General features: G+C 36.6%; 1 protein-coding gene across 1 annotated transcript; it reads left to right on the top strand.

Annotated features, from left to right (window-relative positions):
• Positions 1-30,499: 30,499 nt before the first annotated feature.
• Positions 30,500-70,738, top strand: LOC108666117 (glutamate receptor ionotropic, NMDA 2B; the record flags this gene model as incomplete). Its single annotated transcript, XM_047881469.1, is given in 14 exon segments — positions 30,500-30,688; positions 32,144-32,402; positions 40,878-41,056; positions 42,215-42,220; positions 52,127-52,317; positions 52,837-53,015; positions 54,682-54,868; positions 59,268-59,415; positions 62,081-62,191; positions 65,049-65,167; positions 65,720-65,867; positions 68,320-68,503; positions 69,220-69,329; positions 70,626-70,738. Coding segments are annotated over 14 exon segments (2,123 nt in total), but the record flags the coding sequence as incomplete, so codon positions are not given.
• Positions 70,739-72,089: the final 1,351 nt, after the last annotated feature.

The following is a 72,089-nucleotide window of genomic DNA, read 5'->3' as shown; positions in this document are numbered from 1 at the left end:
GGAATCTTGTTGAGAGTTTCTTTTTAACAAATACGGTTTGCACCAACAATAAGAGTGTTGATATATTTTTCGAAACGCTATGATGTTTTGCAATTTGTCTACAATACATTGGAGGGCAATGCGCTGAAGAATGATAAAATTACGGGCTTTGTAAATTAAATGCAAATTATTTATAGCGTATGATATGTACATATATACATTGTATTCCAATTTGCAGGGAATTTAAATTCTTCTGATAACGTTAATATATCGAAAGGCAGGTCTGTTATTGATCTATTAACGTCATCTGAAGAATTTTAATTCCCTACAAATTGGAATATAGTGCGTTATCTAGTCATTATTGGTACGCGTTTGAACAAAAAATTCTGCCATCTAATGCTAATAATATATATATACATGTAATTAGTATATTATATAGTATACATTTATAATTATTGGAATAAATAATATGTTCCAATTAAATAATTGCATTGGAATATCGGCTCTTAGTTAGTTTAAAAATATTTTGTACGAAAAAAAAAACATGTGACCATTACAGAAGCCGTATATTTGAGTGGTCAGGAATATAGGATGAGAGTTATGCAGAGTGCATGATAACAGAGCCTGTTACGAGGTACGGAGCTGTTAACGAGGGGGAAACTGTTATATTCAGTAGACCTCCTGACGCTGTTTCCGAGATGTAGTGAGCTCATTAAAGTTGGCTAGCAAACCTTGAACTCGTCATCTTATTTGTCACAAAGAAAACTTAGCACGTAACTCTGAGCGTATTTTAAAGCGGGATAGCGACTGCGTGGAGCTTCGTAATGATCTCATTTGAAGCCCCTCAGAGCAGTTCATGTCGACAAACGACACGGTTTCATGAAGTTGTATGATTTGTTTCATGAGTTTTTTATAATTTATTCACATGACTGAACATTTTAGCCCCTTTTTTTACTTGAATTATTTTTTTGGTTCTTTCTTTTTTTATTTTTCCTTTTTTTCTTTTTTCCTTGCGTTGCAATTGTTGGTTTTAATTAACTTCTTGTTTTTTTCCGGGGGCGTCCCCTTCGGTAATTGCTTTTCTATTCTCTAAGCAATTCAATTGATTAAATCACGAACGATTTTTACAGCACTCTAAACACCAGGAAAATAATGCACGCAGGAATTGTAATCCTATCCTTTGCTCGTAGAGGAATTCTGCGGAATGGGGCGTTTGACTAAATTTGCGGAGATTTTGTGTGCGGGAATTGTCAAATCGCAGACCAGTTCAGGCAGCCGGAAAATTGGGGTGTCGTGAACGGGAAATTTGAATTCCATTCTGAATACAAGCTGCAGAAATGTACTGTGTTTCAAATCGGGATATTTTACCAAACTCTGAATTTATTGGCATCGATGCAAGGGTTTACAAGGTCACGTTGATTAGACTAATTGATTCGGATCAATCAAACTCAGTTAATAATCTAAGATACAATGATAGCTTTATTGACATAATTGAAATATAAATATGGCTATCCAAATGCTGTAAAATATGAAAGCAGCTTGTTTATCAAATTAATACTGCAAAAACAAAAAAAAACATAAATAAAACAAAGGTTCATCGTTAATGTAGCGTTCCGTAAAGCTACGGCGCCACGAAACTCTTTATTTCTTTGCCCTACAAGTTACGAAGTCTCCACAACTCGTCACAAACATTCTGCCCGTACGGTGCATACGAAGATCTTGATCGTCCATCCAACCCACAGTTTCTTTTCCGTGTCTTTAAAAGGTAATAATAAATAATAAAAGTTAATAAAGTTCAGCTGCGAAGTCAGGTTCGTAGCCAAGAAATTCAAATTGTGCAGTTGTCCAGAAAATGAAACTCGTGTCTTATCAAAAAGCATGCACATAAGATATTAGTAAATGAAAACTCATAAATAATATAATAATATAATAGACTCAAAAATAAATATATTGATAAATAGAGACATGTTACCCGTAAGTTTAATATTCAGAATTTTAATCTTTAACACTCGAAATTATTAACATTTTATATATGCACCGTCTTATCAGATACAAAAAAAATTCAGCACAGCTCTCCTGCTCTAGTCACATGAATAATGGACGATCCTTTCCATGAAATATTCAACCTATATATTCCACAGACATGAAATGGTATCGCAAATGTTGAGTTTGCGACATGCAGAGTTTCAAGTTTAGAAGTGAGAATGACAAAGCGCGCCACAACTTCAAGGCTTTCAACGCAGCTATGTGACATCTTCATCGGTAGCATCGCAACTCGAAATAGCGGACACGGATTTAACAACATTATTGAACTATCGCCCGGAAAACCCTTACAACTTTCCATCGATTACTGTATATTTCTACGTTTATCACTATTATTGTTATTTTATTATTATTTTACGGTCCAAACACATTCAGATAAATGCAGATGGATGCATTAATTCTTTTGCTTCGTATTGATCGTTACTTGCACTGTTACTGCGTTACTGAAGCTGCACCCCATCGTGGTCTGCATGGGAATGCTGTGTACGAAAATACACTAAATGGGTACGGTACTAATGGTATTGAGGAATTGTCTCATAAATATTTTTACGTAGTGAAAACTTGTTCAAAAATCGTCACCACTAAAACCTATAACACAATCTTGTTTCGAATCATATTCCACCATCACCGGACCGAAATCCCGGTTTGAAAATCCCGACGCAATCTGGGAGCAATAACCGGCCATTCGTCTTCGGATGGCCGGGTCTCTGGTCTCCGGCGGTGCAGGGTTTGAAGGCAATGCTGCTTAGGCGCCGCGACGGCCGTCTAAATATGTGCCTTTTGTAATTTCATTGCTTAAATCAAATTAAAGGTTGTGGTGATCTGGATGATCGGTTTGTCTGGAATGCTGCAATTTGAAATCGTATCGCGATTTGATTATCGCGATGGCGATAATCAAATCGAACTGAGTAAAGTAACAATGTGTAAGCTGTGAGTTTAGCACAGGCAACCAGTAGCAGTCACCTGCATGGAAGTATTATATTTAATGGGTACTTAATTTAATGCGTTTAACTTCCGTTCACAGATACTTCTAGATGATGAAAAATAAAAGTTATAATTTTTTCACGCTAACGTACCATAATTTTTATAAAACCAACACATTTTACCGAAAATCCCAGGATACCGAAACGGAAATTGGAAGCAATGTTTTCATGATAACAATTTTTCAATTTAGCTTCAATATGAAGAATGTGTGTTCTCTGTTCGCCATGAATAAAGTCTGCGAACAAGGGGAATGCGCTAGAGTCTAGTTTGGATAAAAATATCTTATTTGATTCTGGCTGACATCAGAAGGTTTTCCACGCTACGTTCATTGCTGTTTTGAATCTCATTAAAAATGCATCGTTTCAGAAAAGCTAGGTCATGAAAATCTCTAGATAGCAAAAAATAGGGGGATCTTATTCATACTAGTGTGTGCAAACGAATAGGAACTATCTATCGTCTTTCTTTCAATTCTTTTTAAGAACTATCTATCATCTTCATCATCTTGTGCGTTGATGTTTTGTTCAGCTTCAATAGTGATATCTACGCGACACGATCTTGATTCAAAGAAATATTTGTATGTTTCCTTTTAAGTTACCTCTGAATTATTCGGATCAAAGGCTTTCACCATTGTCATTAAAAATGATTGTTAATGTTGAATGTTTTTAAGACATTACGTACTATCACATGTCATTTGTATCGTGGACACTTCATAATCCTGTGCTTGAAGATGGAGTTCTCAAGCATGTCAATATCATTGCAACTATCGTCTACGAATAGATAAAGAAATTTCTATTTATCATACTCATCTCGAGATTTTTAATGAAATTTTGCTTTGAAGGTTATTGGTAGTTTGCCCCTGTGGTTTGTTTTAATAACTACCCCATAGTTTATATTTCAAAGCATAGATGCTTTTCACCGGGGCTCGGAAAATATTTGGCCTTTCGAATGGAATGTAAAATCCTATCAATATTATTTTATTTGCCAGTTTGCCACTACTGGATCCAGCCTGAAATTTTATTGAAAAATTCCGGTGACTTGACTATTAAATCTAGGCATTTGTTTCATAATTTTATAATTTTCCTGTTGAATCAGTTAAAATCTTGTGCGCCTATTGTGAATCCATAAAGCAGTTTAATAGAATTATTTCTATTCAACTCTACGCAAGCTCTTCGAAAATATGAAAGCAGTCTTATGTAGTAGTTCTGAGATGATGAATTCTAGGACGTTTGGTTTTAAAAAAATTCGTATTCGTATTTTATAGTTCTACTATAACAGCGCGGACAATGTTTTACCTAACCAAGACCGACACTTTCAGTTGCCGGTCCAGCATAGCTCACCCTAACAATCAGCTCACAAGCCGACAACAATAAATTTCTGCCTTACGTGCAAATTTATTTTCATGGGCACTTGATTCAGATAACGCAGATGTTTGATGATAAGACGTGGCTGGTGACCGTTATTAGCGTCTGTTCTATCTTAGCAGGATTGCAATGCACGTATTGTCATATGCACTTAACTTAATTCCATCCATCAAACTCGATGTCCCGACGTCTCATGAGCCAAAGCTGCTGTTACTCGTTATCAAATGTAACTTCCCAAGGATGCATTTTAAAGGACGTATGACTGAAGGTTATCAAATCGTCGATGCTCTGCAACATTAAAAACATTGTAAAACATGTAATTTTTCTCAGACAGAGAACTCTGTTTGAAAATTGTATTAAAGATCTTTATTTTCATTATATTTCTGTATCGCTGCTGAAAACTTTTTTATTTTAATATCTATAAGCTAGATTAAAGTAATCCACTTAGAATTTAATCTGTTACATTTTCAGACGCTAAGTTTTTTTCAAACAGGCATCGAAATGTAAATGAAATTTTTACGGATGATACCGTAGACTTTACTTATTTCTAGCATTGCAAGCATGACTGTAATGATGCCCATTAGAGCTCCTGAACTCGCGAGACACATCATTTAAAAAATTTAAAACTGCAATCAGTGCAGAAGGTTCGAGCGATCACTCTAGTTAGAAATTGGCTCTTAGTTCTTGAGCAAAGTTCATTAAATTCTGCGAGCAGGACGTCGCTTCTCTGAATATTTCGCGCGAACTGGAGCGGGATGGAAATAACATGCGATGCCGTCTAAATTTACGTCGATCTCGCATATAACCCTGCAGTAGGTAATCAGAGAATGTATAGGATATTTCTTTCTTTATACACTTTCTCAACAATCTATGGTAATATGACCATCATGCATATACTAGAGAGTATCGCATGTACAATGAGTTATTACTATCACGTTAAATTACCAATCATTTCTATACCTAAACCTTTGCTTTCCTTTCGTCCTACCGCAAAAAAATTGATGATGCCTTTCTTTTCTGAAAAAGATTGTTCAGATCAGCTACGACAATGGCTATTGTTCGTATCTAATTAATCCCATTTTTTCCGTCTAATGAACACAATCGGGGAATAGAATGAATTAATTCTGATAATTTATAAAGGGACGTAAACATCATTTGCGAACACCTGTTGACAGAGCTGCACCTGCGAGATTATGAAGCGCAGCTCAGACGAGGCGCTACTTGATCAGACTGGCAGGTATTGCAGCCCTCAGTCGCGGTGCAGCAGCAGTGAGGGGTGCAGTGCGTGCCACACGCTCCTCTAGCGTCCTCGATACTTGTTTCTTACCCTCTCACTAAGAACTACTATCTTTTACGTTACCTCTAACTCATAACTATCCTTTACGTTAATTATATTCGCTATGAGGGTGATATGAATGGTTATGCTAGAGTTTATTTATATAATGTTGTGTTTCATATTGGGTTACAAGTGCACAAATTTGAAATTAATGAACGGGGTTCTAATTTACGTGGTAGACATTCGGTTAAAGGTTTTAAACGTTCACATCCATCCATCGATAGATAGTGACGTTAATCCTTTTTCTTTGCCATCGGATTCATTGAAAATCCGTGCCTTTTCGAAGGCTTGTATCAATAATAATCATTTGATTGTAATTGTGGAAAATTGATGGTTTTAAAATGCGTGATTACCTTTGGTAAGTTGTTTCAATAATGATCTTTTAATTACACTTGTGACCAGTGAATTTTTTAAAATACTACACTTGCTTGGAAAGCTTGTGTTGATAATTGTCATGTGGTTAACCTACAGTATATAGTAGCCCTAGAAAATAGGTACGAGATTTTCACTAGTATGTTTGGTATTTGTAAATAACTGATACGTAAATTTGTGATATTTGAACACTGAAGTAATAATAATGCAATGATTGAGCTTAATGATGATCAAATTAACCTTATTTTTTATTAGGATAGTTTACGATCTTAATTTTTCATAAAGATGGCTGAATAAGTTGACGCTGTGACTTCTTATGTTCTCATGCGTAGAGAAGTTTTACAATAGAGTTAAAAAATATAACTCGGTATTCACTGCAGTGAGTGACAGGGAGCGCATTTTCTCGTCGACGAAAATAAGAAGTCACGGACGGACGGACGGACGGACGGACGGACATGACGAGCACAATAGTGCATTTTTTCCATAAATGAGAAAATGCGCTAAAAAGAGTTAGATGACTTTTAAAACTCCTAATAGGAGTCAAGGTTACAGGAAAATTTTCCGTTCGATAAATGCTTCCGTTTTTCTGTTCGATAACTGTGGATAAATGATATTGGAATTAATTAATTGAATGTTGATTATATTAATGTGTGATTCTACTGTCAACTCTGGATCACCAAGAGGTCATGAAATTCAATTGAGTGATGAAACCTAATTTGAAGTTAAATGTGCATGAAATCGCCAACGTTATTTTCATACGCATACTATATAACGCGTGCTTCGAACTGTAATATAAAAATATCAATGAATAAGGTGCAATAATAAATTACGATATGATTATTATAAGAAATTGATAAAAATTAAATTTTTCTTTAGGGAATTCAATTTCTTGAATGCAAGACAATTGATAGTACAAGAATTAGCTAAAGACTGAAACGTCGAACTCTCAAGTGAAGTAAAGTTAACGCACCGAAGTAAAGTTAACGCACCGAACTAAATAACTTACAGAAAAAGGTAAGTCTTATCGAAGTTTCCTTAGTCTTAGTATTTTAATATTAACGAAAACTTACAAAAAAAAAAAAAACAGAAGCTAACCATTGCTCCTTTCAAGAAAAAGAAAGAGAAGTTCGTTCTAGGGAGCAGCTTTGTACCAGAATTAATAATTAACAATTAACTTGTTTACATTGCATTAAATTCTGCAATTAAAATTTATTAATATCAAATTCGGTATAAAAGTGGTCTCGCGTGTAATTTACCAATAAACATTTTTCTTGTAAATTTTGAATCATTTGGTTTGTTTGTAAATTGACATAATAGAATTTTCAGATCGATCTAAAATATTCATTTCTTACTTTTACTGAAAAACTTGAATGGGGAACAATGTAGGTTATAGACAAAATGTTTAACATAATAAGTTATGCAGCAAAGCATTCAAAATTCGTATATTTTGGTAGAGCTATCATTTTCTCGTAAACAATTTTAATTAAAAAGAATGCCAATTTTATTTAGAAATAGTTTTCACTCAAGATTATAAAATTAACGGCAAACAGGTACATGCGGATTTTTAATTTTTCTCTTCATAATAGTTTGCGTGGTGCGCTCAATAAAAATACGTATTACTGTCCAAAAGGTCACAGCGCGAGAGATGAACGAACTTAGTACATATACGCTATTTTACTGCTCTAAACTTGATCAGGGCCAATATTTTCAAAAAAAGTTAAAAGAGATCGTAAGTTAATCCGCCAATCATTGACGGCCTTCCAAGCCAAATCCACCAATCATAGACAAGAAAATAGGGCGTAAGTACTTACGTTCACTTAGCCAGTTTTGAAAGTATGGCCTCTGATTGACCCGCATAAGGTCGAAAAGTGCACTGCAATCTCGACAGAGTCTCATTCGCTTCTCTGTGTGTGCGTGGCACCTAAGTCAACTCGAGCGCTCTTCAGAAATTCTAGTCTCATCCTCATACCAAAAGTCGTCCAATTCCATTAAATTCTTAGACTAACTTCGTTGAACTTGAGCTTGCAGGTCTTTTCAAAAGTTTCTAATGTGACAGTAAAGGCCAATTAATTGCATGTATTTTGCTGTATGATTGCCAGTTGATTACATTCTTCTGCTAATGTTGGTGATGTTGATTTTGCAAGAAGGTATGCAACATAGATATTATTGCTGGTGTTGTACGACGATAAAATTTAGACAAAATTATAACAAAAACATAGGTCTTCATAACCTCTATTTCAAATTTGTACAGCGACAATTGACTACTTTGATTTTGTAGGCCCCGTTTCAGTCGACACCAGATTTCAGACCTAAATCGATTCAACCAAACGACGAAAAAGTTCTGGGTTGAAATGTTTGTTTTAAAGCAAAGTTAGTATTGTGCGCGGAATAATTAGGTAATAGATAACACGTTAACAGGCATTTCAATGGTATATTGATAACAACAGTAATCGAAAAAAGTAGGCGCTTCAACAATTTCAATTTTCGTAATAAAGCATGCAAATGATACATTTATGTCTGATTAAAATTTATTAAAGGCCACAATTCGGTTACAACTTTCATGAATTCACTCGGAAAGGAACAAAACTTGATAAACAGTTTGTTGCGGAATCCTAAAATATAAAGGAATAAAACTCAAAGAGCAGTTTGTTGTGGAATCCTAAAGTTTTTTTATTCCAGGATACATTCAAGTTTAAACCTTCCTCTAACCTGCAGCACTTGAGAAAAGGAACGCCTGAGATGACAGGCTCATCGAGGCCTCACAGCTATAATGGCCGCGTCACGATATGGGACGGCTCATTTTGTCACTAGTGTCCTTTAACAGAATTCATAGACATGCCCGCAGTTATCTTCTAATTTCGTTCTTTGGAAACGTGTGTGTTGAAAAGTCCCTCGCTATTCTTCCGCTAAAAAGTCCCTCGAAAATTCCCTCGAAAAGTCCCTCGACAAGTCCCTCGAAAAGTCCCTCGAAAAGTCCCTCGACAAGTCCCTCGAAAAGTCCCTCGAAAAGTCCCTCAAAAAGTCCCTTGAAAATTATAACCTCGAAAGTTCCTCGAAAAGTCCCTCGCTAAATCATGCATCTTCGCACCGCATTTCAGGTCTTCAGATGATCTATTTCTTTCGGGATGCTATCATTTCTATAGGACTCTCAATATTTGTAGCGCTGAATTACCTACAAATAATAATTGAACTTCCTAGTGAATTTTAATGACGCGAAGGAAACTTGGATCTTTATTTTGTATAAAAAATTAATTTTTTCGTCAGCGCAGAGAGCACTAATTATACACCGATGATATAACTGAAGATCTGCGACATAATTCAGCGTGCAAGCTCCCAGCGGGCTTTCATTGACTCGACATCAATAATTACGAAGATGCTTCCGCTCGTCCAAAATATTGGTAGTAGATTAAACAAGTCGCAGCTTCATCAAAACTTTAGCTTCATCTTATGCATAATTAGCTCACAGAAATTTGTCCGCCGACTTATTGCGCAGATCAGACACCGCCTCAAGAACGACTACCAATTAGAATTTACTTTATGACGCTAGTGGGCGCTGAAGTTTCACGATGTAATCCTGAACTAACGACCAAGGAACAGTAAGCTGTTCCGACAGGTTTATGACAGAGGAACGGGCATGAAATTTGCTAAATATTTTACATTACATGTCACGTGACAGCTATTGTGACTCCATCAATTTTGGAGAGAGTATTACTAATAACTCATTACGAACATAATAAAGATATTTATGATATTCGATAAAAACGATAACTCTCAACGATAACTTTTAAAAATTCACTAGAGCATATCATGCATGTATAAATAGTAATCCACAATATGGCTTGGGCTTGGTTTTCTCACACTTATAAAATTTTGCCCGTATAGTTTATAAAACTATCAGGAAAGTTTCGTGCTGCTGTTTTTCATTCTTTCATTCACTTCGTAATATATGTGACAAAAAATTTGTAAATAAATATATTTTTTTCTCTAATAGTGATTTGTTTCGATTAAAAACTCGTCGTAACAAAAAAAGGTTATCATTAATAATGTTAATCTACATATGCGCTTATATGCATTTTGATTTCACATGTGCATACTGTGTACGATGACCTCGGAAGGTATCAACGAAGATCAGAGATGGACAAAAAAATATAATACTAAGAAGAATAAAACGAAATAATAAAAATTAAGATTGTAATAATAATCAATTATAATAAAATAAGTGAAAGGTCTAAAATATAGATTGAGAACTATAGAGTTCCAAGCTACCTTAAAAAAAGAGGTCTACAAGAAAAGCCTAAATCAGTAACCTGAAATTCTGTGATATCATTAGGAAGTTTAATTTAATTAGGAAGTTAGTTTAACAGCTCGTTACTTCATAATGACGATACTTCTAGACGTATAATGAGGGCGTCTGACGAGACTGGAACTGAGCCTTGTCATGAAGCCCAGCAAGTAACATAATCCGATTACCTCTGTCGTCAATTAAGTGCGATAAATCCTTGCTGATTCCTCCAGAGACTCAATTTCATGTTCACATTTCAATGTCGGGCATGTGGAAGTTCGTTGGTATATTAAAAATATCTTTATGAAGCATTTTCAGTAATAAATTATTTTCCGGTTTGTTTCGTAATAATTTATTGTTTATTAATTATTTTAGACTTATTCATTGTCTGCATATTTAATTTACTCTTGATCAAATATTTTAATCTTATTTTTGCAAATAGCTAAAAGTATAACATTGCACACTGTTTAATATACGAGTATATTTGGTAAAGATTGCATATCGTATCGTAATATTTACTGAAGACAATCCTGCGTGGCACAACTCAATTTACAAAGATCAGTCATGCCTCCATGACGGTGCAACCCACTGTGGAAATTTGATGAACCCTTCACCGCTGCAAGATCATTAATCTCCAAAAGGATCCACAGCTGCACGATTTTTCTTCAAATTCATGACGCATATCGTCTTTAATGACCTTAAACCACCCACCCCATCCTGACTTCGACATGGGGTCCGAGGCAGAGATAAATGAGCTAAGATGAGAATAACGGCAGCAATCCCGGTCTCCTGGGCATCCATTCAAGGCAAACAATCTCTGCTGTACAAATAGTAATTCTTATTCATTGCACTTTGATGCAGGACATAAACTCTCTCCATGCACTTGCCCTACATTCACTGGTCCCAATGTCTCAGTAAATTATGCCAAGAACTCTGAAGAGTTTCATCAACGTTAGATCATTTCTTTAGAAGCTAAATATATCATACCGATGTCTCCTCAAAGTCGACCTCATTGAAAGCTTTTTGCATTCGTGCTAAAAATTTTCTGGGATTAGGAGCAATGTCTCTTTCGTGAGGTAGTGCTTGACAATAGTTGAGGCAACCACTATATTTATATTTGCTCAATAAGATCTGAAATTCCAATCTTGGTAGGTCATATGAAGCAATTTTTTATAGAAATAAGGGGATCGTAATACAGAGGAGCAGTCGAAGAGCCTGGCGATCCCGCTACATGTCTTCCCTGAAGGAAAAGGCCTGGCGGTCCGCAACATGTCTGAGGAGAATAGCCTAGCAGTCCCGCTACATGTCTGAACTGGAGAAGAAGAGCCTAGCGGTCCCGCTACATGTCTGAATATAAAGAGTCAAGCAGTCAGAAGAAGAGCCTAGCAGTCCCGCTACATGTCTGAGGAGAAGAGTCAAGCAGTCAGAAGAAGAGCCTAGCAGTCCCTCCACATGTCTGAGGAGAAGAGTCAAGCAGTCAGAAGAAGAGCCTAGCAGTCCCGCTACATGTCTGCATAGAAGAGTCAAGCAGTCAGAAGAAGAGCCTAGCAGTCCCTTCTGGAATAAGGTAGTCGGATTGCCGACAACGGCTGCTGACGATCCGGGCGACGTTGAGAACTTGGCCTCGCGGCGCATTTGACTGTCGCAGTGAATCCCTAAATGCAAATGAAGGAACTCAGCGGCAGAATAAAATGAAAAGATTTTTCGTACTAGCACAATTTTCTAAAAGAAATAGAGACGATGAATAAATTTATGTACATCTATAAAAAATTAGCATAGTTAAACTTTTAAAATAACCTAATGTAAATTTTAGCTTATGGAGATTTTGCATGTACGTGGCGGATTAAAATTGCTATTGTATAAGAAAAAATTGTCCGGAATCCTAATACGTCATGTAGATGTAAAAACTGCAATTTATGAGCCGTTTGACGATTATCCTTATATAAATAAAATTAATCAGCAGAATATCTTGTGACAAATATGAAAATTATCTTCAAATTTCTTGCCCTGACGAAAGTTTAAATCATCAAAATTTGCATGAAGATGAGTTGCGAAATCTACCTATAGTGGCAAATTTTTAAAAGGCCTGGGCCTATACTCGTAAGTTCGAGATCGTAAGTTCACCAGCCAATCATTGACAGCCTTTCAAGCAAAACCCATTAATCATAGACAAGAAAATAGAGCGTAAGTACTTACGTTCACTTAGCGAATTTTGAAAGTATGGCCCCTGGTCAATTCAATTTATTAAGTACCTAGAGTCCTTTTACAATGATTTTTCATATGAAATTCATTGTTAGTTTTCTGCTTATTAAAAGTTGTGCGCAACATTAATATCCAACTCATTACCAAAAACTGACAACTATATATACTGTCGAAATGACGGATGAAGTTAGTTTAGCATTTTATTCTTATCTTTGGGACATGAAAATGAAGCTTTATTTATCAGGCGCCTCTTGAAGGCGTCGGGCTTGCAGAGTTAAAAGGCTTTGCTCATAACGGCGATAAGAGGAAACTTTTTGCCTCGTACGGACTTGACCGCAACATCACCCCATTTGACTTTATAAATGTCACGAGGGCTTTTGGCAGTTGAAAGGGCATGATTGAAATGCTACATGATTAAAATGAAATTTATTTTAATTTGTTAGGTGAAAAACTGTTCAAAAATGAGGAATTGCGTTATATTGGGTGTAAATCCATTATGAAAAATCAAAGTCTTCAACGTTATTTACAATAAATTGATTAAACTTTAAGCCATTCATCAATCTAGTACATAATTTCAGCATATTTCTAGTACATAATTTCACTTGTTTATACCGTATATATGAATAACAAAAAATGTTATGAATGAGAATGCTCTCAGGCCAATCTGATTAAGATGCTCTAAATTCTATCGCAATGAAAGCAAACTGCCTCGCGGGGATTTTTTCCCTGTATGCTCCGAGTACCTGGACCGTTTTGACCAATGATAGAGTCGGCAGGAAATTTATGATGAAGGTTGAAGTGGTTTTCTGCTTCAAACGGTGCTCTCGGAGAAAACTTTGGATACTTGGGTGTTGTCGTGGTAAATTTGGTATTTTTGATCAGCAATGTTTACATTTGTTCTATGCATTCTCTTTATCATCTACTGATTATATTTCGTCACTTCAGTCTAACTTACATAAGGCACAATTGTAAGTGTATTAGTTTTTCATAATACTGCATGCTGTTTTCTAGTCTAGAAACGTTTTCTTTCTTCGCTGAGATTTTTTCCGTATTAATAATTATCGCTTTCGCGCTCAACAATTCGAAGTATTATTTACGGACAAGGTTATTCTAGATCAGCGAAAGATTTTGTTGGTTCAGCACCAGCAATTCTGTTGAGTGTCATCCTGAGCAGGAGACTGCCAGGAGTTATAAAGCGTCACCAACGAGACCCTGATCTTTTAAAGCCAGGAATTTACCGATAAAAATCCAGCCAGTTATATCACATCGAGTTTCTCGAGCAAACGGGTCGGAGGTGCAACTTTTCCGCTTAAAACGTGTGTTGAAGAAAATAGATAACTTCTTCTATTTATTTCACAGCTTTCCAAAATAGGCCTGCAGGGATTTTTCCTCGCTGTAAATCCGTCTGTGATGTGCTCACGGCCGATATTTTTAAACAAGTAACTTGCGACCAAAATCTCCGCTCACGCCAAAGTAATTTCAAGAAAATCTGGCAAAGCAGAAGTTTACGAGTTTGTCTATCGAGTACAGTTCGGTGGCGCCCAGTGATAAAGCCAGACGACTTACACGATTTATTACATGAAGACTACAACTTATTTCTAAAATTCGTCCAATGTCTAATGTTGCAGGAGGTTTTTTACTTGCTGCGTCGTTCGATCTAGGTCCAAAATTCTTTAAAAATGTGATAGGATTTCTGGTGCTCCTGTATGTTAGACACCTAGTTTTATATTTAAACCTATATATTTATTGTCAATTTGACAACTTTTTTGGATATGCTTGAATTTTCTAGAATGAGAAAATCTTTTTAGAAACTGAAACTTTTCGACAACGTGTTCTTCGAGAATTATTTAAAAGATTCTTTCTTTAGTTGCAAAACCTTGAGTTAAATCTTCGACAAAAATTTATAAGCCAAAATCCCTATAATAATTTCTGACCTGGAAATATATATTATTCATGAAATAGTGTCGAATATTTTCAAAAAATCATTTGCATATTCGAATCGCGTGGCGAATCATGAATGAAGGAAATCTTAATAAATTCACTTGCATTGGATTTTAATGCAATGAGAATAACAATAAAATGAAACTAAAAGTTTTTTTTATTGTTTTAAGGCTTCAAAAATTGGAGAAAATGTCAGATTTCTCCTTATTTACAGCAAAATTAAATATAATCTCAAATAAGGAACATACGCATTGCTGCAAATCTATTTCTTCATCGCTCTCGGTGAAAAATTACTCGGAAGCGAAGCTTCTGAACACATTTCATGATTGGTTTCCGATGCTCCCAAACTGCGTTTTAATGGCTGTACATCAAACTTATCGCTCAAAAATTATAAACCAGGAGTAAAATATTTATTTTCCTCTCTAAAAAGAAATTACGACCAATATAAGAGTTGAAACTGTACGGTTCCGTATCAGATTTCGATATGTTTATTTAACTGAGACTTGCCTCAGGTCATCGAGACCAACATATGCCAGTTTTTAAAATCTTTCAATTTTAAAAGGCAAACTTTCATCATATTTTCATCTTGTTTCATTCATGTCAATTTCGAAAAAATACTTTCTGATAGTCGTTTCCAAATTTTTGCATTGCCTCTAATAAATAACCGGACAAAAATTTAGTCTATTTTCAAATCTGTTCATATTGAGACGAAGTAATCTTTAAGCTCATCGTCACATAAGTTTTGAATAAAAGTTTATCGTGTTTTCTATCGAAAGTTCCAAGCTTCAAGCTGATTCAGAGAGTGGTCTTGTATTGTGTGTTTCCATTTGAAAAAACTGAATTGTTTGATTTTGAGGCCGTCTTTTGAGCTCATTAACTTCTTCTATGAGTTAGTCTTCCGCATTGAGTGTTGGTTTTTGGTCTGGCGATGTTATCGATATTCCTGTCTCATTTTTAAAGATGCTCGTCAAACCTTGAACTTTTGTCTTCATACTTCATATTACTTTCGTTTATCTCACTCTCATTTTGAAACCAAAAGTGCATTTGAAGCAAATATAGACAGTTGTTTTATGTGCTACAAATTGTCATTAAAACAAGCGAAGTCTTTAATATTTCATATTTTTCCCAACTGCTTTTTAAACCTGCACTTCTCTTGTTTTTGTTCCACTCTCATGGACATTTCGCACGGTGTTTGTAGTCCTGATGAACGCCCCCAGGCCTACGGCCTAAAGCGCCTGTGCTAACGATGGAAAACTGCCAGCAAAATGCCGTCTAAAATGGTTCTATATGCCTACGTTAGGGAACTTGATTTTGCATTAGGCACTCGATTTTAGAACCATATTCCTCCAGTGATTTTTTTAACGCCTTGTAAGAGCTCAGTTAAGGTTATGTTAAGTTATATAAACCCTTTGTTGTCTGACAAGATTCTTCTTCACTGTTAAACTTCCGTACGATTGCAAGTTTCTTTATAACGACTCAATTAAAAAATTAATTTTTTTCGCTATTCAAACCTCACAATTTAAGTTTTTTTGTACATGAAGCAAGCGATCGAATTAAATTCGAAAGTCTAGGAATTCGTCGACTGTAGAACCAGACTTTGTTGAACCAGAACCAGAATTCGTCCAGAACCAGACTTTGTTGACAGTCACGAGAAAGATCAAAGTCAGATTTCCAGGGCTGTCTCTAAACTTGCAATATCCGTTTTCTTTAAAGATACTATGAATTTTTGTGGAGTTTTCTTTGCTTTTAAGTTTTTAGTGAATTTGCGATTAAAGCAAACATGTGACATTATTGCTTATATCCGTCTTTAGTTGTCCGAATTCAAGCTTTGTATCAACGCATCTCGAATTCACGCATCTCGAATAAGCTTTATTCTCAAAAAGTCATCATGTCTGCGCGAATAAGGTTTGAATTATAGTGATTTCATGGTCTCGGTCTTTCATATTTGAATGATTATTTGATTATATTAAAAATTATAGTGAATTCTAGTCTCGCGTCTCAGATTTGAATGTTTAATTATTTGAATAATATATAATTCAATACATTAAATATTATAGTGATGTCATGTCTCTTATTTCAGATTCGAAAGATCATTTGATTATAATAAAAATTGTAGCGATTTATTGTCTCGCGTCTCAGATTTGAATGTTTAATTATTTGAATAATATATAATTCAATACATTAAAAATTATAGTCATGACATGTCTCTTATTTCAGATTTGAAAGATCATTTGATTATAATAAAAATTGTCGCGATTTATTGTCTGGCGTCTCAGATTTAAAGGATTATTTGCAACAGAGATCGTAATTATCAAAAGGATCCTTGAAATTTTTCCGATCACAATGCCGTGGAGATGCAGACGCGCTTTCGTTAGTTTGTTGCTGCCTGACTTGTAAAAAAAAGTTTTTATTTATTTAAGAATAAATAAGAGAATAAGAAGGTTCTTATTCTCTTATTTATTTTCTTATCTGCGCTGATTTATTGCATATAATATAAACATTCGTCTTAAGAATTACGAACGATTTTTAGGGATTAATTATAACTGTTTGTCTTGTTTTTTAACTAACAATATATAAAATGAATATTACAATAAATTTCTATTCACATTCTTATCTTACAATCAAGTGAACAATTTAACATTTTTTAATTCTTGAAAGAGCAACCGTGCTTCAGAAACAATTAATATCTGCCAAGATTCTCATTCATGTAAGCATTCAATGTATTCTAGTAGAATGAAATATTCCATTCTCACTTTTGTTGGATGAGCTTAATATCTTTTACGCGGTTGCGAAACCCTCTTAGCCACTGCCTCGCTAAACCAACATCGCTAAGCTCCCATGTCACTCCATCACCGTCTCTGAGCTAACCAGCTTCTATTTACCTTAGCCATGGTTGAATTAATACTGTATTAATTCAACCATGACCTTAGCCATCTGTGCGTACATGTTAATAAAATGATCCATTGCTATTATGCTGTGATCTCTCGACATCAAAACAAGAGGGTGACCTGAGATCAATGTCATCAGCGCTCTGCAGTTGCAACCCACCCTTCTCAATATTTTTATTGAGTTATATTCTGATATTCATTAAGTTATTGCGATTATATTTTCATGACGAACTAACGCGTGTACTAACATACACGTTTAGTTACTAGGGCTCTTTATGTGCTTCTGACTGATTCCTTTTTTCTTTCGTAAAGTTCTTCTCTGTAAATCGTTTATAATAATTCAGTGGCGTTATCTGAACCTCTCATGCATCCAGAGTATATTGATTTTAGTGCAGAATAAATCAGTAACATAGGAATAAAACAAAATAACTCGTCACTGTTAAAGTGTTTATCACAGAAGATCACACACTTTATCACAGAAGAGAACTTTGAATATCATGAAATCTTTTTTTCGTCGATGTTGAGTGCAGGCATCCACCGATGTATTTGCTGCGGGGAATTTAACTGAAGCAATTAGAAAGCTTGATTAATCCAAACAACGTTATATTCGATGAATTGGAAACTATAAGTACATCAGACAAATAAATAATAGGTAGCTATCAAATTAAAAAAAAAAACATTTGAATTTATCTTACAGATCGGTTTATGCAAGAAAAGCGTCCTATTAATTATGGTGCTGTTTTTCCATCTCACGGTATAAAAAATATATAAAGAACATTATGGGGATTCAGATAGTATTATACTATCCTAATCCCTAAAGAATTTTCGTTTTATAGTTAATATTATATTTTTAATGAATTCAGAAGACTGTCGCATAGAAGTTTTCAATTACTCCAATGCTGCGTGACCGGACGCCTTGTTTTGAACGGTAATCCAATACATTGTAGGCGAGGCACTGCTCTAATCGCAGTGTTATTCCCCGACGTGCTCAGTAATTCTCTTTTTGTTTTTCCAGACGGAAAATTTTCGATACTAAGTCCGAATCTGCTAGCCCAGGCCGGGGTCCGGGATTGCGCTAACACAAAGACTTGCGTAATGGCTGCCTCGAGATATTGCCTGTTTGGCTGCCGTGCTCGGAGCGCTGTTTGGCTGCCGTGCTCGGTGCGCTGTTTGGCTGCCGTGCTCGGTGCGCTGTTTGGCTGCCGTGCTCGGTGCGCTGTTTGGCTTTTGTATCAATATAAGTAAATATCTAGTTAATTTATCATAGGAAGAGAACTTTAATTCTTCTAAGCATTTTCAAATTAAACGAAGTACAATAACAGCATTAATATTTAAGGCTAGGGATAAGTTCCTATACACGGCACTTAATTAATGCAGGAATACAGTATTATTTGAGCTTTTCACCTTGCTCACATGCACATGCTCATCTTTCACAATGTTTACAGATTTTAACGAAGAATCAAATGATGGATATTGTTGAAGCAGTGCTTCTGAGGCATTTATTCACCTTTGTTCTAGCAATCTCTCGGCCAGAAGTGAAGTCATTAATTGAGCAAAGGTTTGATATTTCCCAATTAGCGTCTTCGCTCTACCAAGCGCCTGGTCCCAAACTCTGGTTTTCAAAACCCGCTCTAATGAACAATGGTTTCCCGATGATGGCAATTAGCGGACACTCGTGCTGCCTCCCTTGTGTATTTGCCTTCCGGGTCAGTCATTTCTCGGCTGATTTTTATAGAATATTTATTTATGTATTAATTGCTTTATTAATACTCTTCACCTGAATATGAAGTCGCCATTTTCGATGCTTTACATTTTATTGGATTTCGGGTGGATTTCTAACTAACGAATTGACACGCAGTGGAAGTGTTGAAAAGAAAATAGAATAAATAGAATCTCTTCATCATTGATAAAGCAGCCACGGCAGCGATTGGAAGATTCACTCAGATAAAGTTACCATCTAGACAACTACTTAAAAATTGTTTATAAGAGCCAAATATCGCATTACATGCATGATTGACTGGCAATAAGTTTCTGAAAGATTGGCATTTCCAAACCCGGGCAATTCATCATAAGTTCTGAGCAGAAGTACCTGACATCAATCGAAATATCATATCGACTTACGCGCTGCTCGTATGGCTTGTAAATCAACAGGTGGCGCGGACCAGAGAGCTGCCTAGCAGGGACATGCGTGTCGTGGCGGGCTACGTCGTCGCAGCAGCGTCGCTTTAAGAGAGCTGCTGCTGCTGCTGCGACGGCCAAGAGCTGCTGCTGCTGCGACGGCCAAGAGCTGCTGCTGCTGCTGCTGCTGCTGCTGCGACGGCCAAGAGCTGCTGCTGCTGTGACGGCTAAGAGCTGCTGCTGCTGCTGCTGCGACGGCCAAGAGCTGCTGCAGCTGCTGCTGCGGCGACGGCCAAGAGCTGCTGATGCTGCTGCGACGGCCAAGAGCTGTTTTTGCTGCGACGGCCAAGAGCTGCTGCTGCTGCGCTAACCAAGAGCTGCTGCTGCTGCGGCAAGAAAGAGCTGACTCCTCGCAGCAATACGGAGGGAAGGCATCAGGACTTAGAGGGAGAGAGCCGAGTTCACGTCAGGCTGGCCCACAGACATGATCGGATTTAAAAAGGAGCCTAATGGGGTCATATATATTCAAATTAATAACGGGCTTCTCAGTAATAATATACGCTGTCACAGTTTTATTGTCAAAGATAAAATATGTAATTACTCAGAACATTGAAGAGATATTTTCTTATTTTTTTTTGCTTCCTTATTACAATATTGCTGAAGAGATCGATTTAGGGAGAGTTTAAATTGAATCTCAGAACCCCTTTCGCTGGACAAGGGTTCTGAAAGGCAAAGGGTTGCTTCTCACGCAGGACTATGTGTTAAATCAGCCCCAAAGGATTGCTTCTTACGCAGGACTATGGGTTCAATCAGCCCCAAAGGGTTGCTTTTTACGCAGGACTATGGGTTCAATCAGCCCCAAAGGATTGCTTCTTACGCAGGACTATGGGTTAAATCAGCCCCAAAGGGTTGCTTCTTACGCAGGACTATGGGTTCAATCAGCCCCAAAGGGTTGCTTCTTACTCAAGACTCTGGGTTAAATAAGCCCCAAAGGGTTGCTTCTTACGCAGAACTATGGGTTCAATCAGCCAAAGGGTTTCTTCCAACGCAGAACTATGGGTTCAATCAGCCAAAGTGTTTCTTCCAACGCAGAACTATGGGTTCAATCAGCCAAAGGGTTGCTTCCAACGCAGGAATATGGGTTCAATCAGCCGCAAAGGGTTGCTTCTTACGCAGAACTATGGGTTAAATCGACCTACACGGACGATTTTTCACCCTGACTGATCACAAGGACTGCTGTAGTTGCTCTACCGCAGGCGCTTCTCCTAATCAACTAACCAAGTGTTATCTCGAGGACGACCTTTCCCTGCTCGCTCACTGGCGCCGCGAATTTCTTCCCAGACATTTAACGTGCAATGAGATGAATGCAATATGTTAAACAAGTTTATGGATACAAAGTGTTCTGGAAAGGTTTATGGTGAAGCTTAAAATAAATGCATTTAAACTAATATACAAATTAAAAGACGATTTAAATTATAAGGCCATAATGATATGGATGGTTAGTAGACTTGATTGAATAAATCGTCAATAAATCAGCATGCTTGTAACCGATTTCTATTCGAGGATATTAGTGCATGGCATTTGAAATTAATTCTGATAAATATTTATTGGTTGTTCTAGTACACTCAGTTGATGCAAGTGTCCTACTCGTGTACAAAGTCTCCTTGTATTTACTCTTGGAAAAACAGAATACACTTTCTATTCCCAGTGATGCATATCCATTAATTAATGGAAGCTAACGTCCTATTCAGCTAACTTCCTCCAAAATGGCGACGTATTCAGCCTCAAGTGATAGAAGCAACCTGTAATTGCTTCCTAGGGTTCTTAATACCGAGCAAGCCTAAGCCTATTGAGAATAGGCCTTTACGGTGCGTATTGAAGAGCTTCATTTCATCATTTCATCTCGAAACAAACCCCTGCTTTGCCAAATTTCTTCACTCATGGAACTTTGATCAACTGTTGTTGCTACTTTATTTCCGATAATTGCTTAAATGTTTTTTTTGTTCTTGGTAGCTATAAAACTTCTTTTCCTCGTGAATCTTATGTGAATTTTTATTAGCCAGATACCTCATGATAGCTCCTCGCTTATATATACCATAGTGACACCACGTATGTTCCGCATCAACATCGTTCTGCCTATTAAATATATTCTATAATAGACAGTAACGCTGCATTGAATGGCACAATTGATCGGAATCTTTTTATTATTGAGGTGAGTCATTGTTGAATAGCACATACGACTGATTTCTTCTCTGTTGCCTGCTTTGTCTGTTTTGAGACACTTGAATAGCAGACTCCCGCACGTACAAAAATACCAATTATCATCAATATTTATCTCGCAAAATTTCATATGAATCAAATTTAGAGAAATAAATCATTGCCGTTATTTATTGTTTCCTATAACTTTCAAAAATACTACAGCTTAAAGACTAAGACAGTGTATTCCTTCCTGAGGTGTTTAAAACACTACAACTTAAAGACTAAGACAGTATATTCTTTCATGAAGCGTTTAAAACACGGCAGCTCAAAAACTAAGACAGTATATTCTTTCCTAGTAGACTCTTGCACGTACAAAAATACCCAATTAATCAAGAATATTTACATATCTCGGGAAAATTCGTATGAAGCAAATTTAGAGAAATAAATCATCGCCGTTATTTAGTTTTTCCTATAACTTTCAAAAAATACTACAGCTTAAAGAATAAGACAGTGTATTCTTTCCCGCGGCGTAAAAATCACTCCAGCTCAAACACTAAGACAGTATATTCTTTCCCGCGGCGTTTAACAACACTCCAGCTCAAAGACTATGACAGTATATTCTTTCATGAAGCGTTTAAAACACTACAACTCAAAGACTAAGACAGTATATTCTATCCTGCAGCTTTTAAAACCCTACAACTCAAAGTCGAAGACAGTATATTCCTTCATGAAGCGTTTAAAACACTACAACTCAAAGACGATGACAGTATATTCTTTCCTGCAGCGTGTAAATAACTGCAACTCAAAGACTAAGACAGTATATTCTATCCTAGCTTCGGCGTAAAAAACCCTCCAGCTCAAAGACTAAGACAGTATATTCTTTCCTATAGCTGCGGTGTAAAAAACACTCCAGCTCAAAGACAAAGACAGTATATTCTTTCATGAAGCGCTTAAAACACTACAACTCAAAGACAAAGACAGTATATTCTTTCATGAAGCGTTTAAATTACACTGGGTGCCTCAATTTCGGTGTTTTCACTGCACCGACAGCATAACTGCACGAGCACATCCATAGAACCCTGAGCGAGCGTCAGTTTAATTAAGCCCCATTGAAGGCCATGTTTGGAGTCCTGATAGGCTATATAACATTCCTACCTCTCATGGCTATACGCCGCTGCTCCAGCTCTTCTATGGGATAACAATAAGCATTGCCGGGCGTCAGTGACTGTCGTTCCGGGATAATTTCCTCATTATTAATTCTTGGACAAATCCCTGCACATGAGTATTATTTGGGTCGCTGTTTATAAGTTGAGCCGGAATTAAAAATTCAGGAATAGTGAGTACCGTGCGAAGTACAGTGTGTTGGTAATGTATACGCCGTATAATGTATATACGTATATTTCTTGAATATCATGTATGGAATGGTTGTTACAGAAATATGAAGCATTTCAGTTCCATCGTATCAAATTACTACCCGCAGAAATAAAATTCTATTGTCTTTTCCTAGACGAAATGAAACTAACGCCAACTGATAGATATCACGAGGCCAGTATGAGTACATAGTTGAAAATAGTTCCAACACATTCATATCTCACATGTTTTTCATAAGTTTTACCTTACTTTTCATAAGTAACTTTTGCTTTGTATGAATATTTTCACAATAAATATATGCACCCCGATTAGAAGGTTTTTGAAGTAGAATCCGGATTAAAACATACATTAAAGTTTTGAATCGCATTCAGCATTTCAGTTCCGCGGAGGTCTGATTATTCAGGGGGTCTGATCCACAATTAATTAATTGCTTTATAGTTTCCACTAGTGCACTATAGTGTGAACAGTGCGACACATGATTGGTGAGCTACAGTTATCTTGATAAGCCATTTTCTCGTCACTTTTGTAAAGATAACTTTGTATTTTGATAATATATGTGTGTCATGTTTCCGTAATTAGCTTCTGTAAAACCTAACGTCACAAAAATCAATTGATCATCTGTAAACATTGGGTGTTTTTAACCTTTGATTGTCGAAAATGTCGCTACCATATATTAACCTACCAGCAAATTTCGCAGCCGATATTTCGTTTTCATATCCAACATTGTTACTAAATTATTAGTGCATACTTCCTTTTATATTTCTAATGCCTGTGTACCACATGCCTTGTCCAGCAATGACGACTATGCCGGGCCCAGGTAATCACTCTGCTCTGAAATTGTACAGGCTTCGTCATCGCATGCAATAGCCAAATGCTTCTACTTGCTCCTGTCCTCGTTAATTGCATTTATTGCCAAATGAATTGATTTACGATCGAAATACGCGCACGCATCCTCTGCTCGCGCCCAGCAATTCAGGCGTATAGGGCTCATCAACACGCAGCCTTTACTCGCAGCTCGTGATGCCATGCGTCTGATTTAAGAGGCGTATGTTGTTCAAATTGGTGCGCAAAAAATGCTCATACAAGCTGAGATTTATCTTAGTATTCTAAATTAGGTCGTTTTATTCAGTTCCATTACTTATCTATCAGTACAAATACGCACAAATGAGAAATTTTGCACCAGATAAACTAATAGATTCTTCGTGCAATAGCCGACAATTAAATTATCTAATCGAGAGTGGACGTCTATTTTACGTGTACGCGACTCGAACGCGCAAACGAAGTTTATACAACTCGGAAAACCCGACGCATTTTTAAGAACTGAATGCACTTCCATTTACTTCTAAAGAATTTCCAGCACTTTTGGCTGAAGAAAAAAGAAGGAAGTTGTCACATCACGAAAGTATTAAAAGAGCGCCAACTATGAATTGTTGAGATTGGCATGGCTTTGAAGATTGAGAACCTGTTTGACACATCCAAAACTTTCTAGCAAACATAAACTCTGTGCAGGCCTTTGCAAGGTTTGACGACTCAACTCTTCATTTTCATTTTATTCTAGTTGAATCTAATAGGTAAGTTTACACATTGCATCTTGGTTTTTATTCGATGTCTCTACTCAATTCTTGAATAAATTTTTATGATTCAAGGCCGCCATTAACTCATGTAATAGAATTATCGAAATAATAATAATTTTGAATTGCTTGTGAAAGGAGCATTGAAATTTTTCAATTCATTGAGTTTCATACGCCTATAATGACTCAAAAATAATAGAAGGAACGAAAACATGCATTCGGCAAAAACATTTTAGCATTGATTTTCTTACAAATTTCACTTCATTTCAATTCCCAGAAAATCCTCCCGAGAACATGAATAATTTATAGGCCGAAAATTTGCCTCTCACGAATCCAGATGCATGATTATACATATACGTATTGAATTATTTGCATAACATTGATGCACTGAAAATATGGAGCATCCTATTTACCGTTAGTTCTCGTTCGCGATCTGCAAAAAGTTGTGGTGATCTATGTATGCCATCGTTGATTTTGCTTGTCCAAAAAATTTCAGTTAACAAAAAATTGAAGATCTGTGAGACTGACTTAAAAGAGAAAGTTTGCTGACTATTTCACGAAGACGCTTTGAATTTTCTTCACTGGCAGACTCAGAGTACATTCATATTTTTACTCGCGATGCCAAACGAGGGAGAAAATTTGTGTGTCCACCGACTCTGCATTTTATCTAGTTTTTAGCGTCAAAACAAACAATTTTGCATACACAGCTCTGATGCCTGAGAGACTTTTCATTTTCTGACAAGAACCTGGAGCATGAACAGAAAAATGCTAACTTTAAATTACATCCAAAAAATCTCAAAAAATTTCAGTTTTCCATATATGTTTTCACGAATATCTTGCCATGTTCTAATTATCTTAAAAAATTTCTTTAAAAAAATTCTTTGTATAAAGATCGGGGCACATTCTGACATCAGTAGTGAAATCTTGCTAATTTCGCAGTTATGCCGGTAGAGAAGTAAAATGACTTGAACATATTACATCTACTTTCTTGTGAGGTTGTAATATCATCTTTTTAACTTATAAAGTGATTCTTGTATTAAGTCTTCCTTCGATTTCAGAACTTCGAGCACGTCTACACTGCAAAGAACTCAAATTATACTTGCGCATGTTACAAAATTTCATGTTGTAGTACAGCGACTTCGAAATCAATCAGCATGTGCATGTGTCAATTGGGGTGTAATTTTCTGTATGAAATCAATTTATAAGTCACTGCGCGTAGTTTCTACGTTACTATAGCTACAAATTTAATATGACGCTTATATATATTTGCTCACCCGACACACATTCTTGAATATTGAGGCCCGGCCAGCAATCCGCGCCCGCTATAACCAGCAGGGCAGCGTCGTGCATTGCGATACAACAACCATGAGTATAAACACTAAATAATCCATAAACATGCCCCTGCCGTGCCCTGGGCAAACTCTATGCCCAGGCGAGGACAACCTTGCCTAAACTTACCCGCTAAAATATCCAGTTTATTTGAGTTTCAGGCAGGATTAATTCAATATTTTCCTTATATGTATTTCGGCTTTTTATGCTGTTAATGACAACTCGATGAATTTCTAAGTTAATAACAATGAATAAATATTTAAATGGACTTGTATATTTTCGTATCTCACTTTTGGCCCTTCTCATGCGTGCCTATCGTCGTATACGTATCTTGTATATACGTCGTATATCTTGTATATTTGCACATTTTGCAAATCTGCTCACGGTCTCATTTGAATATCCCATTCCGGTTCCCAAGAGCAGACCAACAAAATTCGCCACACGGCCGCGTCTCTCTATTATTATCATGAAATGTTTATTCCCATCACATGAAATTCTGAGCACGCAGTTGCTTCGCTACGCGCCGAATGATTTCATAAGTATTTCTCTCGCAGGATATTTGCCGTGGACTCTCAGGATGGCCAGTGCTCAACTTTGCATTGCATTTAATTTTGGGCCCAATTTTGGGCCCAATTTGCAAATTTTTGCAAATTTTGGGCCCAATTTACTGAGTCTTTCATTTCAAGAAGAAATTTCTAATGCGATGAAATGGTCTTTATAGCAATAATTTATTATAGAAATAAGTTTATAAGTTTGAAAAAACTTTAGAAATGGAAGTAGAAATAAGTTTAACATGAGTTTAAAATCACATCTCAGAATGAACCGGGGACTTCAATCTCCCTAACAGCTTATGAAATTTTTTAGAATATGGTCGGCATTTGAAGGTCTTAAGTATATAAATAAGGCTTTCGAGGTTAATTATCGAGGCAGTTGACAAAAACTACGTTAAGAAATATTATTAGGATGAAAAGAACTCGGGTAAGCGATCGTGTCATGTTCTAATTATCTTGAAAATTTTCTTTAAAAAAATTCTTTGTATAAAGATCGGGGTATATTCTGACATCAGTAGTGAAATCATGCTAATTTCGCAGACTGTATTTCAGTTAACATTTATTTCTGTAAACAGTTAACACGAGTTCAATTATGCCGGTAGAGAAGTAAAATGACTTGAACATATTACATCTACTTTCTTGTGATGTTGTAACATCATCTTTTAAACTTATAAAGTGATTCTTGTATTGAGTCTTCCTTCGGTTTCAGAATTTCGAGCACGTCTACACTGCAAAGAACTCAAATTATACTTGCGCATGTTACAAAATTTCATGTTGTAGTACAGCGACTTCGAAATCAATCAGCATGAGCATGTGTCAATTGGGGTGTAATTTTCTGTATGAAATCAATTTATAAGTCACTGCGCGTAGTTTCTACGTTACTATAGCAACAAATTTAATATGACGCTTATATATATTTGCTCACCCGACACACATTCTTGAATATTGAGGCCCGGCCAGCAATCCGCGCCCGCTATAACCAGCAGGGCAGCGTCGTGCATTGCGATACAACAACCATGAGTATAAACACTAAATAATCCATAAACATGCCCCTGCCGTGCCCTGGGCAAACTCTATGCCCAGGCGAGGACAACCTTGCCTAAACTTACCCGCTAAAATATCCAGTTTATTTGCGTTTCAGGCAGGATCAATTCAATATTTTCCTTATATGTATTTCGGCTTTTTATGCTGTTAATGACAACTCGATGAATTTCTAAGTTAATAACAATGAATAAATATTTAAATGGACTTGTATATTTTCGTATCTCACTTTTGGCCCTTCTCATGCGTGCCTATCGTCGTATATCTTGTATATACGTCGTATATCTTGTATATTTGCACATTTTGCAAATCTGCTCACGGTCTCATTTGAATATCCCATTCCGGTTCCCAAGAGCAGACCAACAAAATTCGCCACACGGCCGCGTCTCTCTATTATTATCATGAAATGTTTATTCCCATCACATGAAATTCTGAGCACGCAGTTGCTTCGCTACGCGCCGAATGATTTCATAAGTATTTCTCTCGCAGGATATTTGCCGTGGACTCTCAGGATGGCCAGTGCTCAACTTTGCATTGCATTTAATTTTGGGCCCAATTTTGGGCCCAATTTTGGGCCCAATTTGCAAATTTTTGCAAATTTTGGGCCCAATTTACTGAGTCTTTCATTTCAAGAAGAAATTTCTAATGCGATGAAATGGTCTTTATAGCAATAATTTATTATAGAAATAAGTTTATAAGTTTGAAAAAACTTTAGAAATGGAAGTAGAAATAAGTTTAACATGAGTTTAAAATCACATCTCAGAATGAACCGGGGACTTCAATCTCCCTAACAGCTTATGAAATGTTTTAGAATATGATCGGCATTTGAAGGTCTTAAGTATGTAAATAAGGCTTTCGAGGTTAATTATCGAGGCAGTTGACAAAAACTACGTTAAGAAATATTATTAGGATGAAAAGAACTCGGGTAAGCGATCGTGAAAGATGTTAATTCATTTGCGTTGCTGTTAACACGTAAAGCTGTTAAAACGCGAAATACAGAGATTTTATAACACACCTTGGCTTGTCAGGAATATTTTGATTTGTCAGAGATTCTGAGAATCTCGGAAACCATTCAGAGCTTGGTGGCATCTAACGTAACCCATTAATAGGAACTTAAACCTCGCGTATCGTATTCAGTTTTCAAACTTTCAGCGTGATCAACGAGCAGACATTTAATTGTTACTTTACACAGTCGCGTTTCGTGTAGTCAGGGAAATAGAAGCTGTCCTGGATTATTGCTTACACATGAGCTATCAGACGCGAAAGTTTCAATGCTGATCCGAACTACCTTTAAAGCGATTCCTCGAGATCACAAAGAAGTTTTGATCAAATTCGAATGTTTATGGGTTAAAAATTTCAGCGTAGTATTCATTTATACATAATTATGTATGAAAACTTTATACATCTGGTAATAGCCACGGCAATACTTGAAAAAATAACATATCCGCCTTTGCTAAAATCTTCTGTTAACATGTTGTAAACATAACAAGAGTATATTAAAGAAAGTTTATTTAAACATTTTATACACTCAACATGTTACGTTTAAGGACACTTTTACTTCAATATAGAAGCGGAATTTTACTTCTGCATTCTCTTCAATACAAGAATTCACGTGGAAACGTAAATCGTTTGTCGTATTTGACAAATTACTGCCTCGGCCGAGCAAACCAAGCGTGGCCTCGCCGTTGCAACTCATAATCACGTATATAACTCATAGAAATGTGTGAGACATATTCCAAGTAGGAAACAGTTTGGTTCCACAAAAAAAAGCCTATCATTGCTACGTGTAGAGAGTGCAATTTGGCAAGGCAAAAAAAAAAACAATTAATCATTGCCACGTGTAGACAGTATATCACTATTAGGACAATACGACTCACTTTATTTTCCTACTGTAAGTGCAGTATTCTACAGTATGTAGAAGTGGAAAGATTGACGAAGCCAGCAAAGCTGGCAATGGTCTCACAGCTGTCTGACATGTCACTTGCTTGAGATGTGTTCCTGACTTCATTCCTGACTTCATTCCTTAGCGCTGGCAGAACTCCAGCGGGACCAAGGTTCTGCATCGGCTGTGGCAGCATGAGAACTCTATACCGATACCGTTCTGGAGAACATAGATTTATGCCAGGCATTGCATTCATTTACAAGCAGAAGCAAGGGAAATGTCTCTTTCGTAAATTACTGTTTATGCGTTGTCAGCACGTTGATTTCGTGGCCATTGAGAGCCAGTTTATTCATTATTTATGATGTGATACATGTATGTGTTTATTTGTACTTCTACATAGGTACGTAGTTGTTTGTGTTTTTATATACAACACAGTAACTTTTCTCGTAAACGAACTTTGTTTTCACAGTTAGTTACATTCGTAAAACATTTACTGTTTTACGATTGACCTTGGACTCTCAAAAGGGTGCTATTGAAACGATGTTTTATTAGGGATGTTATTGACTATTATTATTATTATGGACTACTAGTATATTATATATTATAGTATCATACATTTTTGACTGTTATTATATTATTGAGCATGTTGTTGATGATCATTTCATTAGCACCAGTTGTCCTACGTTGATCGATTCTTGGCTTCATATACACCATTTGCCTAAAATCCGAAATACTGATGCAAAACTGGATTCTACTGTAAAGCAATTTTTCTCTTCCTATTTATTTCTATCTTTTTTGACGAGAAACTGCTCTTTTGTCGCGAAATCTTACTTACAAGCTTTTTTAATAGTCTCAAACGTTTTTGGTTTTTCGAATCATTGCTTCTATTGAGAGTAGCGTTTACAACGGAGGCCCGTATTTGTGTTTAGGTAACTTGTTTTGAACCAGTAACGCAATTCTGCAGCCAAACTCCCCTTTAATTGAAGGCCACAAGGTAAAAATTAAAAATTCCTCATGTTAGTTTGTTCGTTGCAGCGCCCCAACAGACGATGTCAGCTTGGCTGTGGCGGTGTGGTGAGAGTGCGGTGCTGCTGCTGGCGCTGCTACAGCTCCTCCAGCAGGACCGCATCGCGGCCCTTGGCTCGGCCAGTCCCAGCATCTTCGGCAAGAGGCGCGGCCAAGGCATAATCGTCGGGAACCAGAGCATCCACGACCGCAGGAGCAAAGTCTTCAAAGAAGTATCCTTTTTATTCACTCTCCCTCTGCCACAGTCACTCCAGCTCACTCAAATTTCCACTCTCGCATTACCGTTCATTTTCGATCTCTCTGCTCGCACTATACGACAGCTACCACTCCACTATGGCTCTCCCTATAAGCATCCTTCCTCATTTTTTAATATACTCTTACGTACCACCACATATGATTTATGATTACCACTACCACTCCAACTATTCCGCTCTCGCCTACGTTATTAATTTTCCCTTTACCAAGTTATATTCCATTTAAAACCCCCACTTAACCCTCTCAACTTTATCTTGGATCTATCCCACTTTCAGCTGATCGCTCCCTCCTCCACCACCTCTAGCTTACCCACTTTCCCCCCGAGCCAAGTTTCTCTCTAACTCTCCCTCGCTTTCTCGTGCCACGCCCTTCTTACAACTCTCTTCCCTCACCACGTTTTGGTTTTCGTCTTTTCATTGCACTCGGTTGTCTCTCCATTGTCTTCTTCCTTCCCACGGAAGCGCTTGGGAGAGTAGAATGTATATATAGTCCGAATAACTCCCAATTACAACTGTCTTCCTTTACCACGTTTTTGTTTTCGTCTTCTCATTGCACTCGGTTGTCTCTCCATTGTCTCCTTCATTCCCACGGAAGCGCTTGGAAGAATGTGATGTATATTTAGTCAGCAAAACTCCCAATTATAAACTTTATCGGGAACTTCAAAGAGTCCGACAAAGTTAAACGACATTCGACGCATAAATAAAGACATGCAAGTGACGAACAACCTTTTTATTCTGTAAACTTCTCAAGCCATGTAAGATTACCTCAGAATTCGTTTTAGTTTCAAAACGAATGCTGAAGTTTCTTCCATAACTCTAGAGACCTCGCAGAGAAGCCCTGGGGCAGACCACAATTATTCTGTATTAAGGCCCACCTACGTTTGGGCTGGAATAATTATTAATATCTCATGTTTGCTTAAATTGCAACTTAAACAGGAATTTAAAAGCAAAGAAAATAACACAAAAATTCAACATTTCTTAATAAGAGAAAACGTTTCGGAGTCCAGCTCCATCGTCAGTTCATAAGTCCTAGAAACACATATACAATCAACTAGCTAGTGGTATTACTGGTACTGTCTTTGCTTTCAAATTCCTGGCTAGAATAATATGTAGATTATTTCAAACAAAATAATTTTGCTAGCACGCACAATGGCGGGTAAATTAATCATACGTAACTTCAAATTTTTAGGAACAAAAAATTTTGCTTTAAAACGCATAACGTTTTGGATACAAGAAGTATCACGGCTTTCAGTTATTAAGTATGCAAATTTTCTGACAAGACTCCATACCCGCATCTAAATTCCATATTTCAATTGTTATAGTTGACGTAAACTACTTCAGAAATATTTCATATTGTTTATATCATATTTTAATAAGCGCGCTAACCTTATTTGACTTACATGCATCGCTCAGATAGCTACCAGCACGGCGCCAACAAGCTCGGTGACATCGGAGGACCCACCTTTCCCCCCACATGGATCTCGCCTGCCCCTGACGGTGGGCATCGTGCTGCCCGCGTCCCTCTTCAGGAAGCGCAAGTACCTGCATGAGGTCAGGATGGCTGTCGACAGGTTCAGGGACGAGAACAAGAACAGCGACCTGCTCAAATATTATGACTTCACTCCAGACAAGGTCATAATGAGCACACTACCGCCCAGCTCTTCGCCCACTAGTGAGTCGTACTTCTGTTAAATTTTTTTTATAATAATTTTAAAGCTATCTATGTAGATATGTTTCATTCGTGAATATGGTGCTAATTGTAGGTAAGACTAAAAAGGACATCATCATGCATCAGTAAGAGTAATCAGTATTGAGGCTTCCTTTCAGTTCGTAAACCAGTGAGATTCGTTAAATAGCTTCGGCTTCATTAACTTACTATTTCAGAGGCCGCTACGATGTTTAAATGCTCATAATAATCACGATTATAATTTCGAACATATCGGTCGTCTTGACTAAAACAAATCTGTCATTTTCGCGCCATAATTAACTATGTTTAACCAACTCATGAAAAATGCCAACACATTTAAATATCGCTGACTTAAAATTTTCCCAAATGTCCCCGAAGCTCATTGGTCTTCTCCGTACCGAAAAAAAATCGGTCACGTCCATTCTTTGCCAGAACCAGGACTTCGCATTCAAAGGTTGAGTTCTGGGCCGAGGAAACTTTTGGGCGTAGTGATTAGAGGTCCTTTAGGCGAGAGCTGAAGAAGGGAATTAGCTCTGCGACAAAAGGACAATCGCCGTCCCAAAGTTCCTCGAAAAGCGCCTTTCACCGCGTCTGAGTTGTTCTACGTCGCTGCCTGACGTCCGCGCCAAAAGAATAAAAATTTCCCAGAGCCTTATTTTTTTAAGGCAGGAAGATTGTCTGGAAATTGAGAGAGGGTGTTAATGATGGCAGCCATTGTTTAGTGTACTGAATAAATGTAGGTCTCCATTAGGATATTTCTCGCTTTCTGATTGAAGATACGGCTAACAGAAATAACTCCTTTCATGCATTTGTAGTGAGTTTATATTTAGCAACTTTGCCGGGTACCATAACACTTAAGGCGTTAAGTTCAACGTTTCGGCTAAGAACTGTTGTCATAGCAGGACAAAGGACCTCCGCTTCAAGATTAGTTGAGTTTTAAAGTATAATCATTCCGACAAAATTGTCCTTGTGACACACCTTGGAAAGAAGAAATATGAAGTACTCGTCCAGTTTTAAATTAGTTGCCAGCGCATATTTTCTAGTTCTTCGTTGAGATGTTTATTCAGAGGGTCGAATATATTTTTAATTTATTAACAGAATCTCACGGCAGTTCGTTTATGAGTTCACTTCTGGAATATCATCTCTGAAAATTCAAGGAACCAATGAGCTATAACAATAAGAAACAATAAATCTATAACGAAGAACAAATATGCTATATTTAATGATTTATTTTTGCAGCATAACTTCCCCGTCGATAAACTCTGCTTGCACGTAAAATTGTGCATCACTTGTGAATGTGATATACTGATCACCACTAAATAGCTCTTAAATAATTTGAGTATTCACTGTTTAACATTATTAATTTAATGAGACGCGGAAAGAAATATCCAGTGACAATACCCCTTCCAGAATCAGTCGTGTTACGTTTCTGCGGTGCATCAACTATCAATATATCAATATAAATTATTTTATAACTTTGAAACTAATTTTTTGCCCTCCAATTAGGAAAAAATTAGGATCAATTCAATGAGGATTACATTCAGTGTTGAGCAGCGTGATTTTCCTCGACATTTTCTTACTGCCACATTTATATAATTCCAAATTGTTACGAAAGTTAGTTTTAATTTTTTAATATGGAATGGAAAGTGGCTGACAGTTTCAACATGAATTATTTTAGTTTCAAAAACTTTCAATTCAAGTCCAGGACCCAAGTTTGAGTTTAAAATACGTTGTAAGATTCATCTTCCTCCGTTTCTCGTAAATAACAATTGAAAAGTTTAATTAAAACAAATTGCATTTAACTCGAATAGTAAGGGCCACAGCAGGGCCATTTTGGACCATATCATATTGCAACTGGATAATTTTTCAACCAAAAAATAATTGTAAAATACCGTACAGCATGCAAATTTACTGAGATCAACTTTGATGTTCTGTTTTTGGGGTTTACACTAAAATTAATGCAATCGACAGACGTTCCTAAAATTTCTGGAAGTATTATAGCCTCAGCGTTTCACTTCTCTGTTGGTTTATGCGTTCAGCAGAAATAAACAAGCACTTAAGGAGACAAGACAATAATGGGAAAGGAAACAAAGGAAACAATGGGAGTGGTAGCGTGGGTTTTCATGATAAACTTGAGTATTAATTAGTTCAAGCTCTCCCACTTGACTGAAACTCTGTGGAAGATTCTCAAACTCTGTGTCAAAATATTTGAATAATAAAAGTTGTAAAGAAATTTGTTCCGATCTTGCCATCGAATTGATTCCGCCGATAGTTTTGTGCTCGAAGTCTGTTTCCTGAGCACATATTACAGAGATTTAAACATGGTTGATAGCCTATAATTGTATTTCTATTGATGGAAAAACCAGTGAGCTGCAAATTAATTTGTATAAAACTTTTTAACATTGCTGTTCCGTTATAATCAATTTAGCAGTCTAAATTTAAAAAAATTATATACCAGTTTTTGTTAACAATTATACCGTAGCCTCTCCCATTGTTTTAAGCAAACCAACCGCGTTTGAAACTGGTTCGTCATAAATGAAGATATTCACAGTTTTGATACTCCAAGGTCAGCGTTTCTGCTGCACAGTCCACAGTGTTCAGGCTTTGCCGTAATACGACTTACAGACATGCGTGTTGTTCAAGCGTTCAGGATATCCTCCAAATATACGGGACCAATCGACTACTCTGCCTCCAGCAGTTGTACGATTTCCGAATCTTGATGCGATGCTCAAGCTTTTCGTGATAGCAGGGCAACTTACCCGACATCTTACCGTATCTCTGCCTACAAGCATGGGAAGAAATTGGTAGACTGTATTCTGTGTTTTGACATTGCGTTGCTAACTAAACACGAGGAGCCAAAAATCACATTACAAACTAAAGGCAAATGGGATAAAATGTTAAAGATAATATTTTCATGTGAAAAACCACATCATGTGAAAACAAGTTATGGTTGGGTTTTGATAAATTGTTATCCACTTGCACTGTTATTATCTCGTTTAAACACAAACATTAAGGCGATTTGAACGTGTGAGTGACTCAGATTCAAGTAACATGGAAATCAAGCCACATGATGAGATTACACAAACTATAGGATTTTCCGTTAATCCGCGAGAAATCGCTGGAGGATAAGTGGCCGTCTCGCCACAATAGATTTTTAGCTGACTGCGCCGCGGAAAGTGTCTTGTTTTGCGGTCGGAGGCCTCCTTTCTTGCTCCTATCGAAGGTCGATCATAGGCCCAATTTGGCCGGCAAAAATGATGTAGACGCAGCCACCACAATTGCCCATTCAGCCCCGACCATAGAATCATCGAAGGAACTCGTCGCACGAAGCGCTCCTCCGTAAACCAGTTATTGGTCTCATGCTGGACTCTCAAAATTGATTTCGAATGTCGTAAATGGGTTTCAGAATGACTGTCCGTTAACGTTGCTGCGCATGACTTACTGGATGGGTTCGGGGAGAAAGGGCGATTGTTTGTTGTTGTGACGGGGGCGACGTAATTATTTTAAGCCAATTTACTGCCAGCATAAGTGCGTCACCAACTTTCAGCAATATTTTCATTAAAAGAAACTTCTATTTTATTAGAATTACCTACCATTAAATGAGAAGCTAATAACCCGAACCTACCTATAGTAAAATATTCGAAAGTTCGTCCATAAGCTTGGGTCGTTTGTGCTGATTTTGACAACTTTATTATAAATACGCAATTCATCTCCTCCCGCACACCCAATTTTTCAGTTCAACCAAATTATGTTCATTAGATGACATCATAACACATGGAACTAGCCCAGTATAAAGAATGTCCTTATGATATTTCCTTTTCTTGTGACCATTTGACTAAATTTTTTCTACCCTCGTAATTAACGTATGGCCGGTATGCGTTGATCAAGATTTTCTCCGAGCTTCAGCCGGATGCTGGAGTACGCCTTTCTCACAAATTCCGTCGTGTTCTTTTAGTATTTTTTACCAGAAACTCGACAGGTGTATGGCAGAGGCTATGAATATTTTTAACAACCTTCACCCGCCAATTTACTGAGCACAACCGTAACATAAACTTCTCGCGGGCAGAGAGTGGAATGGAAAACGAGTGAACCAAAAGCCTGGTATCCTGAACCAGCTCCACACACAAAAGAGTATTTCTATGTAATAATATTGTTTATTTACAAACACAAATTCTCATAATCTTGAATGTTTTTGATATTCAATATTTCAGTGTAGAAATAAGAATTTGTTTCTCTGGCGACGTGGGATTATATGGATCAGTGAAATACAAACTTTTACCTATACTGTATGTGCTGCAAAGGTTTTGTAGTTAAGTTCAGGTCCAACAAACTAAACGTTATTGGAAGCAGAAGTGTTGTTAATTCTTTGGGGGGGGGGGCTTGGTTGGCAATTTCATAAGTTTTTGCAACTGTTTTAGTTCATGCATTAATTTTCTGTTGGTTGAAAAATTTCCCTCGTCTTGAAGATTAAAATAGTTCCAAGGCTGCTCGATCAACGTCGGTCTATGCTCATTTTCATGCTTATTTTTAGAACATTTTACGGTCGTAATTAGTTCACCATTATTTCTTTATCTGCTAATTTAATACAAATTTGATTATTTCGTAGGCACGGCGCAATGCCCACTCTGTAATACAATGAATGAATCACAATGAATCCCGCCAGTAATCTTTTCAAAACTTACTAACCGTAATCCGCTTCTATATCGCTGGGAAATTCCTTCTGGTTTTCACGTGTAAAATAGTTAGTCAGATCAGACAAATACATAGCAAAAAGTAAAAAATATATTACATTAATGAGAAAAATTCTTTCGAAAATTGATTTCATATCAGAATATATATCATACCTATGTATGTTTATTTCTTCAGAGAGACAAATTAAGGTACGAATAATGTGTAAAACTTGATTATTAATAAGTGAGTTTCTGATATTTTGTTCGTGGAGCATTTTCTTGAAATTTAATTATATATTTTATGCGCTCCAAGCAGACCGATCGATAAGAAAATAATCAACGTGAAGGCTTCATTGAATTTTCCTTAGGCTGGTCGCTGAGCTTTGAACGACTCTGAAATTCAATTTAGTTTCCGTGGATTTTAATGAGAAGACGTCGAAAGTAGCGGTGGTGGAAGTCGATGGATAAGAAAATTACTGAATGCTTTGAAAACCTCTTAAAGAGTAGGTTCCGCGGAAATTTGCATATTTCGATATTGTTTGATATTTTTTATTATACTAATGTTGTACCTCCATCGTTGCGAATTGAATGATGTTAACAATTCTTTTACATCAAATCAAGAATTTGAATAATTTCGTAAATATATGGATATTTCATTAACTGAAATAAATTATTTTTATATTGCGTTTGCATGAGTCATAAGTTTATCTGCATTTTTAGTTTCCTGCATTAATAATGTAAATAGTAATGTAAATGTGGTAATGTAAATAGTAAAGTAAATGTAAATGTAAATAGTAAAGTAAATATAAATGTAAATAGTAAAGTAAATAGTAATGACCAAGGAACAAAATATTCCCTAGATTTTCTGTAAAATATATCATGGAACTGTATGGGATGTAATTAGTTACTTTTCTGTCCACATTCACTGCTAAATAAAGCTCAAGTGGCAGATGTTTAGGACCACTGCGACTCGATCGTCTACGGCACACAGCGATCGACCAGCGCATGCATCCATCACTCGCTGTCGTGATACCCACGGCACCGCCATCTGGGCCAGCAAACACTTTATTGCTCTACCAACTTCCCTGATGAGCTCATCACAGGCAATGACACCAAGTTATAATGCACCAGCACAAGCTCTTGACCCTGATTGCCTCCCGACCAACATCAGATCACAAAAATTACTAGATTGCTTAAGTCGCAAGTTTACCAGGAATTTAAAAGCAAAGAAAACAGCCAGAATATTAACCATTTCTTAAGAATGCAAACGTTTTCATTCTTAAGAAATGGTTAATATTCTGGCTGTTTTCTTTGCTTTTAAATTCCTGGTAAACATCAGATCAGTTTTGGGAGTTCGGGTCAAGTTTGCCTTCGGTTTCTGAAGATCGAAGCACAATCTCTCAACTTTAATTACTTCGTTAGCATATTTATCTCTGATTCAGCTTCTGGAACATTTTTACATTATTTGTGCAGGTTTAGGACTTGAGAGGACTCAATAGTCAAGGTTTTTCAAACTTTAGATCAATGTTATCAGTGAAATTTTTCGACCGCCATTCCATACTCATAACGATTGAAAGCGATGTCATATTTGATAGCTTGTTAAATCCTAGGTTTGCTTTCCATTGCATTATTTTAAATAAAATTCTGACTTGAATGCGGCACTTCGCTCTACATCGAACAAAAACAGCACTAGTTGATAGCTATCGTAAAAAGTTTTATTTTTGCATGCGTTTTCCACTGTTAAAAAACTGCCGTGGAAATACGAACTTCAATCGTTAGCTCCACAGTGTGATATACAATTTATTTTAAGTTATGTCATGCAGCCTGCACTTACTACATTAAAAATTATCGTCTTTATGCGGTCAAATATTTAACCCATATACCATTTACTGCTTGGATCATTATAATACATTTTATTCCGTTATGGCCAAATCAAAATTTTGTTAACACATAAATCTCTGAAAGAAGAGATTCATTGTGGATAGAGAAGCTCTTGTCGAGATTGCTCTCATACTCGTCTAATATATGGTAATGCATGCCTCAGAAGATCGCTTCCAAGTCCTGGAACTAGCCAAAAAAGCAAATCCCTTCCCTAAAAAATTTGTGCAAGATGCTTGTGCACGTAACCGTTGTTGCCTCTAATAGCTCCATGAGTCAAGTTTCCAAGCATTTGGGTTGAATGGTCGCTTATTAGCCATATATGGCGTATGTTTTTATATTTGCACTGCCAGCCAGTCGTGATACTTTTTCATTGATTGCTATGTAATTTTAGTAATGCTCTTCTCAATCCCAACTAACTTGTTGACAGAAGAAAACTGGAATTTCAGACGATCGTTCTCTGACCGTTGCCAACCTAGTCTACTGCAATTTGAGGATCACATAATAATAAAAAACACCTATTCTCACGCCTCTTTTTTGCCTCTCTGTGAGTGCCTCCGGGAAACGGCACCAATTTGATGCCATTTCATCGTGGCGTTTGAACATTATGCGGCCTAATTCCGACCGGTTGCAAGCAAGACCTTGCCTTAGAAATGCCTTGTCGCATTCATGAACCATTGGTTGCCTTGTCTACCGTGTTCTGTGATAAGAGAATAATGCATGAGAATTCTTGATTAACTGCCTAGCCTCAAGCCTAATGCAACGAGTCAGTTGCTGGAGAGATGACCATTACAAAAGGAATAGGCTGACTATTACAAAAGACTTAGGCTGACTATTACAAAAGGAATACGCCATTTGGTATACAGGGGAACGCTGAAAATTTAGGAACGTAGAACAATTTGGTCTTTTCGTGAAATTTGAAAATTTACTTCCTATTAAAACTTTATTCGTGGATTTAGGAGCCCATGCTACAGAAATGAAAAAGCTGACATATAATTTTGGGACTCGAAACATTAAACATTTTTGGGGATCGAATAATGAAACGAACTCTGCTGACAAGACACGAGCACTCTGCGAGTTCGGGGCTGGCAAGAGACAAGCACTGCGAGTTCGGGGCTGGTAAGACATTAGCACTGCGAGTTCGGGGCTGGCAAGACATTAGCACTGCGAGTTCGGGGCTGGTAAGACATTAGCACTGCGAGTTCGGGGCTGGCAAGACATTAGCACTGCGAGTTCGGGGCTGGCAAGAGACATGCACTGCAAGTTCGGGACTGGCAAGACATGAGTTCTGCGAGTTCAGGGCTGGCAAGAGACAATCGAGCACTGTGAGTTCAGAGACTGGCAAGAGACGAGCTGCTGCCCCAAAGCAACTGATGCTCCCAGTTGTTTAATACACCTGTAACACCCGCCACACCCTACTGTGTCCGGTGTAGCTCAGCTATCCGACTCTTTTTAGTGCAGCTCTAACAATTCGCACAGCGTCGCACCCACATTTTAATAATGAAACCAAGAAACTATACGTAAATGAAACTATAAATGAATAAACCAAGAAACTATACATAACTGAAACCAAGAAACTATACGTAACATCATTTACCAAGAAAATGAAACCAAGAAACTATACGTAATGAAACCAAAATGTTAAATGAAACCAAGAAACTATACGTAACATCATTTACCATTCAAGACTGAATTCCCCATTGGATAGACAAAACGATTCCACGAATCTACTGCCTTAAACCATTCCACTTCCTTACGATGGTATACACNATTCTAACCATTTCATTTTTTTTCAATGAAATACGCAGCTAACTATTTCTGGCATTGTGACTTCTTACAGTTTTTCACCTAAATTGGTAATGGCCGTCTTGCACTAAAATATAACAACTGACATAATCCTTATACTTTTCAGAGATCCTAGACACGATCTGCAAGGAATTTCTGCCGCGCAACGTGTCCGCTATCATGTATCTCTTCAACAACGAGAAATTTGGCCGCTCAACTGCCTCGGTCCAGTACTTCTTCCAGCTCGCTGGATACCTCGGCATTCCAGTCATCTCCTGGAATGCCGACAATTCTGGACTGGAACGGGTGAGCAACTCATACCTCAACATTCTTTTATAGCTGCTTATTTTGTTTCTTTACTCGGGGCTCACGTTTCTTCGTGTGTATCGGGAGCTCGAGAGCGACAAGGCCATCGGAAAACATAGCTCTTGGTGTCGGTTTTGCACTGTTTTTTTTTTTTCAGGCGTGCTATGACTCCGAGAGTTTCTCTGGGATTGTCAATCTCTTGGAGAGCTTTTTTTTAATCCAAAGTGACATGCCGAGCATGAAATGAAAAGCGAGATTACTTCCTTGAGAAAGTTGGCTTAATGCGCAAAAATCAATATTGACTTCATAAAATTTTGCTAAACAAATAAATTCATCTGCTTTAACACCTCTTAACACTGAACAATTTCTTCCTACCGGAATTTTTTTATTATGAGATGCAATAATTCACCTTGTTAAGGCATTAAAGTATAGAGTAAGTAAAGCAAATATTAGATGATAAAGACGACGTACACAAAACTTCACCATACACAATTATCTCCTATAGATGACTCCCCAAATATGGTCTAATATGAGTTTCAAGTTAACAAATAATCTGTCAAGGATCTTGAAAATGTCCTCAGGGACGCTAATAAAATCTTGAAAGGGAAAAAATTTTACTGCACTAAAAATTTGAAATTGGGTCTCCAAATGCATATGAATATGACAAGTAAGTCAATAAGAATTTTGTTCTAATGACTTTATTGAATGCAATAATTCTCTATAGCTTATGACTAATTTAAGTTTCGCAGAATATTTTCATCAAGCCCTGACGATTTTTTCGCCAGATAAATGTTTATTAAAATAGTCCAAACTCACGCGAGAATATCAGTGAGATTCTTTTACTTATGTAGGATTCAGGTGGAGTAACTCAAAATAGAAAGAATTCTGAGTAGGATAGAACAGAATTTCGGGCGAAGTAAGTTGCGGTGATGGAGTTTTTCACGATACGTATGCGCAAAAAATGCTAGGTATAATTCTAGTAAAGAAGCACGCGCAAGTAATTTTCATGCGATGAAACGACTACCAATAGTTTAATAATCTAAAGTTTATTTAGCGATAAGTTTAATATTCATCGTCCTAAACATAATGTATAAATGCCCTTCATAACTAACTGTGAATTGTCTCCCTTGGCTCCCGTGTAACCTGGTATTGCTATAGGATCAGGTAAGATCCTTCTGTTTATTTGTCTATTAGATCTCCCTGACCCTTGACCTTCTTAATTGTAATAATTCTAATTGTTTCAATCTGTTTTCCAGAGACCTGTGTGCCCTGAACCTAACTCGTAGAGGTGTAAAATCCGTCAATTTATCCTTATCTTTATCCCTAAGTTGTCACTAATTCCATTCATTGGAATTAGTGACAACTTATTTATAAATTTATCAACTAAGTTGTCCCTAATTCCATTCATTGGTCGAACGCACATATCTCCCAGCTGTCGCTCGAAAATAACCCTATTGATGTTCTCCGCTTCAACACCGACTTTTTTGCTAGCACAAATTTCAATTTGAAATTCTCCCTTGCCATTTACGTTCCCTGTTACAAACTTGTACAGATTCCCTCTGGTCTACCCTGCCATTCGTTTTGCTTCAAATCTGAATCTTTTCTCCTGCACAAGTTTCCAGCTTTTACGAACATTTTTAATTCAATTCATTGATATTAAACCCACCCTTGTTAGTTGTAACTATTTATTTACTTACCTGAGCAATATTCTCTCAATGGTCTACAAGTTTCATTACCTGAAATTGCCATCTTGGTCACTAAAATTAATTAATGAAGGACAATTTTTAACTAAAAATTCCAGTTCATATCAAATAAAATTCAATAAATAAGAATGCAATTTTGAATCCTTTTTTCGGTTTTATTAAAAAATAAAGTTAAATTCTTCATTCTAATCCTGTTTAAGTCCTCATTTTCAGCTAAAAAAAATAAATAATGTACAAAGTTGCTAGTCGAACTTGAATACTGTTTTCAATCAAAATTTTATTAGATAACTTATCATAAATAAAGATTGTTAAGTTGTCTAAAGAAAGAAAGATTGTTGATTGTTTTAATATCTTCAATGTGAATTTTAGTTTGCTAATTGTTTGTAATTGTGTATTAGGTTTTTGAACTGACGATAGAGCTGCACTCCGAAATGTTTACTCGCTTAAGAAATGGTGACTTTTTTAGCTGTTTTCTTTGCTTTTAAATTCTTGATAAACATGCAATTCAAGCAATCAAGTGATCTTAATTTTTATAACGAATTTTTCATCTTTAAAGAATTGTCCCCGAGCTCTCGTGCTAGAATTGTCGAAATTGAATTGTTGAATTTTTATACTCGAAGTAATAATTCAAGTTTAGCTCAATACGAGGATCAAAATTAATATACAGTTTCTGGTGTAATGGAAAACAATAACTTACAAGAAGAAAATTATGATATCATTGAAAAAACTTTACTATAAGTTTATCATTATCCAAAAAGTAACTAAATTTTATAAATCCTCATTAAAAATCATTTTCGGAATCCCAACTGAGAAAATCAAAATGCTGGGCGTAAAGAAACGTGGAAAGAAAAATGTTCCCGTATTGATTTAGCGCCTTACGCCAGACTCGCGTATCTATGACACGGCATATCTACGCCAGACTCGCGTATCTATGACACGGCATATCTACGCCAGACTCGCGTATCTTTGACACGGCATATCTACGCCAGACTCGCGTATCTATGACACGGCATATCTACGCCAGACTCGCGTATCTATGACAATTAAGGCATATCAATTGCCTACACTCGACAGAGCGAGGCTCCAAACAAGCCAATTGCCGACCTCTTCAACTGCCGCGGAGAACTGATCATTAGTTTTAATTCCTGTAGGCGAAGTGGAACGTTCACTGCAACGCGCGTTGCTGTGGGTTTTGCGATTAACAGGGGAGTTGGTAGGTTAAGAGGGGAGTTGGTAAGTTACAATTTATTCATTGTAACTTATATTTAACATTTTCTTTATTCTCTTGTGTTAAACAAAGGTAATACGCAACAATGTACAATTAAAGATCGTATTATTCAGTTCAGGAAGTTTATTCAAGAGTTGTTTTCTGTATTCTTACATGGCAACCTTACACACCATTCAATACCATGTGCAAAATCCCAAAAATTAATTTCTCTCATGCAGGTTATAAAGAACGAAAGCCTTCAAATAAACAATAAAATCAACTTTAGACAACTTTTTTCTGATAATTACACTTGTATTTTATAAACTTTGTGCGTATAGACTTTTACAACTTTTTTAAAGTTTTTATTTATAGTTTAAAACGAACCAGAAGTAAGTCATTCTTACAAATGGCTTGCTGACTTGCCTCTGAGTTTGACTTAATTCATTTTTATTGGTAGCGTTTAAGACTCGTCTCCTTTCGACAGTTTAAGTTCAATGATGAATTATATTTTCGTATTTTTTTAATTTGATGATTCTGTCACGGTTCTCACCTTCAACATATCGTGGGGATGTGTAATAATTTCCTATTGAACGCTTACAAAATTACTCCAATGTCCGCGTAAAGTTCGTAAAAACTCAACGAACTAGATTTCAAAATTACTTAAAATCTATGTAAACGACTGTTAAATCATGAATACATTTTAAAGTGACTAAGGCTAACGTTTCATGACACATCGCGATCAAAAATAGCCTGCAAGAAGAACTAAACCGATATACATCAGATTTCTATCCATTTACTAATAGCAGCAATCACGAATTTCAGCGCCGCAAAAAATTACTTTCATTTTGGACATCTTGAGACACTTTCTGGGGACGCCGGCAGATGCAAAGCACGTCGGAAATTACATGGCACATTTGAAAAGCTGATAATGTTGAGTACTCGTATAGCAGCGGTAAGCAACTGCGTCCGTGATATATGCCGAGGCTGGTCTCGTGGGTCATTGTGAATGCATTGCTTCTTTTCGGCTTCCGTGAGAGAGGAATGAGATGCCTGCCTTGTAGCGTGGCCACCATTATCCTATCGTAACGGTGACTCCGAGATCCCGATTAATTTGTGATAGTGCGTACGCTTCCTCCAGTTTAGTGGAATTTGAAGGCACAAGAATACAAGAAGAAGATATTTACAAGAAGATAAATTTGACGGTATATTACGTTAAATAGGAAAAGAAAAGTTTAGTTTTATAGAAAGTTATTTCTTCACAGAAAATTTGAAACTAGTAGAACCCCGTATAGTAGAGACGGTAAGACACATAAATCAATTTATACGGAACTTTCAAGCAAAACCGTCGAACTTTCAATAGAATATGTTGAAACGAAGGGCTCTTCTTTATATAAAATGTTGTTTATATGTAGAAAAAAAAAGTAGTTTGATATGAGTAGAAATTTGCATACTTATCTTTAGAATTAATTACAAAAGGTTTATAAACTCTGTGCATTAATTCCACGATTGATTTCCGTTTACAAGGCATCAAACTCCTTGGAAAATCGATATGCATAATTTCCAGCCTAGAAAATAAAAGAGACCTGCGACTTTAAAGCCGGGACAAGGGCTACGTCTCAGCATACTTTCGAACTCATGTTCTGAATTGAGCTTTATAAAAACAATTATTGAGCGTAAATTTAAGCGTCTCTTTAAGACGGCTTTCATATTAAGCCTAAATTCAATCTCAAATTCAAAGCAATTTACGTGAAAGAACCCGCTGAACGTCTGAGTAATCCTCAACAAGTTCCTCATGATTAACTTTATTGAATTAAGGTCGAGACTTCCAAAGCGTTATTCGTAATGCAGATAACAGCAAGTTTGTCCTTAATATCAATACGAGTTTTTCTCTATTCGCTAAGCCAGATATGCATGTTATTTATGAGACGGGAAATGAATAACATACTTTCTCGAACAATTTGATGACAAATTTCACATATCAGTACAGTAGTCATTATATCGTAGTTGAACGCCATAATTTATCCATTTTCTACATTTTCTCTCATTTTTGAAGATAAATTGGCTTTGAATTTTGCCTAGAGTGCCTTTATAAATAGAATAAACTGAAAATTTATCATTTAAGACAGGCTTGGAAATTTTTTCCTCTTTCGTCTGGAGTTTCGGGGAAGCTGGTCGGTTATAAATTCTTTTAAAGTGGTATAGAGGCAACGAAAGTGAAGGCGGTTGTGACGCCGTAGCCATCATAGATCAGATCGCTACAAAAGACACCAGTTTATCAGGCTTCCATGCAGATCTCGCGGTCGCTGTCGTACTCGGGGAATTAGCTACCATTTGCAGCCCTCAACTTTCCTCTCACAAGAACCTTGAATTCATTGATTTTTCATCATTTCTTCCGTATCAACAATTTTTTTCGAATGTCATACTTACACTTTGTATGCCAGGTATAAGCATTTCGGGCATTTCTTATGAGCATTAGCAAAGTTTTCGAAGATAAAGTTCACACATATTTGTTATTAAATAATCAAATTGATTTAATAACAAATAGGAAGGAATTAGGAAGAATTGGAAAATGTTTCCATTCACTCAGTAAGTTTTTCCTTGTCAAATTCATTAGGATAAGCAGTATTTTACGCACAACGTACAACGTAATTACAGCTTTAGGCAGTTAAAAACAACATTTTTCGCCTTAAAAATATTGATTTTTTAGGTACTCACAAAGTTTCTGTCACCGCAATTCAAATCTGCAAAATATTCTAACCTGGAAACTTTTCGGTGATCGAAATACTTTTGTTGAATTGCCGCAAGCAACGATATTTTTCGTAGAAATTTTAATTCTGGTTATTCAACTTTTAAGTCATTTTTCTGCCATTTTTTGAATATTTTAGTTTCAATTTTGAAAGTTCCAAAAATGTATACCAGATCATGTATTCTCTACAATTCAGTTTTTCAAAAATTTTGAGAAACGCTTAATAACGATGAGTAAAGGCTTTACGTGTTTATAAGTTCTGGACGTCATAAATGTTTATGATGGATTACAAAAAGTTCTGAACGACCAATTGTCTGGATTCGTCAAAAAACTTCATGATTCTCTAAAAAATCCAGTAATACTGCCGACAGCTCTTATCTTCGGTTATTAATTTGATTTATCCACTTCAGAATTTCCAAATCAGAATTTGTAACATTTTATTTGCATTTGCACGATTTTCAATGCCGAAAATACATACCATCGATTAAAATATTTTTTAGAAGGATCTATTGAAACCATCAAGATCGAGATTGCAAGCTGAAAGAGCTGGCTCTGATATGCCTGGTCTTGACTTTTCTTTTGAAGTTTTTTTTTCTGTTGGGAATATAAAGGGGTATTATTTCACTCACCAATCTTCACCAGCAGTTTGTCCAAGCCCCCACACAAATAAATTTGCACCGCAGATCAATGCAACTATAGGGATGATAACGAGCTGATGGAGGTCTTTTCTTACGTATACGTTCTAAATATAGACGTCTTAAGAACGAACATTGTTTTACAGAGATGAAATGAGTAAACCAACAAGTTGGTTGATTCTTCTTAAAAATATTCCGGATTTACTTGGCTCTTGGCTCAAAGGGGAAAAAACTTATTGTAGCCTAAGGAAGTCCTGTCCATGGTTCAGACATTGCGATCTAAAAGATCATTTTCAACAGGCTTAGCAAGACAATAATGTATTTCGGGAAGATTTATTCGGCCACGATTGTTCTTATGCCTGGATGCCTAAATGTAAACTTCAAAGTAAACACATCCAACACTTCCGTGAGCTTCAAAGTAAACAAGAATATTCAACATAACAACGACAGTCGTCAGGTGTGGGGGATTTGATAATTTTGTGTATGATGCTCAGGCAACAAGCTGGAAGCCTCGGACAGTCGAGACCGACATAATCACTGAACCAAAATGAACTTGCTGCCCGAGCGTGCTCACTGCTCAGTGTTCGTCGGAAATGTCCTCTGAGAAACGTTAGTGTTTTTCGTTCAAGTATTTCTTTATATACATTGCTGCAGTCTTGCACCAAAATCATAACTATGCCCAAGCACCATCATGATCGTGAACGTATTACAGCCAGTGATAGTTTAGAGATCCATTATTATTTTTGTTTTCAAATGAGGATTTAAAGTCGACAGTAGTTAGCATATACAGATAAAAACTTCAGGCTTCATTGTCTAGATAAACTGTTTCTAGAGCAAGCTTTAGGTTCTGAGCGTTTTTTGTAGATAAAACAAAATCAAGCGAATGCTTTAAATAATCACGGAAATGCACACAGCCGTACGGGATATACAACGATTTCTTATTGAAGTAATTTTATAATTACATTTATTCTCAATAGTATCTACACAAGACGGTCAACCCTTTTAAAAGCCAAAGCACTAACAACATGACCCATCTGTCCTATAGCATGTACGTGAACGATAACAAATTTTATTTTGAATTGATTTTCTTACTAGTTTGTAGTTAACAATAATGATTCAGCAGAAAATTGTGCATCTATAATTCTATATTCATAATTTTCATCTTTTCGTAAACGCAAGAAGAAATTCTGAAAAAATTTACTTACATGAAAATTTCACTTTATCATTATTTTATCTACTCGAATACAAAGGTTCTAGAAATAATATTTGCATACAAGAGTTTTAGAGAGCTTCAGGCTGTCATATTTTCGCCTACGGAGAAAGGCCAGAGTAAGTTTAGATGTTCTAGGGTTATCGAAAGCCACACTCTAGTGCCGATAAAACTCTAGAGAAGCTTTTATCGACTACCGATCTTACGAATTAAACTTTTTGGTGGATTATTAACGGCCTCGTGAAGGCAGCAGGAAGGCCGCCGTTGGCTCGGTGATAATCGCCTTTGGAAACAGCGATAAATTTTCCTTACTCAGTAAGTTTTTCCTTGTCAAATTCATTAGGATGAGCAGTATTTTACGCACAACGGTACAACGTAATTACAGCTTTAAGCAGTTAAAAACCAATATTTTTTCGCCTTAAAACTATAGAGAAGGCAAACTGAGCGTGACGCCGTCTAGTGCATTCTTTTGTCTCGCTCGATAAATCCTAATTACCCAAATAGGGTTCTATTTATTTATCTAATTGAATAGTAAGATGCACTTCTAAAATATAAATACCTGTGAAATTTTAGGGAATGAAGGCCTTAGTTATATAAGATTAAATGGAGCGTAGCTTCGTTGCTCGGACAATTTGTTTCAGATTAACGCAACTCAACTTTGGATTTCAACCGAATTGAAGAATTTAAAAAATAGCTCGTAGTGAGCTTTGGTGAACATATTGAGCTTCAATTAAGATCACGAGAACTTGAAATAAGTTAATCTATCATCATAATCAAGTAATAATTTTCAGAATGAATTCCTCTTCTTGATGAACTTAACGTTGGTGACATAAACTGGACGGAATTGTGAAAAATTGCGTATACAGTAAAAAGTTTCATCGACGGAACAGGCGTTCGTGGAAATTCATTACAGCGAACAGTGAATGCTAATTTTTTCCGTCGTGAGCTGCTTTGCATACTAAACCTCGAGCTAGTAAGGCTTCAATATATAAAATATCAGGAAAAGCCGTGCTCGCGAAACTGAGATATTGCAGCCTGGCTACGAAAGTAAACCCAGTGAAGATGGCTTCAATCCAATTATAAGGGACTTCAAAATAGCTAGATCAATTACTTACGGATTATTCTCTTTCAATAGGCCAATTATTTGAGGATATCTTACATTCATGATAAACGAGGGAAATTATATAACGCTTTGATGGTTTAAGTCCAAGTCACACAGAAAAATGAATGGTTCACATTGTCTCAATAGTGGCACAGATGCGCAATTTTGCCGGACCAATACGGGTTGAAATGACACATTCTATTAAAAAGTACTTTGTTATTTTAACAAAGTCTAACTCTTTTCTCTGAGTGAAGGAAACAGTGTGATAACAATTTTCAATATCGGTAATTGGCTGCTCGGGAAGGATGATTCAGCATTATTTAATTTTTTTTTTTTTGGTAATTGCAATGACTTTCAACAAACGTTTTTTAGTTTCATTGAAATTCCAGGCATGTTTGTGTATGTTTAATTGTGAAATTAAGAAGGTAAGACATAATTCAATGCATAATGAATTCAGCTCGTCACTACGCGGCCATATGCAAACGCTTCATGTATGATCACTTGTTATTTTGTGTCATTTATTTCTCAGTGTTTGATGTCAAAGAAATGATCATTTTCTCCCGTTTTCTGTTCATATTTTTTAGTGTGAAGCTATATTAGTTGGCGGTAGAGAATTTTTAAATACTGAGTTATATTTTACAAGCGCAGCAAGAATGAATGGGACAACTCTGAAGCATGACGGTTAAAATGCAGTCAAATAATGTCTCCTGTGTCGCGCACATTAAGTGCTTGCGATAACTGGAATAAACGATGAGTCTTAATTAATGGCAGTTTTTATGATGCGGTGTTGTCAGGGGAATATTCGTCCTGCACTTTGAACCTATTTCATGCCGAAGTTAATTTCCTATGAGGTAGATATTGTCTCTTAAATCTGCAGACGCCATCTCTGTAAATTTATAAGAAGCTATACGAAAACAAGCTATCGCGCCCCTCGAGCATCATACTAGGAACATTGGTGACAAAATTCTGCGTCATCTTTATTGTTTCCGGTTACAAGGTTGAAATTTATTGGTTGGCTTATTTTTATATTTTATTTCCACATCATTACCGGGCAATCGGGAGCTCCTGAAATTGACTTTCAGTTTTCTGATTGTTATTCCCGCGATTATGTCGTTTTACGCACATCATTTCTTGTTAGAGCAGGTATTATTTTCCAAATAAATATTTAAATTTTGAATTTTTGTATAATATATATCTTTATTAGCACACAACTTTTTCAAACAATTTTGTGCACATTTCTCCTAAATTAATCATTTTATCTGACGTATCAAAAAAGTTCAGATGAATGTTTGATTTTAGTCCACGCAGATCGGTACAGAGGTAAAAAAATTGTTCAACGTAATCATGTATCCAAAAAAATAATTTGAAGAAATAATTTTGAAAAGGACCTAGAAAATTTTCTATTTTACGACTAAATTTCTGTATATATTTTTTTAGAAATGAATTCAACGTTAAATGAAATAATAGATCATGTCCGGAACACTTGCCACAATCCGTTCTCTGCCGAGACATTTGCTTGTACGTAGACATGATGAATATTCTTGCGTAAATTACGCCTAAACAATCACACGATGATTTATTCTCGGTGATATTGATGGCGTCAGTTCACTCCTACGATGCAATTACTGCCAGTGCAACAACAGCAATTCATGAGCGATGCTGTAAAATTTCGTCCATTGCTGTGAGCTGGATGTTGTTTATAAGATGACTGGAAAACCCAGTGACAAAGTTTGATACATCGATATTATGAACTGATGAATTACAGCAAAAGTTGAGTTATATTTTTGTCATCTAATACAGTTTAGTACAGCTTTTTATCAGCGTCCGTCTATGAATTTAATGATAGTGAAAAGATGACTGATAAACTGCTACAAAGGCAACTGCTCATTCAAAAATCTTGGCCCTGTACTGTAAATAATGTGAAGAATAATCTTGCTAATTTCAGTACGCTGAAGAAAAAAGGTTTCTCGCACATTTTTATTCTATTCAGCCACATCAGTGATTTCTCTACAAACAAATTCACCTTATTTTAGAGACCGCGTGACTAGCTATGACATCTCACATCCTACAACACATTCACTGAATTTTTACATTCACAACAAGCAATGACTTCTCACGTCCTAAAACCCGTTCACCAAATTTTCACTTTCACAACTATTCACAAATACGGCTCACGTTCTACAACACATTCACCGAATTATCACATTCACGACTAGCTGTGATTTCTTACGTCCTGAAACACGTTCACCAAATTTTCACTTTCACAAATATTCGCAAATAAGACTAACGTTCTACAATACATTCACCAAATTATCACATTCACGACTAGCAATGACTTCTCAAGTACTGAAACACATTTACCCAATTTTCACTTTCACAACTATTCGCAAATAAGGCTCACGTTCTACAACACATTCACCAAATTATCACATTCACGACAAGCCATGACTTCTCACGTTCTTCACAGCGCACGTGGAGTTTGCAGTTGCAGCTGGCACCGTCCATCGAGCACCAGGCGTCCGCGATGCTGTCCATCCTACAGCGTTACTCGTGGCCAAAGTTTGCCATCGTGACCACACTCATCGCTGGCCACAACGACTTCATTCAAGCCGTTCGTGAACAAATTCTCGAGCTGCCAAAGCAGGGCACCGAACAAGAGTGAGCGTGTGACTTATTGACTAGTTTTTTTCTTGTCCGAATTTTTAGGTGACGTTCAGAAGTTTGGTAATATTTATTAGTTCGACTTTGTTATAAGCTTATATAACATTAAGTACAAAACGCTCCCTATTTATACCCATTACCATATTTATGTTCTAGTGATAACTTTAGTGTGAGCGTGTGACTTTTTGACTAATTTTATTCTTTGATAAATTTTTAGGTGACGTTAAGCTTTCTCGTAACCAAATGCATCAATTATTCCCTAACGTATCGAGATACTCTTACATTAAGTATAATTTTTCGCAGAAAAATTGCTCGTATCTACGTTTCCCAATTATGGGTCTTAGTATTTAAAATTGTATTTACTTAACATATCATGTCGCAAATAATCATCTGTGACTTACCAAGCTATGCATCGAACATAAAACATATGTAAGAATAAAGAACTTTATTTGACATTAAGTTTGACGTTGACGATGGGAGAGACCGGAAAGGAAGTTAGTGCAATACTCTGTGCAGGCAAGAGTTACCTCTGGATCGTTACTCAGAGCAATATCGTGTACAGGCAAGAGTTACCTCTGGATCGTTACTCAGAGCAATATCGTGTGCAGGCAAGAGTTACCTCTGGATCGTTACTCAGAGCGTCATCCAGAGCAAGACTGATGATCCTCCGGACGAGTTCCCTGTAGGCATGCTCGGTAAGATCGTCTGTTACACCGAGACTTCTTGTTTCTTATTCAATTTTTCCTGACTATGGATTGCCATATTTTGAGTGTCTGTAAATTGTTTTTTTTTTGAAAATATGATGTGATATTGTGATATCTCTTTCTTCTTGATATCTTCTTTATTCGTACAGGTAATTTATTTGCCTTATCGTAGTTGTGAATGTGAGTCTTAGTGAAAACACACGAACATGGTTTAACATTTATTGTAAAACTTCTTTTGAAAATGATTCTTTCGACCAACCTAGTCTGAGTTTAGTATTTTCATACAGTATAATGATATAATATTTTGGGTAGTAATTAAGGTCGGGTGTCAACTTTCCTTTTACACCTTTTTATAATTCTTTTACACTTTCCTCTTCAAAAATTCTAAGCTTAATGAAGTGTAAATATATAATTAAATTTCGATAGACACTTTATCCATATTTAAAGCATCCTGAATTATTCTACAACTTTTATGATCGTGTTGTAGTGCGTGATATTATCAGTACATCCTTATGATAAATTTTAGGAGTGATTTTCCTTGCAAAACTGCCACGAATTTTATACATGCAAATTATTATGAAAAAATTAACGGTTATAATTTATCACTCTTTGGTTGATTTATTTTTAAAAGGCTTAATATTGACTCTTGCAGTCACGGATAATTGGTAATTACGCTTACTGTCAAGTAAAGCAGTATATAAATAGTGTGTCTAGCACTGTAATTGGTTATTCAGTTATAACTTACAAGTCTTGCCATTGTTGACGCCATTATTCTCTCTTAATGGGGCGTAAAATTGTACTCTCCACGATTTAGCCTTGGCAGGAATAGCATCGTTTATTAACTTTTGAGGGACAAGAAAAAATGCACTACATTTGCTTCATAAATTTATTTAAATATCATTTGAAAATTTTGCTTGTCGTGAAATTAGCGTGTCCCGATATCTTCATTTTTTTAAGATTTTTTTTTTTGTCTTTTGGAACAAGGAAAAATGTATCAGAATTCTGCTCTGTTTTGCACTTTGAAAATACGGAAACTCTGAAAACATTGTTTATGTTAAAAAAATATCGATCTATGTTTGCTGCACTGCCGAAACGAATTCCACAAACATCGGTGTGGCAAATTCTACAGCCCGTGAAATAGACGTATGTTGCGGTGTTTCTTCAAATTGAGCATTAACCCGTACGAGCGTTTCCCTGTAACAATATTGTTAGGCACTAACATTCCCATTAGCATCTGATTTGTCTTTTGATGAACCTAGAGCTAATGATGAACCTCCTGTAGTTGTATTGTTAATTCAGGATAAACCTATAATACTGCAGCAGCAATATATCTGCGATTTGAAATGTACTTTATTGCACTGGGGTGAAATGAACTGCTCAGCAAAATACTATAAGGAAATTTCGCTCTTTCTTCGCAAACTATTAAAAAATAGGCAGCTTTTTGAGACTATTAATAGAAGAGAAACGCTGACTAGAGTTTATGAAACATTTTTGTTAGTCTAACTTTAGTAAATAAAGCAGGTCAAATCAAATCACTCGAAACCAGGGAATGAACTTCACAAAGTCGGTTGGAAGACCAAATCAAAATTTTGCAAATACCTTTTAATAATACTAAAAATGAGATTATAAAAAGTATATAAGAAATTTGTGGACGCAGGCGTTCACTTTGGCACGAACGAGTCGTTCATGATGTCGGAGATCAGCACGGCGGTGAAGGTGTTTGCATGGGGCACGTCTGCGTACGTCTCTGACGCCATGGAGCGGGGCGCTCTGCCTGACCTGAACCCGGCGCTCTCTTGTGACACGGGCGATGCCAAGTGGCATGCAGGCTCCAACTACTACAGGTGAGATAATCTAAGACGCAAGTACTTAACGGGCAGTAAAGTAAGGAGATTACTCTACTGGAGTAAGTAGGTACAGTAAAGTAAGGAGATTACTCTACTGGAGTAAGGAAGTACATAAACATAAACATAATCTAAGACATAAATACTACGTAACCGACAGTAAAATAGGGAGATTACTGTACTGGAGTAAGTACGTACAGTAAAATAGGGAGATTACTGTACTGGAGTAAGTACGTACAGTAAAAAGGGAAATTACAGTACTGGAGATTGTTGGTTCATCGAAAGACAAAGCTGTTGTATAAATAATGAGAAATACAACCTGAGTTGTTGGAGGTTTATTACAATCTGAGCAGATTTGTACCCATATTTACTTACAATGTTAACATGTCTTTAATAGCATTGTCTTACATGAAACTTAAACTCCAGTTCAAAAAGACACCTCATAACACCGCATAACTTTCGTTCAGATGTGCTCAATGTTTATTCGACAGCAATGTCAGCTACACAAATTTTTTTAAATGAAGTATAGAATTTGTAACTTTATATCACCCCTATATTAGAATGGCTGTGTTTGCTATTGATACATGAAATATTTTAGTTAGGTAATAATAAGTACGAATAGTCCAGTAATCGAGAGGTTTCCAGTGGACTTTTTTCTTCGTTATTCGGGCCTTACTGTTCATTTGAAATATTTGTTTACTTTTTCTTCATCAACATATTTGTGCAAAAATTCTACTTTTATCCGATAAGCAATACAAACAATATCATGTGGCATATATACTACTCAGTATCATTTGATCGTCAAGCTCTTTGATCGTCCTGCTTTCTCATCACGCGATAATAAACGACATGAACCGTAATTAGTATTGCCCCTGATAGTCTCATACGAGTGTGCCTTGCGATTCATCTGTCACTGTGACTGACGTGAAGTGCTTCCAGTCATTGTATTGTACATCCTGGCGTGTCTCAATGTGTCACAGTCAACATCTTCGTCCTATCGTAACAATTCTGCAGGCTAAAAATCACTAAAGATTAACTTGAAAGTTTTCGTTACTTAACGCAATATTCCTAAAACGGTGGTGACCGAGCGAAATATTTGAAGAGTACTCTGTTCTCAGTTCGGGTAATATTGTTTTTTCTAGAAGCTCTTAGAATTAAGCAATATTATTAAAATAAATGTGTGCTGTAGTCGATGCTAGCTCAAAGCAAACAAAATTCTGGTGAGAAGTAAGCTTACAATCAAGTGAAAGTAATTTGGCTTTCTCAAATGACATTGAAATCTTTGTAGTTACGTATACCGATCTCAATTTCATATTTGTATTTGAATATATGCTATGTGTATGCGAATATTTTATTCGAGTTCAAATAATTTTATTTGTCTTTGAATAGAATTTCAACTTGGCTTTCTGAGGAGATTGGATTAAGAACCACGTATGAATGAATAAATTTTATTTGCTACAAGAGATTATTACATTACGAAAGGAATAGGCTCAGTGGTGCCACGCTTTATGCGAGAAGACACTCTCTAGGCTGGCTATGATGGGGCTTATTAAGCCCCATGTATGCGACTGCAGGGTCCGATAGCTCTGTTTGATGAGGGACTTCAGAAGACGACGGCGTCTTAGAACTGTACCCTGATAAGTGGCCGAGCACCAGCCCAGCTCCATCAAAGGCCTCGCTTAATTAACTTAGATCGTTTAATATACGTACTAACTTGATCATAATTTTCATTTTATTCCAAAATCATTAAAATTAACTGATTATGTGGATGGTAAAAACTTTGCTTCGTGTCCAGAGAAAGTGGAGTTAAAAATTATGCACTTTAAAACATTTATTTCAACTGCCACTTTATTATTTAACCGATTTAAGGCGATGTAAATCAAAATGATTTACATCGCCTAATTACGCTTCCTTACTTGGTTCATATTAAATTTCTTGATAATTAGAATTGTATAATATCATTATTTGAAATTTTACATTTGTGTAATTGCTCTAAGTCCATCAAAACGGAGGCAGATTTAACACGAATCTGCGAATAATGAAAAGAATGCATATACTTATCGCTGTTTGTTTTGTGAGAACAATACATCGCACGAGGTTGCTCGAAGATGGCATTAGGTTGCGCAAAGTTTTGCGTAGCATTTAAGATACAAATCTCGGTTCTTAAGTTGAGCTTCGACAATAAACGTAAATAGAAAAAAAATGTTAAAATATAAGGACACACAATAAGAAATGCATTATGCATGACATGGAGTAGAACGAAATAAGGTTATTTGAATTGTGTGATGTCAGATTGCAGAAAATTATATTACAGTGAGATGCTGGAAAATTGCTCGGAAAACTTTCTTCTGCAAATTTTCTTCAATTTCTAACTTTTTAATTTGACGCGCAAGTGCCAACAGCTGGCATTATAATGTTTCACAGATTTTTATCTCAATAACTTCTAGCTAAACCTTTTAGAGCCAGGCACTTTATCTGGCTAGCTCTTGACGCAAAACTACACTCACGTTGAAATAAAATCCAAAATCTTCGCTATTCTTTATTACAAGCAATTACGGGGTTAGCAACAGCCCCATGAATTCAAGTTGCCGCTTCAACCTCGACTGCCCTCAAGCCAGAATTATTGTGTGGCAAGTTTTAGGCTGTAATATCCGAGCTCTCTGCTGCTGCCTTATCAAGAGGTGTGAAGTGTAGAGACTAGCTTCAAATTGCTGGCAAGTTCGCTATCTTTGAAGCGGGTCTGCTTAAAGCCTGTGCCGTTTGTGCTGGTCGCAACGAGAGCAAGAGAGAAATTTGGAGCCCCGCCAACAGGGCATTTGAAGAGATTTGAGTCTGCGTGAAAGTAAAGTCGTGTATATGATGGTAATGTTTATGATGGTAATGTGGTTATGATGGTAATGTGGATATGACGGTAATGTGGATATGATGGTAATGTTTATGATGGTAATGTGGTTATGATGGTAATGTGGATATGATGGTAATGTGGATATGATGGTAATGTTTATGATGGTAATGTAGATATGATGGCAATGTGCACATGATGGTTATATGGATATGATGGCAATAGCAGTACCATCAGCGTGAGATGAAAGTCATGCCGAGTGTATGATGTAATGAGAATACCATTATGTGTGAGATGAAAATAAAGTAGCCTAGCTTACGAAAATCGGATTCGCACGCCTAAGCAATTTCTGCGCTCAGTCGTTGTGGCCAACGGTTCTATGTAGATGGGCACTGGCTTGACATTGCAAAAATAAGATAATATAGGATTCACTCTTCTACTTGATTTTTTCATTATAGCAGAATAAATTGAGCTTCGATATGATTTAGTGAAGACTTTGTAATTACGTATTCGATATGTATTTAATGAAGACTTTTGGTGAAAAAGTAGCATCGCTGTCCCGTTAAAACTGGGCTGTGCGTACACGATTGAATCGTGACCATTTAACGCTCGAATATGTAAATGCTTTAATATGTAAAACAACGCTCGATTTAAACATATTGTTTTCATAACAATTCCGTGCTGATTATCGAATCCTTATAAAATATAATTATTTTAGAACCAGCACAATGTAATCATATTATCGTGTGTTTTTAATTCCTACTGCAAATCATCCTTTTTTCCATCTCAGCGTTCTTGTAATCAATATTTTAAACTCGTCCTATGTTTGTTATAACTTCAGAAAATTGTGAGATAAAAATTTTTCTCTTTGCCTAACAATTTTACCTTAACTTGCTCTCATCAATTTGCTACCATTGAATGGTCGTACGAATATACGACATTTAATCCAGTAATACTAACTAAAGAAAGAGTTGTAATACCTGTGAACAAAATCGTTAACATTCTCTAAAACAAAATCCTCAGAATCAGAGTAGCAAAATCAGACCGTCCTCATCTTGGAAGCGCATTTGGAATTACTTCAGTAAAATCGCCCCCTTAGTTACAATAAAATCGAGTTCAGAATTACTGCGATAAAAGAATATAGCGGTCGCGCGCACGGCTCAAGGGAGCGCTCAGGAACGTACACTCATCAGCTTTATTTGAGCGCAGCTCGCACCCGCGGTCTCCTTTAGGCGGCCGAAATTTTCACTCCAGCCGAAGCACCAATTTTGTTCTGTGAAAGATAAGCCTTTACCACCACACAAGTCATAAGCCTTTACCACCACACCAGGCATCCAATCTGAGAAAATGTTCATATGAACGTACTTTTTTATTTACGCGGAAAAAATTTCGAAGATTAGAATTCGGCCAATTTATTTATCTGAAATTTAATAATATATTACATTATACGAGAAAAATCAAGTATACCAGTTCAACAGTGGAATCAAATGTTGCCGCACCTAAATCATAAATTCACCTGAACGACACTCTAATTTACGATTGATTCTCTGCACTCAGGTTCCTGAAGAACATCAGCATCGACATGAGTGCGGACAACCCCAAGATTCCATACCTGCGCTTCAACGCAGACGGCACCCGCAAGGCCGTCGAGCTGCGCATCATGAACCTTCGTCCTGACCTGTCAAAGAAGCTCGCATGGGAGGAGGTCAGCAATATTGTTGTTATATGTTATGCAACTCAATATTTGATAACTAAATTATAATTAATTAAATTATAATTATTAATTATAGGTTATTATAATAATTAACTGTAAATTAATTGGAAGTCAACCAAGAATTTTGAAGAAAAACAAATAAAAAAACGTGCGAATGTCGTGTAAAAAAAACTGAGTATAAAGAACTAAAATTATTATTATGAAATGAGAATTTATTACTAATCGTTATCGCAGAAGCTATTCAGCTCGTAATTATTTTATAACCGTCTTTAAATGCAGGTAAAATATATAACTTCAGATTAATTTATCCATTATGCAACTGAAGCGAGAAGTGACGTAAACTTGAATACTAAATAAAAAATGTTTCATAATAATAATTGTACAAACTAGGTCATGCTAGATATAAGGTCATTTTGTGATAAATTGAATATGAGGTATATCAAAGAAATCCGGTCGTTTTCATTATGATGGTTTTTGATTTTGCTCATTACGTTAGGAGCCAAACTATTTCTCCGACGTTGAATTTTTGAACAATAAGTCTAAGCATGCCAGGACCGTACACGATATATTCAGTAAATCTCGGACTACCGGAGTAAAGCAACTGGGCCAGACCACTGCATGGGCTCATTCCCATCACTCATCCTCGAAATCCTTTATCTGAATCCGCCCTTATATCCATGGATCNATCCATGGATCGTCTCTGCTGCTCAGTCTATAACACTGCGGTCTCCGCAGCTTGATAGGAACCATTTCAGTCCTGACAATTTGGTAGGAACCATATCGGTCTCAGCAGTTTATTAAGAGCTATTTCGGTCCCGGCAGTTTAGTAGGAACCATTTCGGTCTCGACAGTTTAGTAGGATCTATTTCGGTCTCGGTAGTTTAGTAGGAACCATTTCGGTCTCGACAGTTTCTTAGGAACTACTTCGGTCTCGGCAGTTTAGTAGGAACTATTTCGCTCCCGACTGTTTAGTAGGAACCACTTCGGTTTGGTTAAATCAATAACTATTGATAAAAAAACTTGAGCTCCGGAAAAATTATTCTATGTTACGCACTACATAAATACATTAGGCAATAATCTTTCAGAGAAAGTCATTCTAACAATATTTGGCCTGGCATAACGAACAAATCACTCGCCCACGCAGAATTTAGAGGCAGTATTTCAGTTTAGCTCGTTGCTTTGCCATGCCCTCGTTAGGCTTCCTATGCTCAGACAACATGAACATCCGGCAACATGAACATCGAGTTCTTCGTGCTCAGTAATTGCGCTGTGATTGGAAATAAAGGCCATTCCTTCCATTCCGCCGCCAGCAGACTGGAAACTAAGTTAATTGCATCGGCCGCGTGCAAGTAATTTGAGCTTGAAGCTATTCACAAATTGACGAACATTGATGAACTATGGCGTAATTTGTGCGCTGTGTGTTCAATGGAAAGCAATGACAGCTGAATGTTGCTGGATAGTCAACGTATGCGAATATTTATACATTACATGAAAAATATAAATTATACGTCCTGATTGGTATCACAAGCACTATAGAATTGGTGTAGGAATTAAAAAGCAGGTGTGTTTCTAGCACAGAGTTTAATTGATATTCATCTGCAGGGACAGTTTAGAGTTAATCTCGCATAATATTGTTTTTAGGATTGTGAATACCTGTCATTAGTATTCTTTGGGTAAAATAAGTGAGCTTTTAAAAAAATATTGGCTTGTGTAGTTATTCAAAATTTAGATTGATAATAAGTTAAACGGGACAAAGCATGATCAAAATACAATATAAAACCTGACCCTTTCGATGCCCTGAGGTATAACTCTGAGAATGCTTGGTGGTTCTTCTTGTTGGTTGCATGTAAAGTTTTGCTCAACAATGCTTAAGATTTGTTTGTGTGAAACTTCACATTTGCCAACCAACTTATTTTTTAAATTTGTTTGTAGTACGGGCACTCTTTTAGAAAGATTCGGGCTCCATAAGATAGGAATTTTTCTGCAAGCTCAGTCTTTCTCGTCTCACGAGCATATTCAAGATCTGCTTTTCGGTATTAGACACCTTCACAGGTTGATATTCAAATTAAAATGCGTGCAGTTTATCTAAGTAAATACATGTTAAGGTAAACACAATCATATGTTGTGGCGGCCCTAACTACAGCAACACCAATTGACTTGCTTCTCTGCATCATAGATTTATATTCCCTCATTTCGTTGTCTGATTGTTGATATGTAAATATTTTTTTTTGCCGGACGTGTTTGTACCTAACCTTTAGATAAATTTTCTGTTCCTGGGAACATTCTGTTCCAAAGAACCAATCTGTGCTAAAGTTAAATAAAAATTCTGGTCGAAATCGGTAGGGTGGTAAAATATCGACGACAAGCCAACATGGCCCAATCATCGCGGATGCCTCTACGTGATATTATTATTATATAAAATGCGTCATCTGTACTAAAATTTGTTGGACCACACGGGCTGATCGGGGTGTGTACTCACAAAAACTTTATTATTATTGATAATATTATTATTATTATTATATAAAATGCGCCATCTGTAGTTAAGTTTGTTGGACCACACCGGCAGATCGGCGTGTGTACTCACAAAAACTTTATCATTATTATTATTATATAAAATGCGTCATCTGTACCCAAGTTTGTTGGACCACACCGGCAGATCGGGGTGTGGTACTCGTGGAAGTCGCAGGGCCTCGAGGTGAAGGACATCGTGTGGCCAGGACACGCTCACGTCCCTCCTAACGGCATCCCTGAGAAGTTTCATCTCAGGGTAACACCGATATAATTATTACTATATAATAAATAATTATTTATCTGCAGCCTACACTTGGAGAAATATATGAAACTTTATACAAATACACAAGTGTGGGTTATCCTGACCCAGTTTAGCTAATTTTATTAAGTGAGTTTAGTGAGTGAGTTTAGTTTTATAAAGAATAATTTTATATTGTATAAAGTGAGAATATTTTTTCTGTTCTCTCCTCAGGAAAATCAAATTAGACAGAATTTTTTTTCACTTAACATTTATATTCTATTTGCTTTTACTAATCTTTATCATTTGATGCCTGAATTCCTCAATTGAAACTCTATTACTGTTAGATTGATGGAAACTGACGCGATCATGGCTTTTTTTGTTTAACAGTGTCAGAGTTTAAAAATTTTTGCGTGAAATTAATTTGATTTCAAATTTCTCTAATTATTATGAACCATGTTTTTTTAATCAGTAAATCGTCATTTCACTTTCCGACTTGTACTTCTTCGCAAGTTGCACTTCTTGGCATTAAGTATTTTCGACACCTGATAATTTAATTGATCTCTTTTTAGGGCGGGAAATAAAGATCTTATTCTTTGCTATTAAATCATGCGACGCGCCCAAATATTGTTCACCTCCAGAAAGCTTGATTATTTATTGGAGGGACACAAAGCCAAAAATTATTAAATGCTCTCAGAAATGCACCCAGCTCGCAGATTATTCGTCATTTCTCTGTTACTATAGAGTACTATTCGTATTCCATACTCCTATTTCAGAAATAAGGAATAGTCACTTTGTTTTTGTAGCACCTGCCGCACTACATTTATGGCTCTAGTCTCTTTCCGTGGGTCTTTTGACAAGTACATAATAATAATAATAATAATAGCGGCCGTAGGCCTGTCGCCGACTCTGACCGCCCGGCCTCCTCGCCGATTCTGACCAGAAACTGTCGCACAGAGCTGGGATCGAACCCGCGCCCCTCTAGTGCCACATTCACAAAATCTTGGTACTCTGAACTTTAACCACTGGGCCACATAATTACATTGACCTTTCGAACAGCCGCGAGTCGAATATATCCTCATAATTCTTACCAGGCTTTGCTACTTGGCATTTTGTGTTACTCATCCGCACTGTATATGTATGTTTATGGGGAAAGTTGGTCTCGGGATGAACTTACATATGTTTGTTTCTAGTATCACTCATTAGATATGGTCACACTTAGAGTTTGAGATGAATGACTTGGTCACGTCACCAGGCTATTAGTATAGTTACTTATCTCTTACACTGCATAAATTGCAAACAAATCCATTCAAATTTTTTATCCATTATGAAACTTTGGAATTGAGTGAGCAGGATCTCGCGAAATATTTTAGAACAGCTGTCAATTTTATCTTAATTTTGCTGAAGAATTCTTGGACAGGCAATTTAATATATCACGTTGACAAAATTTTTACGTGAAATAAGTTGTCCAATTATCAAATAGTTGATACGACCATTAACATTCCCGTCACAACGTACGATATTTATCTTTTATAATTAACAGTATGCAAATAAAAAAATAAGATAATATGCCATTATAAATACTTTTTTATATCCAACATTATTTTATCTCATTTATATTTATGAGGGATCTTTGGCTATTCAAGATAAATTCGTTCATCTCGTGCGAGCAACTCGACTAGGAAAAAGCGATCTCTTCCTCCTCTGCACTTCCTTGGACCGCAGGGAACTTGGTTGCCATTAAAATCCTTAACTCGGTGTCCCCAAAAAGGCCTAACTCCTGCGAGCAAGTTGTGAGATAGTGCCTCATTCCTGTCAGTTAAGCGCGTACCGTGGCTCACAATCGACCCCAGAAACCTGGCAGTTCCATAACTAAGTTAATTATTGACGGAACTATGAACGTGGGTTCCACTTTAACGAAGTCTGCAACCCTCAGCAATATCCGCCTTGCATTAGTTGCGTTACTACAAAATAATAGCCATGATCTGCAATAGAAATAGAATAGAAATGTCGGCACTGAAGAAATAGGCCCATGGCCTAGTATTAAAGTTAGTGTTTCACGCTCGTCGTTTTAGAGATAACTTTGAACATCGAAATCTATTCAACTTTTAATTTATGGAATTTCGGTTAGTATTGGAAGATTTGCATGTGTAATTCAATTGAAATTGAGTTATTTCTTGTAATTTTCATTTCTGATTTAGCCTCTCAATTTCGTTCCATTACATTGCTAGTATGATTAGCGTTCGCTATCGAAGTCTACAATCCGATCGCTCGTAATTTCCAGGTCAAGCGGTCCTAAATTCAGGACCTGCAGGCAATTTTCCCTAATTATCGCCAAGAAATTGATGAAATGCTGTGTTTTTGCATGCTCATGTCGGTTAAATTCGTTCACAGTCTCATCTCAATGCATGTTACGTACACGGTGGGAGTTGCAGAATTAACAAGAATTATCAGAAGTTAAAATATCAGCGGCATGAGATTAGACAATTTCCATGCTGGGTCTTCGATTAGGAACGTGTGCTGATGCCTGGTCTGAACTCTGACATTTGATGATGGAATATTGATATACGTCATTGAACATTTTTTTATTGTGATCGAGATTAAGAGAGTGTACATCAATGGGATAATAACAATATTTCATGTAGCAGTTTTAATGTAGAGTCATAATTTTATTAGCTATGAAAATATTCCATAATAATTTAAACATGCTGCTTAATTTGATTTCAAATTCATCGGGTGTAGCATTCTTTAATATATTTACTAATCGGCGATGTTGCGCAGTTCGTTGTACAAATTTACATGTTCTTTTCATAATGTATTTCATATAATAAGTTTTCAAAGTTAATGATAATGTTCTGGTATGTCTGAGCCACAGATCACGTTCATGGAGGAGCCTCCCTTCATCAACATGGCGCCCACCAACCCTCTCACGGGAACTTGTCCAGCCGACAAGGGCGTGCTGTGTCGGGTAGCAACTGACGAAATGATGGTCGGGTTAGTTCTTTCAATTATTCAGTAATTTAAATAATTCAGTAAATAAAAAACATGTCAATAAATAATTTACATGCGGAAAATTTGTAATATTGCCTGTTTTAGTTTAAAGCTAGGTTCAAAATAATTTTTAAATTTCGTCCGAGCACATCTCGATGTTTAAAACATGCACACTCTCATGATTGAATGATTATATTTGATTTATAGTATGAATGAAGGATTAATCACCTGGAAATAAATTGGGAGGATGTTTGTCGGAATTGGAATACGAAACATGCATTCATCTTTTTGGTGGGTACCTACTGATTGCACTTTTATATTAAATCTCTCTACAATGGTAGATAATGTCTTGCAATATTTAGTGTGGATTACATTAAATAAAAAGTCGGATTTTTGCTACCATAATAACGTTTATCTTAAAATAAATGCAGTTACATGAAGTCAAGTACATAAATACATAAATTGGAGTTTTATACTAAATATGTTCGATGCAAAACTAATAATAATATTCGATTATGCTTTTCACAAGCAATATTTTTCCATTCGCTGCACCAGGGTGAACGTGACGGAGGCCATGCGCAACTCGAGCTACTACCGCTGCTGCTCGGGCTTCTGCATCGATTTGCTCGTCAAGTTTTCCAATGATCTGGGATTTTCCTATGATTTTTCGAGAGTCGAGGACGGCATCTGGGGTGCCATTGTCGTAAGTCAACGCAAAAGGGGCAAACTTGCATTCTTTTCCTACCGCTTTTTACTTTTCTAATATTTAAGCCTCCTATATTTTTCTTTGGGGAAAAACCTGCACGCATCGCCAAACATTGATGCTTTTGGCTCAAGGCGATGCCTCGCTTTTTTTTCGTCTGGTAAAAAGGTGATATATGTCTGGTTCCAAAGTTTGATGTCGGCAAAAAATATATTTTTAAAATCCTGGTAAGAACTTTTCCACCAACTACTTTGGTGTAAACATCCGAGCTTGATTCAAGCGTAAAATGCTAGAAGTTTTCGTGCCGAATCATTTTCAGAATTTGCTGCATTTTTTCCGAGAAAATTTTTATGCACTTCATCTGTTCTCAGTTGTGAACAAATAAAGATTTTTCTGCCATCTCCATGAATAATAAGGCTTAGTTTGTGTGCTGTTAAAATGACCTTTCACGTGTGGTTTTATCCACTTTAATTAACCGAGTCACCATGTATCGTTGCGGTCTTTATACGTACGTATACACATTAAAGGCTGCGAGACTAAACAACGTATTTATTTATACTTTAGCGAATCAGAAAATACTTCTAATGTACGAGTATATCTAATTAGAATTAGCGCACTCATTGCCACGGCTTCAAGGGAAAGTCACTGCTGCTTTAAGATACCTTATATTGGACCAGCTTAATGATGTATTGTGGCATTAAAAACACTATTCTTAATCGTTGACGGTTATAAGTGAAAGCTTCTCTAGTTATTGAGCATAACCTATTCAGTACCGTGATTAAAACTAATATTCAGAATTTAATCCTGAATCACATTTTTTGTGTAAAGCAGCATCGTGAAAAGCCACTATTAGAACATCCATTCACTCAATATTAATACGAAATAATAATTTTTAAATGTTCATATGACGTGACTGTTATATTCAGATTTTATATTCAAGCCCGTAATTCACCGCGAGACCCCATAAGTAACGGAGCTAGCTTTAACGACGGTATAAAACGTACGAGTTTTTTGTATCGTAAATTCAATATTCACAATTTATGCGTGCATATCTGGGCTTTTTTTCTGAGTCCAAATCTATGCTTTCGATTTCTGAAGGAATAAGCGCGACTGCAATTCGCGTTTATTCGTGGCATTGGGAGTCCACGATGCTCAATGCAGTCAGGCAGTGGAAGAGTTTTTGTCAATTTTTTATTCATATTCTATGTTTATTGTATGTTATTATGTTATTCTATGTTATTCTATTCTATGTTATTATTCTATGTTTATATCGCAGGTGATTGACTTTTATTCCCAGCTAAAACTGTGGTTTTTCTTCTTAAGCTTCGTTCGTCATTTAGCAAGCATTAGGTATATGTTTAGGCTATTGTACTGAGCTATTCAAACTATAATTCGATTAAAATACAAGACAGCTTCTCCTGCAATGCTATAAAGCGATTATTCAACATAGTTGACGGTGCATATGGAATATTTCGTGGTGATTGTGCAAAAATCAACCGCTAAAACTCTGCATAAATGATACTTAACTATATTGTCGTTGACTCCACACAACAACTTGCACAGCAATACAAAATATCTCACATCACAAGGAAACTCTACGGATTTTGTCATTAAGATTCAACTATCTCGCGTTGTCAATAGCATGCCGTTTATTTATTGGACTCATGAATAATGTAATGACTTGGGAAGCGGACGCACCTGTTATTAGACAATATATTTTAAATGTCCCTCATTAGACTTTCTGGTACAATTCAGACTGTCATTAATGTAATTATAAATAATAAATTGACAGGAATGAATCACGGATAATATTTATTTCTGCAATAAGATGAACTAAAATCAATTTCGTTTAGTGTTGATTCAGGTCAAGATCTTGATTAAATTTAGTCCATAAGAATGAGTGCTGAAATTTAGTCCATATGAGTGAGTGTAGAAATACAATCTAAATTTCGATAGTAAGAAGTTTTCATGCATTTTACACAAGGGATGTCAAGTAATAGATGGTTGAAGCGAGTTATTTCAGATTAAATATTCAAGTTTAGACAATTATCCTGGCGAGACCATTTAGATACGAGTGCGTTAGAGGAAGAGCCCAAGTTTTGAAACATTTTTGTGAGACAACAGCTAAGGTTTCACAGGTGATTGACTTATATTCGCAATTCACAACGTAAAACTGTTGTTTTTCTTCTTAAATTTCGTTCTTCATTTCACGACTGATTTTCGTATGTGTATCATTTTTGCTTCCTTTCCTTGTTCAACATAATTTACCGTGAAGGTAATTTTGCCAAATTTTTGGTTTGCTGGTGATAGCTCCTGCCATCCACTCTTATAGTTACAACTGTGTTGAATCCTGTATGGACGCCTGTATTGAAGCCTGAGTGAACGTCTGCGCTGACGCCTGTGTTGACGTCTGTGTTGAATCCTGTATGGACGTCTATGTTGACGCACTCAGAACGGCAAATGGACGGGTCTACCCGCGGCCGTTTTAGCCGGCAAGGCCGACATGGTCATCACTTCGATCAAGATCAACTCGCAGAGGGAACAAGTGATGGAGTTCACGGTGCCCTTCCTCGACACCGGCATCGCGATGGTCGTGTCGAAGCGGACTGGCATTATATCTCCTACGGCATTTTTGGGTATGTGTGTATCAGTAAAACGGAGTATCTCATCGAACTTATTCCGGTCTTCCGTGTCAATAGCCACTAGATCAACAGCTTCTATTGCTTTAAGTAAATAATCAGGTTATCTGGATATGTGTTAGAACTCCTGAAAGAAGAAAAATTGAATGAATCTTCAACTGCTTGTTTCTAATCAAATTCAGCCAATATTACGTAGATCCTTTAGTAATATCTACGAAATTTCTCTATCTCTTTTTGTGTCTGTGAATCACAATCTATTCCTGAATTTGATTTCGTAGAATATAAATAATAATTCTTTACCAGTTTAATATTGGCATCTAATTAATTATACTGCGTATTGAGGCCGACAAATGTTTTATCTTTATTCTTCTGATCATCTGCGAAATTGGTTTTACACTTCTTATGTTTCATTGTGCTTAATTTTAGAATGCTGTCTTTATTTCGTACCAGCGTTCACCGCGGTGTAAAATATTGTTCACGCATATTTGTGTGAGCTTAAGTGTGGAGTCCTGTAAGGAATTGCTAATGTCATAGTCACATAATTGATTAAGGGAGAATTCTAAGCGTGCAGTTACATTTAATTTAATTATCCAACGTATCGTTCACTCAGATACTGTACCTATTAATCAGTATACTGTACTCTCTTATTTATATCTCAGTGTCCATTCATCAGTAAACTATATAAACTTTGTTCGAATGTTCGTTACCTACAGAACCCTTCGATTTGGCCTCGTGGATGATGGTGGCTTTTGTGGCGATCCAAGTGGCGGCTGTGGCGATATTCCTGTTCGAGTGGCTCAGTCCTTCCGGCTACAATATGAGGGTAAAGCTGTAAAGCTGTCCACTGCACCGCCAGGTCCACTCTGGACAGTCTTAAGGAATTCGCTGGTTTGGGAACGAGGCTCCGTGCGGTCGAGATTGCCCGCGATGTTATGCGGTTTGGAGGACGGTTCTTTCGGCTATATGAAGGGGCAATTTGCTCTGCAGGCTGAGGGGAAATTTCCGCTGCTATTAGAGAAGCGATTCACTCTGAGGGGTCTTTCTCGGTGCATTTTGAGTGGCAATTTACTTCTCCGTTAGAGAGCCACTGCCTTGTTCTATATGAAGGTCACTTTCCTGTGAAGTTTGAGGTACACTTCTCTGTTCTATATGAAGGTTACTTCCCTGTTCTATTTGAAGGTCACTTCCCTGTTCTATATGAAGGTGACTTCCTTGTTCATTTTGAGGTACACTTCCCTGTTCTGTATGAAAGACACTTCCCTGTTCTATATGAAGATGACTTCCCTGTTCATTTTGAGGTACACTTCCCTGTTCTATATGAAAGTCACTTCAATGTTCCGTTAGTAGAGCATTTCTTCCTGCAGTTTTAAAGGAAATTCTTGGTAGCGTCCAGACAGCAATGACTTGCTCAGTTTGCGTGGCAATTCTTACTTCGGTTAACGCGCAATTTCCTGTTTCATATGAAGAACAATTTTCTTCTCCGTTTGAAGAGAAATTCCCATTTTTTACAGTCAATAGCCAGTTCCGTTGGAATGGCCATTTCCTGTTTAACTTGGAAGCAGTTCTGTACATGTACGACTTGACTAATAACTTTCAGTGCCAATTAAATGCTGATTCCCCGTTCCATTTAAGAAGCAATTCCATGATCCTTTTATGGGGAAATTTTCAGTTCCGTTACATTTGAACTTTTTATGAATTTAGTCCGAATGTTTGAAAAAAAATAAAATTTGGGACAAATACTTAATAATATGCGTTTAAAAATTACTTTTTAAAGACAACACTTCTGAACAATCCAGTGTTCAGAATCCTGCACTCACTCACAAGATCTGAACTTGGTTTCTCATTAGAATATCGGCCACTGATTTAAAAAATTGAACGTCTACTTCTGTCTTCCAAGTTTCCAACATCAAGTCTTGGATGTAAACGTAAATTTTTTTTCACACTCTGTCATTATGCAATAATTTGCGGGTATGACATTTTACTTTAACTCTTTCTTAATGTTTCTATTGTTCTAATGTTTACTCTTTCTTAATGTAATGTTCTAATGTTTCTTCTGCTCAAGGTGTATAGAACTTTAGGTAGTGGAAAGCTGAAAGCGATTTTGCGTGTGACTCTGCAGATGCAGCCACCACGGGACCATCCGTTCTCATTGTTCCGGACACTGTGGCTCGTCTGGGCCATACTCTTCCAGGCCGCCGTCAACGTCGACTGTCCCAAGGGCTTCACCGCGCGGTATGCACTCACATCAAATTTTCACTCAAAAACCTTGAAAAGAAATAAGTAATCTTGATGACCATTTGCATTTGTCCGCCATAGTTTGCTATAGTGACGGGGTTGGTTCAAAAAAATGAATTCCGTCATTTTCCTTCCACTCGCTAGATCAAGAATTAACTCCATGTTTCAAGTTCCCAATTACAACAAGTTTACAGAAAAAGTATACTTTTTAGTTGTGTAATATTTGATAGAATGTTTTTTGATGTTATTCGTACTACGTTAATGTACGACTTGTTTCCTAAAAATTTGGAACTCCGCCAACAGGGCATTTGAAGAGATTTGAGTCTGCGTGAAAGTAAAGTCGTGTATATGATGGTAATGTTTATGATGGTAATGTTTATGATGGTAATGTTTGTGATGGTAATGTGTATGTGATGGTAATGTTTGTGATGGTAATGTGTATGTGATGGTAATGTTTGTGATGGTAATGTGTATGTGATGGTAATGTTTGTGATGGTAATGTTTATGATGGTAATGTGTATATGCTGGTAATGTGGATATGATCTAATGTTTTTGATGGTAATGTGGATATGATGGTAATGGGAATATGATGGTAATGTGGATATGCTGGTAATGTGTATATGATGGTTATATGTATATGATGGTAGTGTGTATGTGATGGTAATGTATATATGATGGCAATGTGTATATGATGGTAATAACAGTACCATCAGCGTGAGATGAAAGTCATGCCGCGTGTATGATATAATGGGAATAACATTATATGTGAGATGAAAATAAAGTAGCCTTGCTTACGATAATCGGATTTGCACGCCCAAGCAATTTCTGCGCTCAGTCGTTAATTGTGGCCAACGGTTCTAAGTATAGATATGCACTGACCTGACATTGCAAAAAAATAAGAGACTATATAACTCTCTCGTCTATTTGATTTTTTTCATAGAAGCAGAATAAATTTATCTTCGATAATTGTTTAGTAAAGACTTTGTAATTGGTGAAAAAGTCGCATCACTGTCCCGTTAAAATTAGGCTGTGCGTACACGATTGAATCGTGACCATTTAACGCTGTAATATGTAAACGCTTTAATATGTAATAATATGTAAACGCTTTAATAATATGTAAACGCTTGATTCAAACATGTTGTTTTCATGAACCCTGTTGTGAACATATCTCTGAGACTATCGAATCTTTATGAAATTTAATTATTTTTCGAACCAGCACAATGTAATCATATTTTCGTGCGTTTTGAATTCCCACTGGAAATCATACTTTTTTCATGTCAGCGTTCGTGTAATACATATTTTAAACTAGTCCTATGTTTGTTATAACTTCAGAAAATTGTGAGATAAA

The sequence above is a fragment of the Hyalella azteca genome, unplaced genomic scaffold (assembly GCF_000764305.2).
Source record: "Hyalella azteca isolate HAZT.00-mixed unplaced genomic scaffold, Hazt_2.0.2 contig8051, whole genome shotgun sequence".
Classification (NCBI taxonomy): domain Eukaryota; kingdom Metazoa; phylum Arthropoda; class Malacostraca; order Amphipoda; family Hyalellidae; genus Hyalella; species Hyalella azteca.
The sequence above is the reverse complement of the archived record's forward strand: the minus strand, read 5'-3'. Positions and strand labels throughout refer to the sequence as shown.